Source organism: Leucopleurus acutus (assembly GCF_964270905.1).
Source record: "Leucopleurus acutus genome assembly, chromosome: 4".
NCBI lineage: Eukaryota > Metazoa > Chordata > Mammalia > Artiodactyla > Delphinidae > Leucopleurus > Leucopleurus acutus.
In genome coordinates this window covers 43,159,098-43,231,186 of record NC_139146.1, presented here as the reverse complement: position 1 = coordinate 43,231,186, position 72,089 = coordinate 43,159,098, and the positions used below count along the sequence as shown (strand labels likewise).

The 72,089-nt window shown below is 42.0% G+C and overlaps 1 protein-coding gene across 4 annotated transcripts; it reads right to left on the bottom strand.

Annotated features, from left to right (window-relative positions):
- Positions 1-18,182: 18,182 nt before the first annotated feature.
- CD38 (CD38 molecule) lies at positions 18,183-58,905 on the bottom strand. Of its 4 annotated transcripts, none has more exons than XM_082838733.1 (8): positions 58,642-58,905; positions 38,302-38,431; positions 36,533-36,668; positions 30,387-30,472; positions 27,395-27,468; positions 25,084-25,176; positions 24,643-24,729; positions 18,183-18,312 (listed from the first exon to the last, which is right to left on the bottom strand). In XM_082838733.1, exons 1-8 carry the CDS (start codon positions 58,854-58,856, stop codon positions 18,240-18,242), a joined length of 894 nt encoding a protein of 297 aa, XP_082694859.1. In that variant the 5' UTR covers positions 58,857-58,905; the 3' UTR covers positions 18,183-18,239. The 4 variants fall into 4 exon arrangements, with proteins under 4 accessions (XP_082694859.1, XP_082694862.1, XP_082694861.1 ...); XM_082838736.1 differs by lacking the exon at positions 58,642-58,905 and adding an exon at positions 43,108-43,288; XM_082838734.1 differs by lacking the exon at positions 18,183-18,312 and adding an exon at positions 20,346-21,185.
- Between the last annotated feature and the right edge of the window lie 13,184 nt (positions 58,906-72,089).

Sequence of the window (72,089 nt, the reverse complement as noted above, 5' to 3'; positions counted from 1 at the left end):
CAGCCATAAAAAGGAACGACATTGGGTCATTTGTAGTGGTGTGGATGGACCGAGAGACTGTCATACAGAGTGAAGTACGTCAGAAAGAGAAAAACAAATATCATATATTAATGCATATATGTGGAATCTAGAAAAATGGCACAGATGAACCGGTTTTCAAGGCAGAAATAGAGACACAGATGTAGAGAACAGAAGTATGGACACCAAAGAGGGTATGCGGGGGGCGGGGCTGGTGGTGGTGGGATGAATTGGGAGATTGGGATTGACATGTATACACTAATATGTATAAAATAGATAGCTAATGTGAACCTGCTGTATAACAAAAAAAACAAAATAAAATTTTAAAATGAGAAGAATAAAATTAGTAAAAAAAAAAACCTCCCAGCTCTGTTAATAAAAGTTGTACCCAAAGAGAAGAAAAATAAATAAGAAAATAATTTCATTTTCTTCTTGCAACCAAAAGCATTCTAAATGGAACACCAACCCTGAAATGCATTGAGGAACTCATTAAAATGAATTGTACACTGAAAAAAAAAAAAAAAAGAAAGAAAGAAAACAGATTTCTGTTGTTTTAAGCCACCCACTTAATGGTAAATTTTTACAGTGGCTATAAGAAACAAATACCATGTACATCATTTTCTTTGACTTAGAAAAAGAAATTAGAAGAAGGAAGATAAATGAGGAAACAGAACAAAAGACAGTTTTTTGGCCAAATCAATAGATATTCCCAATCCCTTTCTTCCATGCCACTTTTACTCTAAAGGATAGGAAAAAAATACTTGCTTTTTCAAGCTCCATTGCAACTACTCGTATGACACCGTTACTAGCCAATGAAACAGAAGGAGCATTCTGCTAGGTGATTCTGAGAAGACTTTTTGTTTTTTATTGTTTTGTTTGTTTGACAAAAGGCAAAAGCATGGTGAGGCCAGCCTTCTTTGTTTTCTCCTCCTCCAATTCAAATGTGCTATCTTGGGCTAGAACAGTCATCTTGCAACAAATAGTAAGCACGAGAGAAAGACCAAGAGGATCATAGTGCAAGGTCACTGACACTGTGGAGCCCAGAACCAATTCTAACCAACACCTATTTCTAGACTTGAGTTACATGAGACAAATAAACCCATATTTGTTTAAGCCATTACAGGATGGATATTCTGTTACTTGCAACTGGAAACATTCCTAACTGCTGGAAGAGGCTATTGCTATAGTTCAGGCCAGAGGTAATACGTAAGGATAAGAAAAGCAGAGATGGATGGAAAATCAGGAGAGAAGAGAAAAATGCTGTAGATATAGATATTGAATTAGAACTTGGTGATCAATTGAGTTTGAGGAAGAAGTCTGGTATAACTATGAGGTTTTAAGATTGGGTTCTGGATGGATTTCTTCTTCTGTAAGCCAGGTATATACAGTTCCCTATTCATGATGCAGCAAATGGCTTCAAATAGCCCATCCTAGTCTTATTAGTGATACAAATAACTGAATACAGATGATGGCAGAAAGCAACACAATTTTCTCTCCCAACATACAAAGAACTGTCTTCAATCATTAAAGCCCCCTGGCTTTTTCTACCCAGTGATGATTTTTCTGCTCAGGTCAGCCTAATGCATCAGTCCTTAAGCCTAGGCTTTAAAGTTTGAAGAGGGATTATTTGCAGATTTCTGTATTCTGAGTTTGCAGTTTTTCAGGTGAACATGCTTGTGATGCTGCGTCTTACAGAGAAGAATTTGCCTTCTCCATGTGATTTCTAATTATTAACCATACACATTTTAAAAGAGTGCTTCTCAAAGCATGGTCCAGATAAGCTGCATCAGCATCAACTGGGAACTTGTTAGCAATGCACGTTCCTAGGCCCCATCCAGACCTCCTGAAACAGAAATTCTGGGAGTGGGATCCAGCAATCGCATTTTAACAAGGGCTTCAACTGACTTAATAGGTATCCATTGTCCTAGAGGAGTTTTAACAGAACATCTCTGGCTTGACAAAATTGACTTTCCCAATTCTCATTTGATATACAGAATTGATTACTGGGATAGAGGTGGAAATTTTCTTAGCGGCCAAGGAGCTTCCTGGAAGAACAGGGATATAGACTTGAAAACCTTCCCTTTTGAGACTCAACATCAGTAGAATGCATTTGGTGGTTGGAATGATCTTGGCTGAGCTTAAACTTCCAGTGGAGAACTCAGTATGAGAAAGTGGGAAGTCGGGCTCCAAGCTGAGGTTCCATGATAGAAAGGCTGATTCTGTCAGGTCTGTGCCTAAGACTGGAACCCCACCCGACCCCACCATGCTGGCACAAAGATCATGCTTCTGGGGACTTGTTAATCATTTGAATTTAAACAAAAGTGTTCCCACCGTGGGGGCCTAAGCATGGGCCCTGTTGTCCAAGTATAACAGTAAAGAGTAGGACTCCCTTGATGAGTTACTGTAACACAGACAAGACCTTTGGGATTCTTGGATGATTGATGGAGAGAAGATTGGCTCCATAAAAGTTCCCCTTCCTGCACTCAATAGATTACACTGGGCCTTATCACCCCCAGATTTATTCTTCACTCTGCCCTGTTCTACTCTATATCCAGGGCAGCTGACCCTTGAGGACTCCCATGTCTTCTGGCTTCTTGCTGAATTCAGTTAGTCGAGGAGTTAGTGGAGACTGGAAGGTAAGGAAAAGGGAGAAGTGGGTGCTACCATCCCATCCTCTCTACTTAGGTCACCCTTTCCTTCAGCAGGTTTGTCATCTATGTGACTCCTGCACTTCTGCCCAAGAGGTCCATCATGGTCCCATCTCCAGCCAAGTGACATGGCCCCTAAGTTCTGGTGACACATTCTCCTCCCTTTGGTTTTCCAGCCTCAGGGTAGTGATAGCTTCCAGCTGTTACTCCTCTCTAGTCCCAATTTTGCTACTTGGCCTCCTTCATTACTGGTGTAATAAATCCCTCATTAAATTCCTTCTGTTGTAAGCAACTAGAACATTTTCTGTTTTCTGATTAGATCTTGATGATGTGACTAACATGGCAATTGTCACAAGAGGGTAAACTGGACTTTTCAACTGAAATATCCAGATAAAGTAGACCTAGATACCAACAGGAGTTGTGAGTCTGATGCCTCAGTCCTGAGAATTTGCAAAAGAGAAGGAGACTAAATTTTCTAAACCCCTCACAGATGTTGAGGGCTGGTCTCTATAGCACACATGGCCCGGGTTCCCATGCCCTCTGGCTTTTGGTTGGGTTCAGCCAATAGGAGTTACTGGCAAGATATGGAATGCAATAGGAAGGGAGAGAGAGGGTGCTTAAGCAAGTTCCCTGAAACATAATCTTGGTGACAGTATTGTGAGGTCATGAAGGGATTCTAGTCTTAGCCACATACCATCCAGAATCAAGTGGTTTATCATTTCTGCTCCTTTCTTTCAGGCTGATATTTTGGAAGTGGCTGCTTTCCTCACGTATGACCAGTGTTCTTGGCATGTGGCTTCTCTCTAATGACCACAGCTCTTCCCAGGTCCCAGTTACATTCATACCTTAGGGGTGATAACAGCTAGGTGCTTCACCATCCCTTATTGTTCCATGAACCCTGCCCACACCTTTGGAAATGACCCTTTTAAACTCTATTAATTGCCCTTTGAGTGTGCCATCTGTTCTCTGCTAATAAACTGGTTTATACAGGGTATACAAGGACTAGGAGTTGGAGATCAGAGGATCTGTGAAGAGGATTTCCTTTGAGAGCTGAACTGGGAATTCAGGAGGAGGGATGTCATGTGTGCCCAGGGAAGATAATGAATTAGGTTTGAAACACCCACTGGAAGTTCTGAGCACAAGGGACGGGAGCAGGGTGCTTATTGAAAGTGGGCTTCACTATAGGGTGGTCTGCTCAACTGTTTCATTGAGCAAACACATGATATCTTTGGCTGGTCAAATTTATTAGAGGAGATACTTCAGACCTCTTGAATGGCAAAGCCACATTTCAATTTTATGGTGATTGAGTGGGAAAAGAAGGATAGGAGCAATGTCTCAGCATTTAGAATGTAAATGTTACTTAACCCTTCATTTTGTTTTTTGTATTGTACCACCTCTTTTTTTACCTGACCATTGCCACCAGTCTAGAAATCCTCTCTATTTTATCCTCTTCAGAATGTAAATCTCCATTCCTCAACAAACTAAAAACAGAACTACCATATGATCCAGGAATTCCACTCCTGGGAATATATCCAGAAGAAACAAAGAGGCTAATTTGAAAAGATAAATGCACCCCAATATTCCTAGTAGCACTACTTACAATAGCCAAGATAAGGAAGCAACCCAAGTGCCCATCAACAGATGAATGGATAAAGATGTGATATATATATATATATATATATATATATATATATATATATATATATATATATATACACACACACACACACACACACACATACACACAATGGAATATTATTCAGCCATAAAAATAATGAAATTCTGCCACTTGTAGCAATGTGGATGGACCTAGAGAATATTATGCTTAATGAAATAAATCAGACAGAGAAAGACAAATACTGTATGACATCACATATGTGGAATCTAAAAAAACCCACAAATGAATGTAAGTGCAAAACAGAGACAGACTCACAGATATAGAAAACAAACAAGTGGCTACCAAAGGGGAGAAGGAAAGGAGGAGAAGCAAATTAGGGGTATGGGATTAGGTGATACAGACTACTATATATAAAATAGGTAAGCAACCGGATATATTATGCAGCACAGGGAATTATAGCTATTATCTTATAATAACTTTTAATGGAATATAATCTGCAAAAATATTGAATCACTATACTGTACATCTGAAACTAATATAATATTGTAAGTCAGATACACTTCCATTTTTTGAAAAAGAAGAAAAAAGAAACTTCCAATTATTTCCCAGGGTGGAGAGGGGTCAATACAAGGATTGAATACAGGGATTTCAACTACTTCTTCTACAGATATTTAAGGAATCCTCTGGTCTTACACACACTCTCGCTTTACTTCCAGAGGTATTAGTTTTCTTCAGTTCCTTTTGAGGGATTGGCAGTGTCATAACAAAGTGCCACAGCCCAGGTGGCTTAAACAGCAGAAATTAGTTTTCTCACAATTCTTGAGGCTAGAAGTCCAAGATCAAGGTGTCAGTAGGGTTGGTTTCTCCTGAGGTCTGTTCCCTAGCTTGTAGATGGCCATCTCCTCTCTGTGTCCTCACATGGTCTTCCTTCTGTGTGCATCTGTGTCCTACTCTCTTCTTCTTATAAAGATACCGGTCCCTATCAGATTAAGGCCCATTTTGGAGGGGCCATAATGGATTCATCATATCAATCCATTACAACCATAATGGATTAAAGCCTACCCTAATGACCTCATCTTAACTTAATTATCTTTTTTTTATATATAAATTTATTTATTTATTTATCTTTGGCTGCTTTGGGTCTTCGCCCGCTGCCCGCGGGCCTCCTCTAGTTGCAGCGAGTGGGTGCCATTCCTCTCCGTGGTGCACGGGCCTCTCATTGTGGTGGCCTCTCCCGCTGCAGAGCATGGGCTCTAGGCACGCGGGCCTCAGAAGCCCTGGCGCACGGGCCCAGTTGCTCCGCGGCATGCGGGATCCTCCCAGACCAGGGCTCGAACCTGTGTCCCCTGCATTGGCAGGAGGATTCCCAACCACTGTGCCACCAGGTAAGCCCTAATTACCTTTTCAAAGGCCCTATCTCCAAATACAGTCCCATTCTGAGGTATCGGGGGTTAGAACTTCAACGTATGAATTTGGAGGTGAGGGAAGATACAATTCAACCCATAACAAGCAGTGTAAAATTGGATTATTTTGGCCTCCCCCTGTGCTAGCTTAGATTTAGCTTATTTGATTTGCCACATCCACTCAGCCAACTGCTTCACACTTTCCAAAATGCAGTTGCCATCACCTCTTCTCCCAAAGTCTTTATCCTGAAAGGTTTATGTCTTTCTCTATACGTCTCACTTATTCTCATTTGGTGTGGTTTTGGTAGTCAGCAAAAGTGAATGCTTGTGTTCCAACCATCATCTTTCAACAGATGTCTCTAGCCCACTTTATAGCTCTTAGTATGGCAACACAAGAATTTTCCAAATTATTGGGAAATCTTCCTAAAGATAATTTTTATGGCTACATCACTGAATCTTTCAGTAGGAGGGTATCATACTCTATTTATCTATTTGATCTGTGGTTATACTTTCAAGTTTTTAATAGAAATAACATGACAGTAAACATCTGGGTCAAGAATATTAATTAACCCTTTAATGAAGTCTTTTGATATATACCTCAGTTTATCAAATCTAAGACACCATCCATTGTAAGATACAGCAAAAGAGTTGAACAAGTTTGCTTCTGGAGTAGAGAAAGGGGGGTTGGTGAAGTCAAGAGACTGGTTGTTTACAAGTCTTTTAAAACATTTTGACTCTATGTGCATCTATGAAATCTGATAAAAATAAAAACTGAAGGGAAAAATCAAGCCAGGACATACCTATAGCGTGGTTTTAATTATTTGAAACCAATAAAAAGTTTTCATAGAAAAATACTAAAGATCAATAGGGATAAGTTTATAAATTAGTTTTATATTTATTGTTATCTATTTCTGGGTTTTTCAAAATTGTTAGAGGTGAGTAGCTATTTTCTAAAGAACAGAAAAGTTTACTTTTTTTTCTTTATTCTAAAAAGAAAAATGATCGGAAGGAAATATACTAAGCTATAGTCCTTGAATAGTGAAACAATGGTTGTTATCTCTCCTTAGTGTTTCCATATTTTCTCCAATAAGCATGTTTGGGGTCTTTAAGGACCCAAGAAATAATACCCTGCATTAGAAATAGACAAACAATTAAGGCAGATGAGGAATAAATTATCACCCTTATACTTGGTAAACACTAGGTCAGATGACTTGCTTAAAAATCAGATTTTTGTGTTGGCTAGCTAATTAACCAAATTAACTGTAAATCTACTGAAAGGGACACTCCACTTTGTGCTATGAGGACCACTCAAATGTTCACTTAGAATCAGTTGCCGAGGTATGACACAACCTTTGGATTCTTTCATACTCCTAAATATCCAGGGAAACCCCAAGGAAATGTAGAGTATTCCCAGAGGTGTTATCAAAGGGTGGTTATATTTCTGTTGCCAAGTGACAATTCACAATAGTTAGCACTGGGACAATCTGAAATGGGAAATGGAAACTCTTGCTAACATGACTGATTAGTAAGTTTCATAAATGATCGTTAATGCCCTAGACTGAAAATAAAATTATGGAATAAAAGTGTAAATGTGTGAAAAGGAAGCCTGTGTAGTTTCCAGAGTACACTCCAAGGGGTAACTAGAATTTCCTCCAGGTTTCTGGAAATCATGTCTTGCTATAAATCTAGGATTGCCTGACAGGTGGGTGTGTGCATCTTACTGGTGGAAGATGAGGGCTTTGATCTTATAACTCAGCTAGGTTGGAGCCACAGGAGAGACCTCTCAACCTAGAGCAGGTCTTTGTCTTCTCGTCCTGTGTGATCATTGCTGTGGTTTTGCCAGAACATAAAGCCTTCTCTGTCACTTCTCACTCAACTGAGTTCCCTTTCAACTTAATAGTTTTCACTGAACATACTCCTATTTAATATTCACCAAGGCAATATTCATATCTGAAGAGAACAGTGGAAAACGAATACTGGGTTATTTTTAGAACCAAGTAGCCTTTGGATGGGTGCGCCCCAAAGTGTTCTCATGTCAACCACAGTCAGTGAAATGCACACAAGTTCTCACCTTTATCTGCTTAAATTATGACCATCCATTTAAAGCAGACAGACTGACTTCAGGACACTGAGACAATGCACACTTTTGCCAATGGTGCTTTATAATTCTAGAATTATTGCTAGAAACGGTCTCTCAGAATTTCACGGGGATCCAGATTTTTGGCCATTAGAGGCAGCCATTTATATTCCTTTAAAGTCATGCCTCATTTTTCTGTTTGTTTGAGCCCAACGTGATCACTTTTCTTCAGCAAACAGGGAGTGAAAAGACTTACAAAAATCACGTTCAGGGCTTCCCTGGTGGCGCAGTGGTTGAGAGTCCGCCTGCCGATGCAGGAGACACGGGTTCGTGCCCCGGTCCGGCAAGATCCCACATGCCACGGAGCGGCTGGGTCTGTGAGCCATGGCCGCTGAGCCTGCACGTCTGGAGCCTGTGCTCTGCAACAGAAGAGGCCACAGCAGTGAGAGGACCGCGTACCACAAAAAAAAAAAAAAAAAAAAAATCATGTTCACAAAGGGTCTTCAAAAGAATGAGCTAGTAGCATTTGGGCTATAGCCACAAACAGAAGACAACAATTTTAAGGGGAAAAAAAGTACTAACGTATTCACACCCTACTTGCTAGCATATATTGACAGAATGCAAGAGGTATTAATAAATAGAACATCCAAAGAAATAATAGCTAAGATGGACCCACAATATCCTTGGCATATGTGGCACAGCCCAGCGGGCACTCAGATCCCCTGCAGGCCCCAGACACTCATCACTCACCTCCCCAGCTGCTAACATGCTGGCAGCTCTTGGTGCTCAGCTGAGCCCCCTTCAGATTTGCTCACAACAACCTACCGCTGATGGCTGCTCAATGTTCCAGCCCTTGCCACCAGGACAGACCACCTGAAGGACCATCCCTGCTCCCTTTGGGATCAGCTGAGGCCTTTGCTGGGGCTGCATTGCAGCTTCGTTTCTCCTTTTCCCCAAGCCTGCTTCTTTTGCTTCCTTTCCTGGAGGGTTGATCCCGAGAGCACCCTGATAAACTTTCTACTCTCAAATCTCCTTCTCCTTCTGAGTCTATTTCCCAGGGATAACCTGACCTACAACACGGATATGCCTTAGACTGGTTCAAAGATCATCTACCAACTTGTTTTAGGTCATGAAAGTACTTCCAAGGAAACTGTTTTGAAACAGAAAACTTATTCAGGCTTGTAATTTTGAGGTATATGTTAACAGATTACAAAACAGTTCACATGCTTTGATTGCAATTTTAAATATATGTAAATATGTGCATTCATAATAATAAAGACTTGAGGATATAGGCAATGAACTAGTACTTTCTGAGGACCTACTTTTTACCAGGGATTAAGCTTGGCATTACACCAAAAATATGAAAATGGTGATTATCTCTGAGTGATGGAATTAGAAGTGATTTTTATTTTCTTCTTCCTCTTTTTAGCATATTTCCCAAATTTTCTTTTGTAATTAGATAGTTATAAAAATTATGTATCAACCTTACGTAAATAAATATTTATTTTATCAAATATTTCAGTAAACATTTGCTATAATTTTTATATTACATGTAACCCCCAAATCTTCTCTCTATTCTCTGAAAAACCTAAGACCTACAAAAATAAAGTGTGTCAATCCAACAGAAGTTGAAGAGCAAGTTCTAAATTTCAAAATTTGGGATATGCTGAGTTGTCATTAATTCTCTAGTACTGAAACAGCCCAAGTGTTTTCTGAATTATTTGCATTTTGAAGCTAGAAAAGGGGACTTTTAGGTACTTCCTGATGACCTCATTACATGACGTGACATTCCTGCTTACATGACAAAAAGAACATAAAGTTTTGCCAGCATTGAGTCTTTGGTAAAGACACCTCAAACATCAGGAAGGACAAAGCCCAGACTTGAGAGTTTGGGACCACACCCTAAATGCCCTGATATTCTTTATCAGTCCAATCTGTAATTTGTCATCCAAAAATTATATCCATTAGTTTTTCTTTGCCACATGTTTATTTAGAATACATTTTTAGCTGACTATATTTGGTCTTTGATTCAGAGAGAAAATTCAATATATTGTCACTCTAAGACTAAAAGGACAAAATGTAGGCAAAATATTTTAGATATATATTATTAATAATTATATTAATAGTGTGTTGCTATATTATATAGCCTCACCAATATAGCATATATTATATTAATAATATTCTATGTTATTATTAATATAAAATATAGTCTATTATTGATAATATAGAATATATTATTAATTCTCTCCAAATCCATTTATTTTGGGGCTTTTTGGCTCAAATAAGTATATTTTATTACACCTCTCAGGCAAAAAATTTTGACTGAATTCAAACAAGTTTACCTAAAGATTAATCGAAATGGGGACATATTTTTACGTAAGCTTTTCCAGTTGTTTATGAGTTTCTGCCAAGCTAAAATAAAGGGTGAGATGTAAAGATAAACTGACACTTTTCAAATTATGAGTCTGGCCAGTACGGTGACTGCATGCCAAGTCACGTCCAGCGTGGCACTGTCTGATCTACTTGGGTATGGCGTAACGAAGGAGACGACGGAAGTGGGAAGCCTGGAGAGCTGATCCCTTTAAACAGTGTTTCCGATTTTCTCTAGTCTTGGAACAAACGAGAGTATAGCAAGGACTTTGGGGAATTAGTGATATTCATGGATTTCAAGGAAGTCATAAGAGTGTTCATTAGAGAACTGCTTAAGCTAGGCTGCCATTACTAGGGAGGGTGAGAATCATAGCTTTGAAGAATGCTAATTCCTCATCCACTCTCAACTCATTGCAGATGCCAATAATTTAGGGATTAGGTGAAAAGTAATGAGGAAAAGGATCACTGAAAGTTTACTGGGCCCGTATCCTCACAAACCACCATATTCTACTGAGCTGGTCTCCGAAGTTTCAAGGACTGGCAAGGCACTTAAAGGGGGCATAACTGTGAGCTGAGATGAAACAACCCAGGGGGGAGAAGAAAGGGAGGATCTGCCTGCCTCCCTGCTCCCATTGGTCCAAGATAAGATAATTCATTCACACATTTATCACCAACAATTACTTACTGAGTCCTGCTGTGTGCCAGGAAGACAGAAGTTAATACTGACTATGGCAATAAAATAGTCACTGTTTACAAATCATTTACTCTGTGCTGGGGGTTCCACTGAGCATTGTCATTTCATTACTTCCTTTGATCCTCACAGGGACACCATGGTAGGTGCTATTTTTAGCACTATTTCACAGTCAAAGATACTGAGCCTGGGTCAGTAAGAGGGGTGGCTGGACTTTAAAGTCAGATGGTCTAAGTCGTGAGCCCACATTTTTAGCTACTGCTCCTTCAGGAGATAACTGTGTACAGACATGAGAGGTACAGACATGTAAATATATCATTTCTGCTTACTCCTTCATCCATGCAGCCATTCAGTAGGCATTTATTGAACCCCTACTATATGTAGGCATTATGCTAGGCTCCAAGGATATGAAATCCAGGGAAAGGTCAGGACCCCAGAGTTGGAGGGACTGACAAACAGATCCCTCTTCTCTGGCTCCCCACCATGCTCCATTCACAGCACTGCATTTGCTTTATTCCCTAACACACCCACAGCAGCTTGATGCCAAAGATATGTCTCACGCACCTCTGTACTCACAGCCCCCAAGAATTATGCCTGGTATGCAGAAAATGCCCAGGAAATATTTGTAGGATAGAATGTAGGAAAAACTTGAAAAAGACCCAAGTCACAAAAATGATTCCCTGGTTCATTAGGCCCTGACTTGCCTGACCCAAGGAAGGAGGATTGATGATGTAGTCCATGTAAAGGTAACTTGAATGATAATATTCCCTTGTGGAGTCCTCCCTGGGTATCCAAATAGGAGGTCTGGGTTCCATAGTCAGCTCCCTTGATCCTGAAATCTATCAACCTTGGATCTTACCTTTATCAAATAGTAGCATTAATATCTAGAATCATGATAGAACTGTGGGAAGAAATGAATTTTGAAGTCAGACAGCCAGGTTTGAATGCCAGCTCTGCCCCTAATTGTTTTCTGTATAAATCATTTAACTTCTCAGAGTTTCCTCATCTGTAAAATGGTTTAAGTAATTGACTTCTTTGGATCATGGTGAAAACTACATGGTATGATAGCTAACTTTATGTGTCAACCTAGCTGGGTCACCTTATCCAGATTTTTGGTCAAATATTATTCTTGATGTTTCTGAGAGGCTGTTTTTTTTTTTTTTTAAATGAGATTAACATTTAAATCAGTGGAGTTTAACTAAAGCAGATTACCCTTTATAATGTGGGTGAGCCTCATCGAAGAAGTTGAAGGCCTGAGTAGAACAAAGCCTGACCTTCCCTGAACAAGAGGGAATTCTGCCAGAAGGTGACCTTCAAACTTGAACTGTACCATTAGCTCTCCTGGGTCTCCAGTCTGCTGGCCCACCCTGCAGATTTTGGACTTGCTAACCTTCACAATTACATAAGCCAATTCCTTAAAATAAATCTCAATCTCTCTCTCTCTCTCTCTCTCTCTCTCTCTCTCTCTCTCTCTCTCTCTCTCTCCCCATGTATATTTTGATAGTCTGTTTCTCTGGAGAATCCCAACTAATACTAATGGTATGATTCTTGGACATCCCTGACATAGAACAGGTGCTCAGTGGATATTAGCTTTATTCCCCCTTCCCTGGAGACTTTCAGCCTCTTCATTCTACAGTAAGAAGATGGCGGTGCAAAAAGGTACCGGGACTTGTCCACTATCCCAATGTAACCTTGAAAAGTTCTGAGATCAACCAGGCAATCAACCAGCTTTGAGCATCACAACTTAAAGCATGGAATATCTGCTCCATGCCTGAAGGGACCATTTCATTTTCTATAAAGAATACCCTTGAAGGGACTTCAGAGTTTATCTGATCCAAAAATTTCTAGGTGTTGGCCTGAGGGCCACATACGGGTTGCTTGGTTGGTTTGTTTTTCTGATACAAGATTTTTTTAAATTATTAATTTAAGATTTGGAAAATGTCATATAAGTCTGGATTCCTGGCTTCTCTTGAGGAATTGGAAGATCAGGTGACCTCAGGCCTGAACTCCTGCCCGGCAACATTGGGCTGGAGGTGAGAGGTCACCACCACCACCATAGAGGTCACCACAAGTCATGGGGGCATTTTACTCATTTGTGTTACCTGTTGACCCCTGCACACATTTGAGTTTGTGACTCCTTGCGTCCTCCAGCTCCTTCAATTTAGAAAAGAGGAAAGTGTGACCCAGAGAGGTCTGGTGTACTTGCACAGGGTCACGGAGCTGGGATTGGCAGAGCTGGGTCTAAAACCCCGGGTTTTTCTTCCTGGGCCCCTTAGAATATGCTCTTTGCCAAATGAGCACAAATACTTTTATTGATGAATTAGGTGATTCCAAAGGCGTTCTCCTGTGAAACTTCTTTATTTCAGTAGTCAGATCAAGTTTATTGTTACAAATGAATGCAGTGCTTTAAGACAGAGCTAAATTATGACCTGTCTTACTCATCTCTGTGATTATAAGCACAATTTGGGGTCAGACCACACCTAACTCTGCCATTATCATGGGCAAATTTCTCACCTTTTTTTTTTTTTTTTTTGCGGTACACGGGCCTCTCACTGTTGTGGCCTCTCCCGTTGCAGAGCACAGGCTCCGGACGCGCAGGCTCAGCGGCCATGGCTCACAGGCCCAACCGCTCCGCGGCATGTGGGATCTTCCCGGACCGGGGCACGAACCCGTGTCCCCTGCATCGGCAGGCGGACTCTCAACCACTGCGCTACCAGGGAAGCCCTCTCACCTTTTTAATAATAGTTGTACAAACCACAAAGTGCAGTGGTGAAAATTAAATGAAATATTTCATGTAAACTTCTCAGTATAGGGTCTGGAATATAGTAAGCGTTCAACTTATGTTGTTGAATTAGGACCTCAGAGAAATTAAAATAAATATGGCAAAATCGCAAAGTAGCTACACAATTTTGCATCTGCAAATATGTATGAGTTCACAGTGATCCCATCAATTCAAATCCAACACCAGAGTGTTTTCTTTATCTTTACCACTTTATATATTCATTCTTTGTGATATTTCATCTAACCTACAAAACATGATATATGTCAGTACAAACTTATTGATTAAAGTTCACAATTTAGGGACTTCCCTGGTGGTCCAGTGGTTAAGACTCCTTGCTTCCAATGCAGGGAGCATGAGTTCCATCCCTGGTCGGGGAACTAAGATCCCACATGCTGCACAGCGTGGCCAAAAAAATTAATCAATATTTTAAAATATATATTTTTAAAGTTCAAGATTTATGTGTGGTTATTTACATCCTTAGAATATACCCCAATAATAGTGCACAGTCAGGATGTTATGTTCAAACAAAACTTGAATTAATCCCTTACGCTTGGGTGGTTGAGTTATCAATAAGATGTACCGTTGGGTCAATTTGCTGCTGTTTGTATTGATTTTAGAATCTCTTTTATTTCATCTTTTATGATTTCATTTTGGGTTTTAATATGTTATCCTTGTTTCAATCAATAAGTACTATGTTACTGGGATTAAAGTAATGAAAAAGACAGAGTGTCTGTCTTCTAAAAGCTTAGAGGTGGTAGAGGAAACACACATATAAACAGACCATTACTATAAACCGTGTCTTGGAGGTATGGATGGAGAGCTGAGGGGTCGTGGGGGTTTGACTGGTAGATAATGGGGGCTTAATAAGACTTGCTGAACAAATCAATGAATGACTGAATCAATGAACCGATTTTTCCTTTTATTTGTCCCCTCTAGACTATGAGTTCTTCAAGATGAGGACTCAACCTAATTGATCTCTGTATCCCAGGGAGGGCCAGAATTGGTCCCAATCTATGCCTTTAGAATAAAAAGCAGCCATTCTAGGGCCCTGCCTTCAGCACTAGGACTAAATTAGTTCCATGAATGCCATATATTTCACTTGTCAGAGTAGCTGTCCCAGTTCCTCCCGTGCTGTCTCAGCACTTTCCCACTCTTTTCTTTTCTTATGGCTATTACATTTTAATATATATTAAACATTATTATTTTTTAACATCTTTATTAGAGTATAATTGCTTTACAATGCTGTGTTAGTTTCTGCTGTATAACAAAGGGAATCAGCTATACGTATACATATATCCCCATATCCCCTTCCTCTTGCATCTCCCTCCCACCCTCCCTATTCCACCCCTCTAGGTGGTCACAAAGCACTGAGCTGATTTCAGTCAAGCTCATCACTTTCTTCACTTGTCTTCATGGAAAACCATGTTCCTATTTTAAAATGAGGGTGGGATGGGGTTGGGGAATACTATTCATTGAAAAAGAAAAAGAAGAAAATAATGGAGGGATTTCCCTGGTGGCGCAGTGGTTAAGAATCTGCCCTTCAATGTAGGCGACACAGGTTCGATCCCTGGTCTGGGAAGATCCCACATGCCGCAGAGCAGCTAAGCCCGTGCGCCACAGCTACTGAGCCTGTGTTCTAAAGCCCGTGAGCCACATATACTGAGCCCACGTGCTGCAACTACTGAAGCCTGCGCATCTAGAGCCCATGCTCCGCAACAAGAGCCAAGTTGTGCGTGCAGAAGCTCGTGACTTCTGTGGCCTGGGGCCAAAGTCAAAGACTCCCAGCAGCTAAGGGTGACCTGAGACCTAGTGGTTCCCAAGGTGCTTTTCTCCCTCCAGCAGTCAACTTGGATCTAATTATTCTACCCATTCCAGGAAATTCCCTGGAAGGCAGCTCTGTGGAACTGAACTGGGAGATTTCACAAAGGGAGATTTGTTCTTGCACCAAAGGCTCCAGTTAACTACCTTATTTCTTCCAAGTCTTACCCTTTTCCAATGCCCTTTCAGTACAATATTCACTGGGAGGGAGCTTGTCCTTCTAGCACATTTTTTTTCTTCCAGCGCTTTTGTCTTCTGACTTCATTCTAGCAAGGAGAGCTGCCCACCTTTACAGCCACCGGAGTAGTGGGTGGTCGGGAGAGCAGGGGCTTGGATTGGCAATGACAGCAGGGGTTGTTGAACTCTGGGTGGGCTTGAAGAATGAAAAGTATAGTTCTTAGATTGATGTCTGCGGGGCAGTGGTCATGTTGATACCTTTTGTCAGTATCCAGCTTGCGATGGGAGCCAGCTCTTAGTGAAAGGTCTGAGGAGGATCTCTGGCCCAGTCCTCTCAAGTGGGCAAGTATTAACCATCTAGGATGATTCAAAACTCACCTAGGATGAGAGAAAGTGTGGCTGACCCTGCTCATTGGCAAGAGGGCCATTCCCTACCCTCTTCTCCATTGCCCACAGTGTCACAGGGTCTCAGCTTCCAAACCAAGTAGGCTCGTCAAGCAATTTCCTCCAGAATAAAAACAGGTTCTAGCATTTTTTTGAATTTAAAAAACTAACCTTGATGGTACTCTATGTGTTATGCACTATTCTGAGAACTGTACATCTATTTTCTCACTTAAAGCTTAAACAACCCAAAGAGATGGGCACAATTATCACCCCCATTTTACAGGTAGAGAAACTGAGCTTTGTTCTAAGCACTTTACATGTGTCAGGCCCTAGAGATCAGATGGATCTGTATGACCGTCAACGTGAGGCTAGCAGACCTGGGAGGCAGGTGCCATGCTCCGTGTGCTTCCACCATGCGCCATTCACTTCAGTTATTTCTAATCCCAGAAACAACAGTGGCCACGTCTGACAGTGACAAAGCGACAACTGAGTGCCCTTAAGGGCAAGAACGACTCCTCTACCCGACCGGTCTGTGGAGTCATTTGGGGTGCTGCTCTTGACTAAGTGGCTTCCAAACTGTTCTCCTGCCCTCCCAGAGAACCTGTCAGCCTCTGAGATTCCCTAGAAAATGTATTTCCAGCAAGAGTTGTATTCAGCCATTGCAGCTGAAGTCAGTGGTTGATACGTGTGTACAACATGTGTTAGTTTTCTCTTCTCTGCAAGTCTGCATGGTGTATCAAGATTTTAAATGTTGTTTCACACTTACATCCCTTATTAAGAATCACAAATTTCACTATGTCATCACATAGACTCTTGGAAAGTCTCAAGTGAGTTTTCTTAACAGAAGAAAAGTGTGTCATCATGTGATTCTCCAAGCTGAGATTCTTCTTGGAAAGCAAACAGCACTATTCCTTCTTTGATGTCTCTGAGGACAAAGAGGAATGGGTGAGGGTTTTCAGGTCTTCAACAGACTGTGAGTTTGGACTCCTCTGGGCACCTATTCCAGCCTCCCCCACTCACGAGACATACCCAGGATGATCCTCTCTTCCAGTTGCCCAACTCACTTGACCTTGGGGTGGGGTAGGTGAGAGGATGTGTTGCCTTTAGAAGCCCATCTCCAGCTTGTTTAATTCTTGCTCCAAACCCATAGATAACTTTTGCAGGTTTTTTCCCAGCTCCACTGAGGTATGATTGACAAATAAATATATATTTGAGGTATACAATGTGATGTTTTGGTATATGTATACATTATGAAATGATTATCACAATTAATCTAATTAACATATTCATCATCTCACATAGTTGTGTGTGTGTGTGTGTGTGTGTGTGTGTGTGTGTGGTGAAAATACTTGAGATCTACTCTCTTAGAAAATTTCAAATACACAACACAGTATTGCTAACCTTCTTCACCATGTTGTACACTAGGTCTCCAGAGCTTATTCCTCTTATAACCAAAACTTCACAACACCCTTTTACCAGCATCTCCCAGTTTCCCCCACCTGCCAGGCCCTGGTAACCACCATTCTATTTGCTGTTACTATTGATATAAAGTTGACTTTCTTAGATTCCGCATATAAGTGAGGTCAAACAGTATTTGCAGACACAATTGTTGTTAAAAGAATGACTCCACAAAGTCCTTTTTAACTCATTTATTATTTTTACAGTATAACTCATTTATATCTGTTATAAATATATTCCAAACTGGAGATTCACAGATGTTAATGAACTTGCTCACTGGGTCACTTGTCTCTTAATCCCACTACCTTGTGCTGTTTGCGCTTTGACTAAAGGATGAAAAAGGCAATGTGAACCCATGTGAATGAAGTTCAAGGATAAATGCTGTCAGGGACCAATTCCAACCCTTCTGTGCTTTGTGTGTGTGATCCGAGGGCCAGCCAACCACTGCCTCTCAGGGTAGCAACTGACTCCCTGATGGATTGATAAAAAACACATATTAAAATGATGACTCATGTAGTAAAAATAAATTGCTTCATTATTTTTAAAAAACTGTGAGAAAAATGTTAGGTTAACGTTGCATTTATAAAATGCCTCTTAAAGTTATACTCTAGGTTTAACATTTTACTTCATACAATTTTAATTTGCCATACAGAACATTTACCTAGATACATAAGTACTTGCCTTTTAAAAACCCACAAAAACAGAGTCATTCTGTGCAGTACAGATTCTACCTCAGATGCTCGAGTCACAGTCTTAGGAGTTGTTCTCAGGAGGAATGGGATGCCAGGAAGTAAGTCAACATGGCTCCTGCTGCACCCTTTCCATCGGGGAGTGTGCACTTCTGGGTTGAGCTTGTTTCCAACAAGGGCTAAAATGCACAGACAGCTGTCAAGCCAAAGAAAGAATGTGTTTTGCCAAAATATTTGATATATACTTGGCCTTGTCTGCCAGGTCTATAAGAGACACAGATGTGGCATGAAACAGAACAACATAATCAGTGACATGGGGCTAAAGAAAGACCCACTGAATGTGGCATCACTGTGGATTGAGAGACACTGTTTTTTGTAACACAAAAGTGTGTGTACACATACACACAGTTATACATACATATGTATGTATGTGTATCCTTTCAAGTATCAGAACTGTATTTGAAAGTGTGCCTCAAATATTATGAGGTCATTAACCATTACAGAAGGAAAATAGAGAGCCTTTAGGAGTTGGAAAAGCCTTTGAGTGAGTATGATGGTGGGTACCAGTTGGCATAGTAAGAGGATTTCCTAGAGCAAACAAGAATAAAGTGGGGAGACAGGGCATAGCAGGTTTATGAGTAAGATATGAGGTTCATAAGCAATCAATATTTCAGTAGAGATGTCACTTATAAGAAGAGCGATATGGAGGATCTATTTAGATACGTAGGCCAGAAAGTCCTTAGGGCTAGAGGTGCATGGTCAATGGCAAAGGTGCAAAATTGGAACTACAGAGAAACGGAGGCAGGGATGAAACATCATGGTAATGAAGATACAAAGGTGTTGCAAGAAGAAAATAGCACCTCAGGCCCCAGCCACCTCCAGGGCTCCTCAGGGCTCTCTGCAGCATTGTGTGAAGCCTTGGGACCAGCCTCCTCTTTGGTCTCCACCAGCTTTGACCTTAAACACTTAAATGAGTCTTCTTGGGAGAAGATTCTCACAAATTGATTTTTACTAAATCCATTTCATCTCTGAAAGGGGACATAAAGAACAAAATTTTCCTAACACAGGAGCCACTGCATGGGGTATCCTGGTGAACAGGAAGGTATCTTAAAGGATCCAGAACTCAGCAAGCAACCCCAACAATCAGGCAGAGTCTTGAGAAGAAAACAGCCAGGTTACCCAGTGGATTAGCAGGGAGCTATTTCTGAGGACATTCTGCAGGTAGGCAGGAGGCAAGTCTGAATCTTAATCAGAACTGGTCCCTAGCATCCATTCTCATGTCCAGCCAAGACTACAACCCACAAGGATGTGCCTAAGTGGAGAACAGGCTGTAGCTGTAGGGGCTGCTGAAGGAAACAGGATTGTCAACCAGGGGCAGGCAGATAGGGGTGAGTGATTTCTTACATATGAGACACTATGCTAGACTGTCAAGTTTTGTCATCTTTTTTAGTTCTTACCACATTTTGAAGAGGGTAAGTTTATAATCTTTATTTAAGTGACAAAGAAGCTGAATTTCAGAGAGGTTAGGTACTTCATTCTAGATCACAGAATGACGCCAAAATATGAACCCAGAAGTGTCTGACTCCAAAATTTATGCTGTTTTCAACAAACCTAGTGGGTTCCCTGAAGGATTCTCAAATTAGCTTATTAATTCTTCACTCAATGCATCTATGTTTTAACCAAAAAACTAGAAAATCTCCAGATGTTTAAAAATTAAGCAACACATTTTGAAATAACAATTAAATCAGAAAATATTTTTAACTAAATGATAATGAAAAGAGACATATCCAAACATTTTAAGAGCTGCAGCTAAAGTAGCACTCAGAGAAAAATTTATAGTGCTAAAATGTACATATAAGAAAAGAAAATGTACTGAAAAATCAATGATCTAAACCTCCGTCTTAAGAAGCTGAATAAAGAAACCCAAAGAGATTAAAAGGAATATCTATATCTCTAATAACAAAGAGAAAAGCAAAACCCAAATAAGTAGAAAGAGAAAATCAACAAAGTTAAAGGTTGGTTCTTTGAAAGAGTAGTAAAAATGATAATCCCCGAGCAAGACTAATCAAGTAAAATTCGAGTGAGAAATAAATTGTCACATCAAGAACAAATATATATATTTTAACTGCCTCCTACATAAATAAGACACTGAGAATGAGGAGGAGAAGGAAGAGGAAGAGGACAAAAAAAGTATCTGCTTTGAAGCCATCTAGAAAATCACATTTCAGATTCTATTGTATTTAATTTAATCCAACATGCATTTATTGGAAGAGAACATAAGGGCTGTCCATCTGGTTTTATCAGTCTAGAAAGATAGAGCACATGAATTTTGGAGTTCAAAAAGCTGAGTTCAAATTCATTCTCTACCTTGAACTAAATGTATGATTTTGGGAAAAGTATATAAACTCTCTGAACTTCCTTTTTCTCATTTGACAAATGGGGGGTAATAATATCAACCTCATAGGGCTATCGGAAGGATTAGAGGTAAAGCACCAGACATGTGGGTAGCTTATATCTTACAGAATATTTTTCCCAACATGACCCATAACCATGGCATTTATAGTTTATCTGTAGGAAGGGTACAAAAATATGTCCTGAAACAAGGTCATTCATTTGGAAATGTAACCTTTTCTGAAAAGTCTGGGCATTTACTTTTCTTGACCTGCCAATAAGAGAGGCTTGGAGTGGTCATTCTTCAAGGGAAAGGATGTTACCAACATATTAATAACATAAAGCATCATATGAAAATTAAAATGAAATAATATAAAATTTCCACTCTAATGTTATACAGTAATTAATCTTTCTTGATTATTAGGAGATCGAAATAAAAACTATGCCAATAACATAAGTTATTTTAAGACTCTAGAGGAAAAGGCTCCCATCTCCAGTGTTGATATTATGACAGAGAATTCCCTCGAATCCTCAGCTTTCCACGAGCGTGTCTCCTGAGTCGTGAATTTTGATGTATACTGCAGGGCCTCAACCACGCAGACTGGCTCATCTGCAAGATGAATCCCCAGGCTTTTTCACACACTGAAGGAACTTGCCAGAGCTATGACGAGAAAGGAAAAAAGGAGATCAAGAGGCAGTACAATACACCTATGGTCAACTCACCAATGAAAGAAGCCCCTTTGCTAACGACAAAACTACGCATCGACCACTTAGCATCCACCCAAGTTTCTTTCCTGCAGTGACAACAAGGAGAAAGGTCAAGTCCAAGAGTGAATGACTGAAAGTACAGCCCAACTTAGCTTCATTTCACTTGTAAAGCCATAGAAATAAATAACTGATGTTTGATGATAATATGTGGAGATGAAAATGTCTGGCTCACACAAGTCACAGATATGTGCCATGAATGTCAGCTGAGAGTCAGGAAGCAGCAGAAGCAGCAACCTAAGAGGAGGGACCTCCATATTTTCTGTTGAGGATTTGCTTTCTCTTCAAAAACTTCCTGAGGAAGTGTTGGGTCTAAGCGTCAGGCAGCAAGAGGTCATAGACTCTCTGGGAGATGGCTGGCGGCCATCAGCAAAAAGACCACAATCCTTGACACAGAAAGAATTCTAGATAAGTATTAGCAGGTGAATGACTCTCGCTTTCATAAAAATCAAATAACAAAGCCACAGGGTCCAATGGGAGTGGTTAGCACATGGAGGAGAGGGGTGGAGAGCAGGGTAAGTGGTTCCTTAAGTTGCAGCTGAATCTGATTTTGCTAAATGTGAGTCAAGAGAGAGAGCGAGAGGCTTAGAAGCAGCTACCAGTACCCCTGTTTCTAGGATAGGCCATCTCAGGTTCATCTCTAGCCAACTGTCATGACCAATTGGGTATAGTGGCTCTAAGTAGAGAGTCAAGCCATCCTCACCAATACAGTGATCTGAGATTCCCCACATGAATACATTCTAGGAGGGAAAAGTATCTTCTTCCTTAAGGAAATAATGCTTCAGAAAAGGAATCTTTAGAGGACTATTTAGGATTTTTTTTTTTCTTTTTTTTCTTTTTTTTTTTGCTGTACGCAGGCCTCTCACCGTTGTGGCCTCTGCCGTTGCGGAGCACAGGCTCCGGACGCGCAGGCTCAGCGGCCATGGCTCATGGGCCCAGATGCTCTGCGGCATGTGGGATCTTCCCGGACCCGGGCACAAACCCATGTCCCCTGCATCGGCAGGCAGACTCTCAACCACTACGCCACCAGGGAAGCCCTATTTGCTATTTTTAAAGTAATCCAAAAAGTAGTATTTTAAAACATATCTTAAGAAAAACATATCTTAAGAAATTCTGGGGACATCCCTGGTGGCGCAATGGTTGGGAATCCGCCTGCCAATGCAGGGGACACGGGTTCGATCCCTGGTCCAGGAACATCCTACATGCCACAGAGCAACTAAGCCCATGCACCACAACTACTGAGCCTGCTCTCTACAGCCCATGGACCACAAATACTGAAGCTCGCACGCCTAGAGCCCATGCTCTGCAACAAGAGAAGCCACCATAGTGAGAAGCCCACGCAAGGAGGGAGCCTGCACACAGCAACGAAGACCCAATGCAGACAAAAATTTAAAAAATAAAAAATAGGGCTTCCCTTATGGCGCAGTGGTTGAGAGTCCGCCTGCCGATGCAGGGGACGCGGGTTTGTGCCCCAGTCCAGGAAGATCCCACATGCCGCGGAGCAGCTGGGCCTGTGAGTCATGGCCACTGAGCCTGTGCTTCTGGAGCCTGTGCTCCGCAACGGGAGAGGCCACAACAGTGAGAGGCCGGCGTACCGCAAAAAAGAGTTGCCATTTAAAAAAGTAAATAAATAAAAATTTTAAAAAAGAAAATCTGTGTATATTTTATAAAACTGAGTGTGTGTATGGAAAAAATGACTTTAAGGATATACAGCCATATGTCAATCGTGTTTGTCTCTGAGTAATGGGATTTATTAAAAGGTAATAGAATCAGTAGAAGGTCTAATCCATGCAAATGTAATTACAATTCTGTTTGCTTATTAAAAAAATCACACTGAAACAGCGGGACAAATTTGGTTAAATTGGAAAGTATGTTTGGGATGGAGTGATTTAGACTACAGTCTACATTTATATCCATGACATTTACTTTGGGCTCCCCTAGGGACAAGCAGCTTGCAAAGCCACAGAACTCTTAGACACAACAAGGGCTCCTGGTAATTCAAGGAGGCATGCCGAGTATATCATGACCTCATGGTTGGAGAAAAACAACAGGGATTTCAAATATGATCCCCAAGTTTAAGGTCACATGAGCTGGTGCTCTGAGTGACAGGTGCTGACTTACGAATCACGTCTTCCTAGGTGGGCCACTATACAAGTCCATGTGGGAAGGTATGCTTAATTATTCTTCCCAGGTGGAGGATGAATGAGCTTACCCAGAGCCTGTAGTTTGGGCCATTCATAAAAAAATGGGGAATGCTAAATGTAAGAAAAGAGATAAAAGAGTGTTGGGGACGACTCATCTACATTCCCCCATCTTGTCCTAGGTTTTAGCATTCCATTTTCTCAATGCAAAGTATCTTTGAGTAACTTAACCTGGTCAGATGTTTGCCATGTTTCTTTTATAGTTGTTCCTTTGTTCTGTTTGTTTTCCCATTTAACTGCTGTAGAAGGCTTCTGTTATTTTCTGGCAGTTTCCAGAGAGAAGCCAGCTGACTGATGGGGAATTCAGGTCATTTGAGAGACAAAGGCCTCACTGAATGTTCTTTGAATCTGTCCTTCTGTTTTTCTGACATGGTTGGTGGGAAAGGGAGGTGATAGGGAAGTGATGGGAAAAGTATCCTAACGTTTCAGCTTCTACATTCCTTAAGAAAAGTTTTCTCTCTGCATCTGTCTTGTTCCAAGCTATCACATATGGGAAAATTTCCAAAGATGCTTTTAGCAAAGATCCCTGTCTATATGAAGTATTGGCCACAACTTCTTAAAAATAGTGAGGGGAGAGGGGTCCCAGTTTTGATAACAGGGTTGCAGGTGACTTTAAAAATATATACCTATCTGTAATTTAAACTTTTCTCCAATAAACATGTATTACTGGTAAGTATTTTTTTTAAGATTTTATATTTTTTCATTAGAAAATGATAAAGCTTGGTAAACTGCCATTTGGCAACTTACCAAGTGTTAGGCGTCTACACTGAGACCCAACTAAAGAAACCTCACCTGCAAAATTATGCCAAGTCACAAGGATTTTATAAATCTTTGTATATGGCAAAACGTGCTTCTACTCCTCTGAAAGCTAGGAGTTCTGGGTCAGGCCTCTCATGTGGGAAACCAGGAAAGATACCCTCAAAGTCTGGGTCAGCTTTACAGGAAAATAACTGCTTGAGTCAGGTGTGGAAGGAAGAGAAAGAGGAGGGAAGGTGGACAGCAGGAGGCCACTGGCTGGAAACACCTTCTGGGCTGAGCTGGGGGAAGAGCAGAGTTCACCATAGGTCACCACCCAGATCACCATCAAGGCCCAAGGGAAGATGCCTGTGGATGGCAAGACAGCCATTTCTTCTTCAAGAAGACATCAATTACCTGTAGTTATCCTGGCAAGTAAATTTGATATTCTTTTGCCTTATAATCCGTCTCAGATCATTTATGGAGGAACCCGAGCAGGAGTCACTGGGGAAAAAAAAGAAGAAAGTGTTAAAATAGCAAGAGCTCACAAACATTTCCTGAGTCTCTTGGTTTCTTCCAGGTAGCAGGCCCTGGTCAAGGCCCTGGGGTAAAGAGGTGAAGCAGAGGTAGCTTCTAAGAGCTCACAGGTCAGCAGGGGAGCCAAAGGTATGAACTACGTAGATACCTACCATGGAAATAAAATTAAGAGACTGTTGGAATGGGGTAAATGTAGAGTAAGGCCCCATTCATTTCCTGAGCCAGTCCTTTCTCAATGCATTTCTGTGACTGTGGACTCTTTCATGGACTGATTCCTGAAATAACCCTGAGAATATATGGGTACAAGGTAGTAACATATACCTGGGAAATTTTCCAGGGTCATGGATCACCCAAGCCTGTAGCGTATGAACCTTCATTGGATTCAAGTTATGGACTTCCACACGTCCAAAAGTGCTAAGATGGGAGAGACAAAGAACATTGTTAACCCCAGACTAAATTTTTCAGGCATCCACAGCCCCTGTGAAAAGCCAACAGGCGGGGTGCCATTGGTTAGAACTTACCCTTTGGATGTGATCCATGATTTGCATTAAAATCAGGCATCTTTACTCATTCAGTGTGACCCTAAATGAGTAAGATTCTCAAAAGAAGATTCTTAATCTGTACATTGATGTTGATTCTTTAAGTACTTGCTATTCCAAGAGTGGGCCTTAGACCAACGTAATGAGCTCATTAGACCTGCAGCATCTCTGCCCACCACCACCTGCTGAATCAGAACCTGCAGCCGAACAATCGCCAGGTGATCTACTCACTCTCTGAGTTTGAGAAGCACATCGTTGAAAGACCCCGATGTCCTGCTCTAACCCCAGCCTTAAACTCTCCCCATTAGTCTCCACCACTCCTGTTACAAGTACTTAGATCCCTAATATCAGATTACAAAATTCTGGAATGTTAACTCTTGTACGCAAAAACCTACAAGGTCGGGATCAGAAGAAGATAGAAGGACGGATGTTTCTTGGTGGAATTAAACATTGAAAGAGGAGAGAAGGAAAATTAATTTGGGGGCACGTGGAGTGCCTGGGGCACATTAATACATGCTCCCTCCTCTCAATCAGACTTATCCGGGGAAAGACTGAAGAAGAGAGACTGGAAAGGTAATCAACGTGGTAAAAACTGTAAGTACGGAAGGGGGTTAGAGAAGGAAGGCATGAGTGTGACCAGAGTCAGTGGTTAAAGGAGTGGATGTGGAATCTAGAAAAATGGTACAGATAAACTTATTTGCAAAGCAGAAATAGAGTCACAGAAGTAGAGAACAAACTTATGGTTACCAAGCGGGGGAAGGTGGGGTGGGACGAACTGGGAGATTGGGACTGACATATATACACTACTATGTATAAAATAGATAACTAATGAGAACCTACTGTATAGCACAGGGAACTCTACTCAGTGCTCTGTGGTGACCTAAATGGGAAGGAAATCTAAAAAAGAGTGGGTATATTTATATGTATAACTGATTCACTTTGCTGTACAGCAGAAACTAACACAACATTGTAAAGCAACTATACTCTAAGAAAAATTAATTAAAAATATGGAATTTCCTTAGTGGCACAGTGGTTAAGAATCTGCCTACCAATGCAGGGGACATGGGTTCGAGCCCTGGTCCGGGAAGATCCTACGTGCCGTGGAGCAACTAAGCCTGTGTGCCACAACTACTGAGCCTGCACTCTAGAGCCCGCGAGCCACAGCTACTGAGCCCACATGCCACAGCTACTGAAGCCTGCGTGCCTAGAGCCCGTGCTCCACAACAAGAGAAGCCACCGCAATGAGAAGCACATGCACCACAATGAAGAGTAGCCCCCGCTCGCCGCAACTAGGGAAAGCCCGCGCAGCAACGAAGACCCAACACAGCCAAAAATAAATTAAATAATTTTTAAAAATTAATAAAAAAATAAAAAACAAAGGAGAGGACAATAACTGATACTCATCCAGCACTTTCTCTGTCAGGCACAGGGCTCAGCATTTTTCATATATTATCCCAGTTAATCGTCATATCACCAGCACCTCCTCAGGTACATACATACTACAGGGGCCCTGCTAAGGTCACATAGGTGAGATGTCATGACCTCTGGAGTCCCCGCTTTTAACCACTATAATAAACCACTGACACTGTCTGCAAAGAGGTAATGAAGGTCAAACGCCCAGCAGAGCTCCTGCTGTTCCCAATAGTAGACTTACTGCTGACTTGGGATTCATACCGTCCAGGGAGGAGAGAGGAGTCGGGCAGATCTTCGTGGATGGTGAGACTTTAGACAGTCAGAAGGAAGGAGGGGCCAGGTCATATGGGGGAGCAGCGTGAACAAAGGTGGAAAATGGGCAGGATGGAGTGTCATGGGAGAGAGAGCTGAGAAGATTATAGCAGGCATCGTAAAGCCAAGAGGAGGAGCTGGACACGTGCAAGGACCATTAGGACTTTTGGAGGATTTTAAACAATGGAGAAACCAGACAAAAGTGCTGACTTCGAAAGACAAAGCTCACCATAGAATACAAACATTTTACCTTTTTTAGCCCGGATTCAGTACTGACCTTCAACATGAAAAGCATATTCTTCTAAAGATGAAGTGGCCAATAGGAGACTGTGCTAACCCTTACAAATAGGATGCAAAGAAATAAGTACCTCTTTCTATCAAAGGCGTTACTGATGGATCCATTGAGCACCACCTGGACCACACCACAGGCATTTTCTGCAAACTTAAGAACAGAAACACCATTCCTCAGCATGTAAACTTAAATGCCACGCCCCAGCACTTCCATCCCAAACAGCTCTTAGCATCATCTGGTGAAGGAGGAACGGCCTGTATGGCTCTAGCTTGGTCAGGCCAGATCTGTGTAATTTTCATCCCAAGCCATTGGAGGGATTATGCTTCCCATGAGAGTTTTCTGGAAGCAGTTGCTCCAATCTGTGTCTGAACAATGAAGTTCAACATCATCACTGCTAAATTGGTGGTTCAGAAGGTGGAAGTCCAGGGACCCCCCTGGCAGTCCAGGGGTTAAGACTCAGTGCTTCCAATGCAGCAGGTGTGGGTTCAATCCCTGGTCAGGGAATTAAGATCCTACATAGTGTGGCCAAAAAAAAAAGAAATAAAAGGTGGAAGTCCAGATGAGTAACAGCAACATAATCACTGAAGGAGGAAGGTGAAAGCACTTTCTTGGGGCCACGCACTGTAGACACTGCACATTTCACTTAGTGGGAGCAGAGCAGACACGTAAGGAGTAAAAGAAATGAAGAAAGAAAAAAGAAAACGCCAAGAAAAAAGGAACTGTGGAGAGATGGTGACACTGAAGCCTGCAATGGCATAAAGAGAAACGGGGAATGGATGAGTGTATATTTTTGAGCAAGGGGTTTTATTCCACTGGAATCTTCCCTAGGCACTGGGGGAAAACAGAATGAACAAAACTAAGCAATATACTTGTTTCCTCCAGGAGGCCCATCCAGGTCCCTGGGACTAGCTCAGGTCTCCTTCACACATTATACAACTATACCACATTGTGAGGTTGAGCTTAACGCGGGGTTAGCCACCAGTACTGAGAGTTCTGTGAGAGCTGTGAGCCTGGCTGTCCCGCTCGCCACTGCAGCACTGGAGCCTCGCAGCTAGGGCACGGCACAGAGTGGGCGCCCAGGGAGAATCCACGCATGGAGAAGAGGCAAGGGAAAGGGGAGGCAAGAAGTCCAAATACTCTGCGATGGAGAGTATGGAAGAACGCAGAACAACAGAAGCCAAGTCCTGAAGGATGAATCGGATTCTGCCTGGTAGAGGTCGAGGCAGACGCAAACCAAAAGGCCCAGGAGCTTGCGAGAGGAGTGATGTTTGGGGGAAAACTTCGGTGGATGCTGAAGCTAGGTAGATGAGTTAGTTCACAGAGGGCCATGAACGCTTTGCCAAGGAATCCAGCCTTTACTCCGCAGGAGATAAAACACTACTGAACAATTTGAAAGGGAATTGTGAAAATCCTGTGCGGTGTCGGTCTTTCTCCTGGGGGTGATGAGCAGAGAACAGAGGCCCGATTACTATCAGTCACAAGTGCTAACCCAACAGAATGGGTGCCAAGCACTAACCCTGTCCTATGTAAGTCTCAACAGCCCCTGCAGAGTAAATCTTGGGTGAGTTTGCCCCAAGGTCACGTCACTTGGAAGCAAGGAAATGAGCTGGTGGGGGGGTTGGGGGGGGACGGAGGGGGCGGGGGGATCCGAACCACCAAGCAGCACTGCCTGTGGTATCAGAAAAAGAAAAGATCAAGTCGGATGAAAGAAGCCCATTTACATCCATCTATCTATGAGAACTTGGCCAAGATAAAGGTGCAGTCCCAGGGGAGCTCACAATGGTAGAGCACCTTCCTTCATTTTCCTGTGCTCCTGGCCCCAAGGACAGTGTGAGGAACACAAGTAGGTGCTTGTCACATACAAAATGTGACTTGGCTTTCAACATTTTCAGCAACAGCACTGCCCCCAAACAGATCACAGACTGATAACATAAATAGAAACTATTCTCAGAAAAAGCAAACAAACAGCGACAACCAAAAACTCTGCAGTGCCTCTGATTTTCACAGCACGTAGTAGGTATTCTACAAATATTTGTTAAAGGAATGCATTCAGGTAAACCATACTAGGGTTTACCTGAATCTCCTTAAGGTAGGTAAGGGTCTCAGCTCTGCTACTCACTAGCCCATTGACTTTGAATGAGTCACTTAACCTCTTAAGTTTCCTCACCTGGAACATGGACATTTGTACCTTCTCGTGCCACCTGTTGTGATGACTAAACAAAATGACACAGGTGACACAACTGGCCCAGGACTTGTCATGAATATGCACTTAACATATGTGAGTTCTCACTTCGCCCAGCTCCTCCGATGTCTGAGTTTAATTTTGGAGAATTCTAAGTAGTGTAGTTTCATTTTCTCCCGTGTTTCCCATTCATTTCTTTCCTTTCTTCCTTTCTTTCCCTTTTTTTGCCTAGTCTGCTTAAAATAAGCAACTTACAAGCAAAATAAATATGTACAAAGGCAGCTTAGAGTGAGGTCAGAAACAGATAGCCGGGAGGATGGTATTTCCCAGCCTGGATTCTGGATCTGGAGTCAGACAATTTGGATAAACACCTAGATCTGCCACTTACTGTGTACATTTAGTAGAAGGCTTATTTACCTGCACCTCCATTTTGTCACCTATAAAATGGACGTGATACTCATGGTGCCTACTTCATAGGGTCCCGGTGAGGATGAAAGATTTTAATCCATGTAAAGACCTGTGGACTGTGCCTGGCACACAGTAAACGGTCTGCAAATGTAGATCATTAAGACTGTCCCAGGAACCTAAGATTGGCCAATACCAGGATCAGAGGATTTAAAAAACCCATAGATGGGCAACCAAAGCCAAAAAATGGATAAGAGCAAGAAGTCTTCAAATAGAGCTCAGCGACCTTCCACGAATGCACATAAATTACACATGAAAATATTCTAGCATGTGCTTATGAACATTTTTCTGAGGAAAGAATACTAAACTTCTGCTTCTAAAATGATCTGTGACCCAAAGTGCGTTAAAACCAACCACTTACTGGATGACCTCTTAAGCTCTTTGGTCTCCAAGATTCTAGAATTTCACTTGTGGTACTTACCCTTTTGGACACCAAGTCCCAGAATACAGAAACAAAGTTGTTGCTGCAGTCTTTCTTCCAGTGTGGACAAGATTGATAGTTCATTTCTAAAAGACATAGTTTACAGAAAAGTAATTAAAGTGGAAAAGAAAAGGTATAATTGATCTCTGTTCTTCGTGGGCTATTGGATCCCAGTGGAGCTGCTTTCCAGTGGCATCCCCGCCAAGATGGAGGATGGAAAATGGACACATCTCAACCCAATTTAACTAAGTGCCCCCTGAATCCCTTCCAAGTCCTTACCTTACCCTCCAAATCCCAGACAGGAACACAGTGACCAGCTTTGAGTCATCATTCTGGGAAACTACAGCAAAAGTTCATCTGACAGAGACAAGCCCCCCTGTATTATTTCCACTTCCAGGAAGAATTAGAGATAATTTCCTCCCCCACCACCTTCTGTCTCCACACCCTTAGGCTCAGATGCCCTCAGAGTCTTTCTACACTCGCCCCATCCAGACAGGCTTAGCTGTCAGTGAGGAACCACAGACATAAGGCACGAACACATATTTTCTGTGATACTTCTTCCAAGGATATCTGCTTTAACGTACCAGCATTTATTTTTTTTAATTTTTTTATCGAGGTATAATTGACAAATCAAATTGTAAGATAATTAAATGGTACAGTGTAATGATTTGATATGCATACACATTGTGAAAAGATTCTCCATCAAGTTAATTAATATGTCTATCACCTCACATTCTTTTTTTTTTTTTTTTTTGATGAGAACTTTGAAGTTCTACTCTCTTAGCAAATTTCAATTACACAATACAGAGATAACAGTTATAGTCACCATGTTACACCTTAGATCCTCAGATCTTATCTGTCTTATAAATGAAAATTTGTACCCTTTTACCAACTTCTCCCTATTTCCTCCACTTTCCAGCCTCTGGAAACCACTTATCTACTCTGTCTTTATGAGTTCCACCTTTTTTTTTTGGATTCCACATATAAGTGATACCATGCAGTATCTGTCTTTTTCTGTCTGATTTATTTCACTTAGCATAAAGTTCTCCAGTTTCACAGTGTTGTCACAAATTATGGGATTTCCTTCTTTTTAAAGGTTGAATAATATTCCATTGTGTGTGTGTATTTACATATATATACGTACATATATATGTACATACATATATATATACATATATATGTGTATATATATATATGTATATATATATATATCACATTTGCTTTATCCATTGCATTTGACTACACAAACATTTATTGAGTGTTAGGCCCTGGAGATAGAGAGATGAATTAGATAAAGTCCCTGCCTTCAGAGGTCACATAATCTACTATAATCAAATAATTCAGAGAAAGAGCAACTTGGGTTGGGGGTGGTGTGCAGCACCATGTGGGAAGGTTGACGTTGAACTTGGTTTTGAAGGATGAATAGAAGTCTTCAGACAGACGCGCTAGAGAAAGGGGCTCCATGCCGAGAGAGCATGTGCAAAGGCACCGGGTTTAGATTTGTACCGCCAGAGTAGAAGGGATAAGGAGGGGATAGATGGAAGATGAGGCATATGAAAGACAAAGGCCAGACCAGGCCAAGGAATTCCGACTGTATCTTAGAGGCAAACAGAGCTATTTGGGTTTTAAGTAAGAGACAGAAACAATTCCATTGTGGTGTCCAGACGGAGGCTGACATAAAGGGGTCAGGGGTGAGCAGTTAGGATCCGACAACAGTCCAGCAAGAAAGGAGGGGGCATTAGTGATCTGGATTCAGGCAATTGTAACAGCCACAAGAAAGAAAGGATGAACTGCTAGGTAAATGACTAGGTTGGTGACAGATTGGGTATGCCAGAGGAGGATGGAGTGAGAATGAAGGCAGAGTCTGGGATTGTCTCACCTCAACTTTGCCTCATCCAGCAGGTAGGGGAAGTGTGGGGTGAGAAGCCCTGGAACCCTCTCTTGGTGTCCCAGAGGTCAGGCATGCAGCAGCCACCTATTTCTGCTGTGGGTACGCGTACAGCTGACCCTGCACAAATACCCATCTTTCTACTTCCACTTTGTTATAGGTTGAATCGTGTACCCCCAAAAGATATGTTGAAGTCCTAACCCCCAGTACCTGGGAACGTGATCTTTTTTTTGGAAAAGGGTGTTTGCAGATGTAATCAGGTCAAAATGAGATCATTAGGGTGGGTGGGTCCTAATCCAGTAAGACTGCTCTACTTATAAGAAAGGGAAGTTTGGTCACAGAGACAGACAAGCACAAGACGCACAGGGAGAAGACAGCCATGTGAAGATGGAGGCAGGGACTGGCGTGAACCAAGGAACACCAAGGGTTGCCAGCAAACACCAGAAACTAGAAGAGGCCAAGGACTCTCCCCTGGAGCCTTCAGAGAGAGCACAGCCCAGCCAACACCTTGATCTAGGACTTCTAGCCTCCAGAACCATGAGAAAATAAGTTTCTATTGTTTTAATGCCACCCAATATGTGGTACCTCATTACGGCAGCCACAGGAAACTAATATAACCACAGACGTGGGCTTGACTGCCAGTGACCAGAAAGAAATTTCTAGATCAGAAACACTTCCGGGGATGAGGAAGTAATCCTGGGACTTTTTATAATAATTAAATGCATTAAAAACAAAACAGCACAAATTAGAAAAAAAAATCCATGTACAGATGTAAATAATTACTGCAGAGTCAAAAGATAAATTTGAATTATCTCCAATAGATGCAAAACTGTTGACGATGATGAAATGAACATAATTTTGTAAGATGCTACAAGGGTGCCCCTGTTCATAGGTTTTCATGAACATAAAGCTCTTTTATCTTCACAACCATATCTGGAGAGAAGTCTCTGAGTTTCACCTACCCTCTCCCCACAAGGATGCTCCCCCTTGCCACCTGCCCATTAAATAAAATTTGAACATCACAGAGAAAAAGAAGGGAGAGAAATTTTACAATAAAGTAAGATAAATTAAGTATATAAAAAAAGCAGAATAAGAAGTTAAAAAAAGGGAGAGATTAGAAGCTTATAACAGAAACTATGACTTTCATAATAAAACAAGTAAACAAGGCAAAACCAAGGTAGAAAAAAATTAAGGAAAAATTGTTTAAGCCAGACAATAGAACAATTAAAATATAAAAATTAGGAACCAGAAAGACAGCAAATAAAATAAGGAAAAGAGGTTAAAATCAATAAAAATTGAGGTTAAAGGAGAAAGAAGTAGACAGAATAAAACAACCTATACAGGATTCAGTTGAATAGAAAGCGAAAGTAAAGAACTCTGAAAGGTAAACTGATGAGAAATAGATTTCTTTATTTCTCCGATCTTTTCTAAGAAAAAGCTGACGTGGTATATTGAAAAATAAAACTAAAAGCAAAGTTTACAGGAAATACATTTAAGCTAAAAGGGTTAAATGAATGACCTTGAAAAGCTAACTTGCAATAAGGGAAATTTAAAAAGGAAAGCAAGAAATATGGTAAAAACTATAAAAGTTAACCAAAAAGAAAAAGAGTAAATGGAGAGATATATTTATATGCCATATTTCTAGGTGCAAAGTGTCTGGATTAAAGATTAATTGAAAAGTTACAAAATAAAAACACTAGATGAAAATATAGAAAACTCTCCAATCTTGAGTAAGAAAAATTTAAGCAAAATATGGAACCCAACAGCCAAATAGGAAAGGATAGACGATTTGTTGCATTTCTGTGTGGCAAAAGACAATATAAACAGTATTAGAAAAAAAACAGAAACTGAGAAAAATAGATTTGCCACCTTTGTGCCAGAAAACAGGCAGGATGACACGTGGTTAAGAACACGAGTTCTATAGCCAGTAATCGTGGGTCTCTCCCAGCTCTGCCACTCACTAGCCGGCAACTTACTTAACAGCCCTGTGCCTCAGACTCCTCCTTTGTACAATGAGATCATCACAGGGGCTGTGAAGGATTAAATGGGTGAATATTCATACAGCACATAGAACAACGGCCCATAAGTAGTAGCCACTATTGTTAATTTATATTGAACTTCTATAAATAAGAAAATAATAGACATCCCAATAAAAAGGATTAATATATATGAACTGCCAATTTACAATAGAAATAAATATCCACCATTAAATATACAAATATACTCAGCTTCACAGCAAAAGAAATGCAAAAATGAGCCGAGGTATTATTTCTTTATCAAAATGGCAAGACATTTTAAAGTATTATTGTCCAGTGTTGGTGAGGGTCTGGGTAAACAGATTATCTCATATATTTTGAGAGTATACATTGTTACCACCTTTCGCATAACAATTTGTCACTTTCCACCACAATTTATTCCACACTGAAATTCCACCCGTAGTCATTTATCTTTCAGAAATACTTCCACAAGCATGCCTGTGTGTGTGTGCACTCATGGGCGTGTACAAAAGTGCTCCTTGGGGTGGTGGTTGTAACAGCAAAAACATCTGAAAAACCTAAGTGTGCATCAATCAGAGGTTGTTCAGATTAATTATGATATGTCCATAGAGCACATAAGATGAGGCCTTTTTAAAAGATATGGCTGTATTTATACCTACTAATTTTAAATGAATAAAGCAAGTTGCAAAACAGTATGTGTACATTTCAAGTATACAGACTGTCCCCGACTTGTGATGCTTGGGTTTAGGATTTTTCAACTTTTTGACAGTGGAAAGCGATATGCATTCAGTAGAAACCATAATTTGACTTTTGAATTTTGATCTTTTCTCAGAGTGGTGATATGGGGTCTGATCCTCTCTCGTGATGCTGGGCAGCGGCAGTGAGCCACAGCTCCCAGGCAGCCACGCCAGCCAGTGGGTAAATAACCAAGACACATACGACCACTCTACACCCAGACAACCATTCTGCTTTTCACCTTCAGTACAGTATTCAACAAATAACACAAGCTATTCAACACCTTATAAAATAGGCTTTGCGTTAGGTGACTTTGCCCAACTATAGGCTAATGGAAGTGTTCTGAGCACATTTAAGGTAGGCTAGGCTAAGCTACAATGTTCAGTAGGCTAGGTGGATTAAACGCATTCCTGACTTATGATATTTTCAATTTATGATGGGTTTATGGGGACATAAGGAAGATCTGTATGTATTTATGTGAGCGCAGGGAAATGCAGGGTATGTACCAAATTGTTGACAACAGTCCCCCTTTGGGAAGGAGCATGAAAATTGAGGAGTGGGGGAACTGGAATTTTTGCTTTTTACTTTGATGCATTTCTGTATATGCAAGTATTTTTCGATTAAGAGTACATCTTGGGCTGCCCTGGTGGCGCAGTGGTTGAGAATCCGCCTGCCGATGCAGGGGACGTGGGTTCGTGCCCCGGTCCGGGAAGATCCCACATGCCGTGGAGCGGCGGGGCCTGTGAGCCATGGCCGCTGAGCCTGCGCGTCCAGAGCCTGTGCTCCGCAACGGGAGAGGCCACAACAGTGAGAGGCCTGCGTACCGCAAAAAAAAAAAAAAAAGAGTACATCTTTTTTGTAATTGGAAATAATGCAAATCTGGGTTGAAGAAGCTACTACAATAAGTTTTTTTAAATAGTCAAAAGCAATAAAAATAAGAATAAAACTATATAAAGTAAAAATATCCACATTATAAATAAAAAGAGAAAAAAAGAAGTGAAATGAGCTCAATCGGGCTTTCTCAGTAGAAAACATCTCCCCACAGTGAGGTGTTCTGGGTCTTTCTGGGCAAGGAAGGTGACTTCTGATCAATGGCAAAGCCACACACTGGCCCTAGACCCAGAGAAGCCCAGCATGTGGTCCCTATGGCTGTTCTGTGGAACAAGGACTTTGGCCTGGTTCCCTCGGAGTCCTCATTCTGTTCTAGAATTCTTTGGTCCTGAATGATGCCCTTATAGAAAGTAAAACACCAACAATTCAGAAGCAGGCTACTCTTGCACTCAGAAAGGAGGGAATCAGGAAGCATGAACAGCCCTAAACTCTAAAGTCAATTTTTCTAGAAAACATGAGTTGGTCTACAGAATTCTGTTTTACATGAGCCTGAGTTGTCATTAAGGGTATAGATGCCATCAGGGTGGGCTCCTGTGGCTCCTTCCTCCACACTTATCTTCTGGAATTCCTAGCAGAGCTCAGGGCTCCTGCACCCTGCACGTCCCCAGGCGACCCCAAGTGGACCAGATCCTCACCATAAGAGCCTGCATCTCCGCACCAGTTAAGGTCATCCGCAATGTAACCCATCAGTGTGTCTTCCAGGGTGAACATATCTCGCTGGACCTTCGTGTACTGGTGCGCCAGCTCCTTGGTTTTGCTCCAAAAGACTGTCTAAGAGAGAATAAAGACAATCTATTATTGAGATCAATTTACTAAGTCAAAAAAACTCCACCGAATTTGCATCTTTTTAAATGAAGGAAAACATAGGAAACATCAGAATAAATCACCTATAGTAAGAGTAGGTGTTGCGGGTTTCACGGATCTCTGTGTGTGAGAATGAGAGAGAGTACATGTGTGGAGGGTGTGTGTGTGTGTGTTCTCTAGGTCATGATGTAAAATGAAGTTATTATTCTGGATTGCAGGGAAAAAAGTCTCAAAGCCACTGATCAAAATCTTATAATAAACCTAAGCTCCAAACACATCTGGGGGAGGCATTAGGTAGTCCCAAATTCCTAAAGTTCTCGGCAAAACGATTTTTTCTAAGTGCTATTTTCTGGGAGAAGTGCCCTTTGATTCTTAAACAGCTCCATAACCCCTGCTTTTTTCCCCGAAATTCCCCCATCCCCTTACAAAAAAAGGAAAAGAACAAATATAGTGAGTTTTTGCAGGGTCCCTTGTAAAGGTGCAGAAAGTCAAATTTCAGGACAATCTTCTGCTGCACGGATCTATTCATTCTTAGTAGGAGGCAGTGGAGGTTTGAAGCCGGGGCCCTGGAGTCATGCTGCCTTATGAAACCCAGCATCACTGCTCACTGGCTGTCTGACCTTGGACAACCAAAGAATTGCTAAGCCTCACATTCCCCATCTGTAAAAGGTATTGATAATAATTGTAAGGAAGTCCTGAGATGCTGAGATGAAATGAGACAGTGCAAATAAGGTGTTTGTCCCGTGTCTGTGGGCAGTCACTTATTCAGCCAGTGTCCCCTGGTGATGATTTACCAGCAGCTACTCTGTGTTGGGCTTTGGGCTTGGTGTACACCCCGGAGTTCCATAGTCGCTCCAGCTCTAACAATGGGAGGAGACTGTAATGTGTGGCTGTCTTAAGGGCTTCGTGAAGATGATTTGGGGCACATTGAATTTTCACCCTAAACACTGACTTTAGAAAAGATGCACTCCATTACAGACATTTTCCAGTATAATTAATGTATTAAAACCCAGGCCTCTATGGCTCTAAATCTTGGGCCATTTACATTTCAACTGGTCACTTTCAAGACCATCAAACTTGAGCAATCACTGGTCACCTAAACTTGCCACGCCTCAGTTTTCTCTCTAGTGAAATGGGATTGCTGATGTCTGACCTACCTATTCCACAAGTTGACTGTGAAAACCTAACAGGATAAAGGTTCAGAAAGTCATTTGGAAGCAAAAAAAGGCCCTCAGCAAATGCACAATGGCATTGTCCTCATCATCATCATCGGAGGTCAGGGAAAGTTTTGCAGTTCTATAAGGTGGATTATTTTTGTTTGGATTGGGTTGGGGTTTGTGTTAGGTTTGTTTTGCCTGATTTTTGGCCGACTCTCCTTTCCTCTTTCTCTGTCCCCAGTTCTCTCTCCAGTCCCCAGATGTTCTAAATCCCAATGACATCCTGGTCTCCCAATGGACCCCAAGCTCCCTCCCTGCCAACCATGCCTACATCCTAATATACAGATTTTCCTCTTCCCTCATCCTGGTCAAAATGTAGTCCCATGACCTCTTCCCTTTGACTTTTATCTTCAGTTTTCAAATCCATAACTTGACCCAGTTACCTTGTCACAAGGCACCATTTGATTCACCAGCTTCATCAGTGGGTGGTAGTCTTCCTCTGTCGCACTGCAGGGGTCCTTAGAGATAAATGCATTCCTGAATGCCTCCCTGATCTTTTGGCAGTCTCTATCTCTGTGAGATAAAACATGGGAAATAAAATAAAAGATGAATAATTAGATTTCAAACATATGTTTAGAGCATAATTACCCCCCAAAAAATTCTGTGTGCCAGGTGGTTCATACACACCATCACGTCTCATGTGTACAAGAGTTTTATGAGATGATCACCCTCCCTGCCCTACAAGGTCCCTGCACTCATGGGGCTTACTCTCTGGTTAGAGAGACAGACAGTATACAAACAAGCAGATAAGCTAACGAAATAAGTATGGATTCTGATAAGTATGCAGGAAATCAGTGGGGAATATTGAAGCAATGACCACTGGTCTGGAGAGGGCTCCCTGAGACTAAATGTTGAGAAGGAGTGCATTCCAGACAGAGAGTGTCACAAGTGCAAAGGCCCTGAGGCAGAAAAGAACTTGCTGATTTTGAGGAAGTGAGAAAAGAACAAAGGGAGCGGTGGTGAGAAATCAACCAAAATAATCAGTCTTTCAGACAAGGAAACGATTTCAAATTTTACCTAATTACCATGGGAAGGCAGTGGATAGGTTTAAGCATGGAAGTGACCTCATCTGATTTTTGGTTTTGAAAAAGTCACTCTGAGAAACTCTGTGCCAGCCCCAAAGATGGAGCAAAGTCTCTGAAATAGGAATTCCAACCCCATGTCCTCTCCAAACAGCCCCTGGCAGTGAAAAGGCAGGCTGGAGAAGCAGCAGAGATGGACCGGAGGGAGGGATGCTGGAGAAGATTGCAGCTGGACCTTCCCTTCTGTGTCTGTGTTAACTAGTGCACCTGAGCCCATCATTTCCTGGGGGGAAGGAAGTGGGTTTCCACGGGGAGTGCTCAGACATGGTTATCAGGACAAACTCCAGCCTTTGCACCCGGCATCCCAAGTACAGTACCAGGTCAGGCAGCTAAACCTGGGGGAGTAAAGGCGAGCCCCTCATTTTCTATTCCCCCTGAGTCTGCTCTGGCCCTGCAGGGCACGAACAAAGCAGCCATTCCAGAGGGTCTTTTGCCTTCCCAACTCAGGCTGGCCAAGTCGAGTGGATTATTCCTCCTGATAAGCCAGGGAATCAGAGGATACCTGTGAGACACAGGGCCTTACACCAAAGCCACCCTGTGTATGTTGGAGACTCATCTTCTCAGTCCAAAATAGCTGCTCCAGTTCCGGCCATCATGACTACATTGCAGCCAGCAGGCAAGGTTAGGGAACAAGAAAGGAGGAGAAGGAAGAGAAGGGAGAAGTAACCGCAGCAATGGCCATGTGCCAGCTGCCTTTTAAGGACAGGTGCTAGAAGATGTTCTTGCTATTTGCTCTTATCATATTTGCTAAAATGTAGTCATGGGCACACTTTGCTACAAGGCAAGATGAGAAAGGCAGCCTTTAATGTTGATGGCCATTCCACATCAAAAAGTACAGTTTTACCACAATGAGATATCACCTCACACCTGTCAGAATGGCTATCATTAAAAAGAACACAAACAACAAATGTTGGTGAGGGTGTGGAGAAAAGGGAACCATCCTACGCTGTTGGTGGGAATATAAGTTGGTGCAGCCACTGCAGAAAACAGTACGGAGGTTTCTCAAAAAACTAAAAATAGGACTACAGTATGATGCAGCAATTCCACTCGGGGGATATATCTGAAAAAAATCAAAAACACTAATTTGAAAAGATACATGCACCCCAGTGTTCATAGCAGCATTATTTACAAGTTCCAAGATATGGAAGGCCCTAAGTGTCCATCAACAGATGAATGGATAAAGAAGATGTGGTGTATGCATATACAATGGAATATTACTCAGCCATGAACATGAATGAAATTTTGCCATTTGGAGCCATATGAATGGACTTGGAAGGCATTATGCTAAGTGAAGTAAGTCAGACAGAGAAAGACGAAAACTGTATGATCTCACTTATAAGTGGAAGCTAAAAAATGCAACAAACGAGTGAATACAACAGAAAAGAAGCAGACCCACAGATACAGAGGATAAACTAGTGGTTACCAGTGGGGTGGAGGGACAGGCAATATAGGGGTGGGGGAGTGGGAGGTACAAACTATTGGATGTAAGGTAGACTCCAGGATGTATTGTACAACATGGGGATACAGCCAATATTTTATAATAACTGTACATGGAAAGCGACCTTTAAAATTTGTATAAAAAATTAAAATAAGAAAACCCAAAAAATTTAGAATAAAAAAATCATGAAAGCACAGTTTTAATTCTAGAGAAGGGACTGGCCTGCAGGCTCTGTCCCAGGAAGGTACCACCATTGTCCCATTTTACTGATAAAGAGGAAACTTTAAGGCTGTGAATTTAACCAATGTGCCTGAGGTAACATGATCAGTAAGTGGTAAAGCGGGATTGGACCCCAAATCTCTGGGAGCCTCCCACATGGCTACAGCCTTACCGGGCAGGCTATTAAACTGTTCCAGCCTGTTGTCTTCATCTGTAAGAGGGAGATAAGAATACTTCATGCCTGGGAAGTTTTGGAGAATTAAATGAGATAACACTTGGCTTGTCCCCCGGGGCCCCCAGTTCTTTCATGGACGCCCATCCCCTTCCCCAGCATGCATGGGACCGTTCACCTGCATCACTGCTGGCCTGTGAAAGCTCTGACGGGAAACCATCATCCACCTGGCTCTGCCCATACACTATATATGTAAGAGAAAAACGTTTTTACGTAATGTACTTCGACATCAAAGTTTACGGGGCACCATCACGGGAAGTTTAGAGCAAAGGTGTTTGGAGGCTGTTTTACTTTAGAGGACCATGTTTTACTTCAATTCATGTAATGCAGTGGCCCTCACAGGAATTTCCTGTTCTGATCCCAACTCCCTCGTAAACTCTTCTGCCTCCCTCCTCAGCCACAAAGAGTGGAAGAGGAGAGACATCTCCCTGACGTGGAAGGACAGGAGAATTTTCCACCACAAAAAAACTGGCAGTTCAGCGAAATCACCACGCGCTGGGCACCTACCATACACCAGATGCTTTCACCACCAAAAACGGGAGAACTCACAGACCTCCGAGAAGATTCTTATGCTTTTTAGGTATATAGACCCCTTCAAGACACATTACCTTAAGAATTCAAGAAACCCCAGGTCAAAAATTAAAAGTTTTTATGCTTTTTAGGTATATAGACCCCTTCAAGACACATTACCTTAAGAATTCAAGAAACCCCAGGTTAAAAATTAAAGAGTTTCTTGTTTAGAAGGAGCAGAGTTTAGACCATCAGAGTTGAAACAGACCTTGGAAGAGTTTATAACTCATCCATCTTCCCTTTCACTGTCTGAGACCAGAGCCTCCTACATGCCCCAAAAGTAAGAGGAAATGGGGAGAGGTGATGAGAAGGTTGGGGACAGGCTTTATGAAGCCACTTTTCTTCCTTAAAATCTGGGGTGGGGGGTAATAAATTTGGAGTTTGGGATTAAAATATACACACTACTAGAAATAAAATAGATAACCAACAGGGACCTACTGTATAGCACAGGGGACTATACTCAATATTTTGTGATAACCTATAATGGAAAAGAATCTAAAAAAGAATATATATCTATACATATATACATATATAAACAATCGCTTTGCTGTATACTTGATACTAACACGACATTGAAAATCAACTATATTTCAACAAAAATTTTTAAAAAATCCAAAGTAAACATTTCACCGTGGATGAGCAATGAGCATTTTAATTGGCAGATAGGTAGAAAGGTAGATGGATGGAAAGAAAGATAGAGGGAATTCCCTGGCGGGCCGATGGTTGGACTCCACACTTCCACTGCAGGGGGCACGGGATTGATCCCTGGTCAGCAAACTAAGATCCCACATTCAACGCTGCACAGACCAAAAAAGAGAAAGAAAGAAATATAGATAGATAAAAATAAAAAGAAATTAGGACGGAAGGTACAGAAATGTCCGCAGTACTCATTCATACATGTCATTGCAGACATGGGCCTCGAGTTCACAAGTGTGGCTGGAAAAATGTGAGCCCTGAATTTAGTTATTTTTATTTGCAAAGCCCACGGTCCTCATTTTTGTCCCCCCGGGTAGAGCACTCTTCCATCAAATCAAATGGCAGACAAGCAAAAGCTGTTTCGAGTAAGCAGGCTGGTTTCAAGGAAACAGAGGGCCTCAGGATCCCTGCGTCCTGCGGGGATGGAAGCAGATGTCTCTAGCTAAAGAGGCAGCGTGGGAGAAGTAAGAACCATTTCTGAGAGTTCAGTATCGCTCTTCTCTTCAATAGCTCCTCTGTTCCAAAATTAGAGGCTTTAATTGTGACACTTCTAGGGCGGCCTACCCTTCACTGTGAAGGGAATTGTTAGCCCAGCAGCTGTTCCTGAGAGTTCAGGCCATGCCTGTGGCCCCTACACATGGTCACCTGGCCCAGAGGGTTGTTGGGCGTCACCGGGTCTTGTGAGCTCTGGCCGCACATGAGGATCCCCTGGAGAGCTTTGGTAAACACACAGTGCCTGGCTCTGGACCAACCAAGGCAGGGTGAGGGAAGGGGAAGAGAGCAGAACCTGTAATTTTCCAAAAGCTTCCCATTCCCACCTCCTCCCAGACCCCTGGAAACAGCCCTCCTACTTCCTGTCTCAATGAATTTGAAGACTGTAGTTACCTCCTATAAGTGGACTCAGACAGTATTTTTCTTTTTGTGACGGACTTATTTCACTGAGCATAATTACCTCACGGTCTGTTCATGTTGTAACATGTGTCAGAATGTCCTTTTTTCAGGCTGAATAACATTTCATCGTAGGTATTCACCACAGTTTGTTTATCTCTTCACCCATCATGGGCACTTGGGTTACTTCCTCCACCCATCCTTTCATTCCACGAATATTTACCGAGGGCCTACTGCTAGCTTCACAACAGACACAGGGCTAAAAAGATAAATACACACCATTTCTATCCTCAGGGCACTCGTGTCAAGGTCTAGAGCAGACAAAGAACAAAACTCATTACAACTAAAGCACTGGTGGCTTGCCCAAGGCACTAAAATTTGCAAACACAACAAAGAGTAGAACATTTTCCCATTTTCTACTACCGAGGATAGAAACAGATTTAAAAAAGAAAAACAAAAACTTGATTAAATGTGAATCAGGGGGCTTCCCTGGTGGCGCAGTGGTTGAGAAGTCCACCTGCCGATGCAGGGGACACGGGTTCGTGCCCCGGTCCGGGAAGACCCCACATGCCGCGGAGCAGCTGCCCCCATGAGCCATGGCCGCTGAGCCTGCGCTCCGCAACGGGAGAGGCCACAGCAGTGAGAGGCCCGCGTACCGCAAAAAAAAAAAAAAAAAAAAAATGTGAATCAGGATCCTCATTTGGAGAAGGATTTTTCTTTGTTTTCTCTCCCAATTGTCGTGACACACGCAAAATCGATATATGTTTATAACTTCGGTGGGTTTCTCTTTGACCACCTGCTGGCTTTGCTTTCTTTGGTGGGTTCCAGAGTGATTGGTGATTTGTAGCCAACAAAAAAGAGATGCTTTATAGGGTGCCTGTGCTCAGCGGAATATAAAGCAGTCTTTGAACAAAGTTTTTATACAGAGCTTGGAATAGTTTGGGTGATGTTTATTTTACATTAAGTGGGAAAAGTAGGTCTAAACTTAGAGAAATAGAAAAAGAATGGCAGCAAACTGATCACTGGAGTTGTCTCTGGGAAGAGAAATAAAGGGGAATTTCCGCTTTCATCCTATACTTTTCTGTTGGCTTACAACAGAAATGGATTCTTGTATTATGCAAGTAACCTAGAAAAGAAGAAGTTAAATTTTTTTAACTGAAGATCTGGTATGATTACAGTCAATTTTTAAAAAGTGGAAAAAACCCCACAGTAATCAAACCGTGTCTTAAAAATAGTCATATCTTGTTGCTAGGAGTATAAGGGTTGCTTTGTGACGTTTTCTTCCCTATATTTTGAATGTTTCTATAATAAGCATATATTACAATGGGAGGCATGGCAAAACTTTCATTTTCTTTTCAAGTTGCTTGAGCTGTTAGACCAAGCATTTGAGACTCTTGGAAGGTCTTAGAACATGGGAACAGCTCAGGTCCAAACCCCCGTGGTCGCCACCTACCATTTCTGTGCCGTCTCCCACATCTCTGGGCCAAAAGGTGACATTTCTCATTCCTCATCTAGTTCAGTTCAACACCAGGGGAGACTGAGTGTTGGTGACCCAGACCCATTTCTCAAGACCTAATGACATGAAATATGGGGTGAGGTGAGGGCTAGGGCCATGTACCTCTTCCAGGGCATCTTTCTTTCCACGCTAAAGACTTCCTTGCATCCTTAAGCAAAATCGGATTGTCAGATCACCCTCTCACTTATCCCAGGTTGTACCCAGAATCAAACTTTGTGAATAATTTCAAGGAGACGGGTCATTGAGAAGCTCAGACAAAGCAAGGACATGTCGGGGCATCCTGTATAGCCCCCAGGGTCCATCCTGTCCTCCTTCCTGGCCCAGAATGATAGATGAAGTTACCAAATGAGGTTTTGCAAGGTTCCTCACACAGCCAGAAGGAGTGAAGTGATGAGGCATCTCCATTTTATTCTCTGGAGAACTCTACAGCTTCCATGATTTTTCAGGGACTCAAACCTCACACATACTGCATTTATTTTCTATCAGTGATCTTTAACAAATGACATCCTGCTGAGGGCATTCAAGAGATAAGTCTCTTCGGGCTTCCCTGGTGGCGCAGTGGTTGAGAGTCCGCCTGCTGATGCAGGGGACACGGGTTCCTGCCCCGGTCCGGGAAGATCCCACATGCCGCGGAGCGGCTGGGCCCGTGAGCCATGGCCGCTGAGCCTGCGCATCTGGAGCCTGTGCTCTGCAACGGGAGAGGCCACAACAGTGAGAGGCCCGCATACAGCAAAAAAAAAAAAAAAAAAAAAAATGAAAAACAAAAAAGAGATAAGTCTCTTCATTCTAACCAATATCACTAGCGTATCTGCCCAGAGGGCCAGTTGTCAAGGAGATCCCAGCAGCTCACTTGTCTTCCTTTAATTCCCTCACGGGCATCCCTCTTCCTAAATAAGTAAAGCCAGCTACTTTAGCTCCTTCCTCCCTGGGGCCCAGAGTGCACCAGGTTGTATGTGTGTGGAGACGGTGGTGATGAAAAAGAGAAAGTCAGCCCTTGACACGTGGGAGCTGGCCTGGCACTGGTAGGAAGGCCTTGGTGTTCTCCTGTGGACCACAACTCCAGGACAGTGGCATCAGGTAAGGTCACTGTGTGACCATGACAGCACGCCATGTGAACAGACAAAAGCAATGTCCAAACCGCACACACACAAATGAAGTGACCCAATATCCATTCGTTGTGGCTCATATGAGCGACTGCTGCTTCTTTACCAATTACAGCTTCAGCTTTCCTTCATTCTTCCAGCCTGATAGATAAGATTTATTAAGATTCCCTATCACAGAATTACCCCCTTCCCCTCTGCTTCCTGGCAGCAAAGCCAGCCTCCTCGAACCTTTGCCAAATCTCATAAAATAAGCCTGAATCTTACCAGTCCTTTCTACCATCCTCAGACAGAGCCCTGCCCTGTCCCTGTGGGTCCCTATGGTGAGGGCTCAGTCTTCTTGCAAAGAGCAATACAACCGCCTTGTTCAACCACCGTGTAGTGGGTGGTCTTGTGGTTTGGGGGAGGTATTGACGGTAACCCACTGTCTGAATGGGACATTACAGAATCGAAAGGCCTGTAAAAATCATCACACCTTCATCAGTGTTTATGCCTGACAAGCTCCAGGAGCAGCTTCTGAAAGACATGATTTGTTAATAAGCAACTTTCCGTGTTGAGCTGGACGCTCAGTCTGACAGCTGTTTTCTGTTTGCCTCCTTAACTGGTGACCTGGAGGCTCAATCCATGCAGGCTGGGCACAGATGTCAGGATTCAAGGTCACTGGGATGTGCTCCCCCTTCCTCCCACTCAGCTCCTTCCAGCAGATGCCTTTACTTATCCCCCGAGAGTATTCCCTCTTGTTCACTTCCCACCCCTTCTCCCTACCTCTGACCCACCTAGGTAGCTTGTCTCCCGTGCCCAGAAGTCATGCTAGAAGGAGAAAGGAGGGGGCACGCACACCACAGAGCACTCACCGTGTGCCAGGCGCTGCACTTGGCGCTCACTTTGTATGCATCCAATTTAACTCTCACACCAGCCCCATGGGGGGCAGGGGTACAATCCCCTGCTACTGAGGCTCAGAGCTTAGAAACTTGCCCAAAGCCAGTCAGCAAGTGGCACAGCTGCCTTAGGTCCAAACTCTGCTCTCCCTGCTGAACAATGCTGCGTCCCACAGGAAATGTTAAATCATGTCCCTACTTATCCCCAGAACGAAGTGGGTCCTAACAGAAAGGAGGACCCAAGACCCCAGAGGGGTTGTCATTTCCCTGTAGGTCAAATGAGAATTTGAAGACCAGAATAGGGACAGAAAGTAAGTGGAATAAGAGGGGACGGGGCAGAAAGTGTTAAAGTTTTATGCTAAAGCGAAGAAAACAATAAAACAAACCAAAAAAAGATATATTTGGTGGTTAAATCCATTTTGTATGCTGTCAGCCTAGTTCAGGCTTCATAACTCTGTAATGTCACCTCTCTCTAAACCTACATCCTTCCCGTAAATGACAATTATATTTCAAAGTCCCCATCAACGCAGCAACATCACCTTCGTAATGTGTTGCTCCCCGGGGAAAGTGCTCACATCCCAAACCCTCTTCCTTAAAAGCACTTGAATCTCAAGGGGTAATTACACTCAGTCTGTGAATTTTCCTGCTGTTATGTCCTGCAGGGCCGCTTGTCTTGGACCAAAGAAAACGTGCAGGTTAACTCAGCGATGAAGTCTCAAATTTGAGGCTGCTGGAAGCCTGCATTGAAGGTGAAGACTGCCACCTAGTGGAGGAAGGGGGTAATTGTCAGGGTTCACTGAGGCAATTAGGACTTCCCTAAGTAGGATCTTAAAATCAGACTCTTCCGGCTGAAGGAAAGCTCAGAAATCATTAATTCATCAATCTGGCAAATATTTATTGAGCATATACTATGTTCCAGGCGCGTTTATGAGTAAGTAAGATATACCAGTGAACAAAATACGCAAGAGTCTCTGTCCTGTGAGAATTCCATTCTACCAGAGCAAGACTGACAATAAACCAATTTTCAGCAAGACTGACAATAAAGATAATGAATGTTGTAGAGTATCCTAGAAATTTATAAATTCTAGGAAAAAAAGGAAAAATAGAATAGGATAAGGGTGTCAGAGGTTACGGGGGAGGAGGTGTCTGTTTTTGGCATTAAACAAGTAGGACAGTAGATGACCTTTCAGCAAAGAATTGAAGCAAGCAAAGAACTTAGTCATACAGACATCCACGCAAACAGCGTTCTGGGCAGAAGCAACAACCTTCCCAACAGCCCGAGTGCCTGGTGTGTTCAAGAAACAGTAGAGAAGCCAGTGTGGTTGGAGCATAGTGAGCAAGGTGGACAGTAGATAGAAATGAGGTCAGCAAGGTAATGCTGCCCCACTGAGTAGAGTTTCATAAGCTTCTACTCACGGTGAACTGAGGAGCCATAGAGGATACTGAGCACAGTAGGTACATGATATTACTTAAGTTTCAAAAGATTTCTCTGACTGCTGTGTTGAATATAGTCTGAAAGAGGGAACAGGCAAAGAAAGGTAGACCGGTAATCCGGGCAAGTGCCCATGGTGATTTGGACCAGGGTGGTAGCAGTGGTGATGGTGAGAAGTGATAGATTCTTGATTCATTGTAAATTTCCTAACAGATAAGATGCATGGTGTTAGCGAAATAAGGAGTCAATGATAATTCCAGGGTTTGGGGCCTGAGACACTGGAAGGATGGGGTTGCCATTAACTGAGATCAAGAAGGCTTTGGGTCGAGGTATTGATCAGGATACATAATATACTATGTAGTATATATTATAACATATGCTATATATGAAATATTACATACTACATACTCTATATTAAAATTATATTCTACATATTATATCAAAGTAGGATATATACATATATATAATTATAGGAATGCAAAAATGGGAATTATTGAGCCATAAATTTAACAAAATATATGCAAGACTTGTACTCTGAAAACAAAACATTGCTGAGAGAAATTTTTAAATGACTAAGGAAATAGAGAGATATCCCATATTCATGGGTTGGAAGGCTCAATATTAAGATGTTACCAAATCACAAGTCAAAATTTCAGCATGCTTTGTTAAAAATATCGGCAAGTTGATTCTAAAATTTATGTGAAAATACAAGCTAGCCAAAGCAATCAAAGGAAAAAAGCTGGAGGACTTATATTATTTGGCTTCAAGACTTGCTAAAGAGCTTCAGTGATCTAGACAATATAAGAGTTGTGAAAGGCTAGCTATAGATCAAGGAAATAGAACAGAGAGTTCAGAAAGAAACCCATACATACATGGTACTGTAGAGTGAATTTTGTGTCCCCCAAAATTTGTAAGTTGAAATCTATTTCCCAAGGTGATAGCATTTGGAGATGAGGCATTTGGGGTAATTAGGTTATGACAGTGGAGCTATCATGAATGGGATTAGCATCCTTATAAAAGAGACCCAGAGAGCTCCCCCCTCCCTTCCTCCATGTGAAGACCCAGAGAGAAGGAGGCCATCTTTGAACTAGGAAGTAGGTTCTCAGCAGACACTGAATCTGCTGGCATCTTGATCTTGGACTTTCAGCCTCCAGAACTGTGAGAAATAAATTTCTGTTGTTCATAAGCCACCCAGTCTGTGGTGTTCTGTTATGGCACCTGGAATTGACTCAGACATGGTCAACTGACGCTCGGGAAAGGAGTCAAAGAGATTCAGTGGGGAAGAGAAAGCTTTTTCAATAAATGATACTACAGCAAATAGGTTTTTCATATGTGAAAAAAATGAAATTGACCCTTATTTCACACCATACACAAAATTAACTAGAAATGGATCAAAGACCTAAAGCACAGTTGTATAAGAAAAAATGAACAAGTTGGACCATATAAAGATTTAAAAAACAAACTTTGCTTTTTAAAAGACTCCATTTAAGAAGATGAAAAGGCAAGTCATAAAGTGGAAATAAATATTTTCAGGATACATCTGATAAAGGACTTGTATTCAGAATACATAAACCACCTACAACTCAATGATAAGAACTAAAACCTAATTTTTTTAAGATTGGGAAAAGATTTGAATACATACTTCAATAAGCCCATGAGATAATGTTCAACATCATTAGCCATGAGGAAAATGCAAATTAAAACCACCATTAAAATACCACTGCAAACCCATCAGAACACTTCTAACAAGGAAGTGTAACAACTAGAATATTCATACCCTGATGATGGACACATAAAACTATACAATTACCTTGTGAAACAGTTTAGTAGTTTCTTAAATAGCTAAACTACATGGTTCAGCTATTTCATTTTTGGACATTTACCCAGGAAAAATGAAACCACGTGTCCACACAGTAACTTGTATACTCATATTCATAGAAGCTTTATGCATAATACTGTATCCAAAAAGTGAATACAAACCAAATGCCCATCAACAGATGAACGGATAAACAACTTGTGGTATATACACGCAATGGACTACTATTCAGCAATAAAAGGGAAGGAACTATTAACATGTACAATAACATGGGTGAATTCAAAAATATTATGCCAAAACCATGAAAGAAGCCAGAGACAAAAGAGTATGTAGTACGTGATTCTGTTTATATAAACTTCCAAAAACATGTAAACTAATGTCCACTAACAGAAGGTAGAGGTACCCTACTCAGTGTCAAGACATTAGTAATTTAAACAATGTGGAGTGGTATAGAGAAAAATAGATCATAAAACAGATTAGAGCCCAGAAGTGAACTGATAAACCTGATATGCAACAGAAATGGCATTATAAAACCCTTGATAAAGGATGGATTATTTCATAATTAGTAGTCGCACAACTGACTATCCATCTGTAGGGAAAGAAATGAAATTAGGTTCCTACTTTATACCACACACAAAAATATATTCCATATGGATAAAACGCTTAATGAAAATCAAACATTTAAAATTTTTAGATTATATGTGACACTTTTGTTACCTCTGGTAGAAAATAAGTTCTTAAATAACACACAAAAGGCACAACTATAAAAGATAAATATGGGGCTTCCCTGGTGGCGCAGTGGTTGAGAGTCCGCCTGCCGATGCAGGGGACACGGGTTCATGCCCCATTCCGGAAAGATCCCACGTGCCACGGGGCGGCTGGGCCCGTGAGCCATGGCCGCTGAGCCTGCGCATCTGGAGCCTGTGCTCCTCAGCGGGAAGGGCCACAACAGTGAGAGGCCCGCGTACCGCAAAAATAAATAAATAAATAAATATGATTACATTAAAATCTTCAGTAAGACAAAGGACCCAATAAATAAAGTCAAGAGTCAAACCACAGATTGGGAGAACATATTTGCAATCCACATAACTGACAAAAAATTAGAATCCTGAACGTATAAAGAAGAAAAACAATTCAATACAAAAACAGGCAAAAGACAAAAATAGGCATTTCTCAGAAGAAACCAGAATACCAATAAACGCATTAAAAAATGATCAATTGCATTAGTAATCAGGGAACCAAAAATTAGAGCCACAAAGAGATGAGGAAAATTGTTTGACAATTCCAAGTGCTGGTGAGGATGTACAGTAACAAGTAAATTCACACTGCCTTTGTGAAAGGATGTTGATACCACAAAGTTGGAGACCTGTTTGGCCATATGTAACGTGGCAGACACCGTTGCTTCCCAACCCAGATAGATATTCCTCACCCTTCTTCCCTACTGGTAAAGCATGTCTCCTATCATAGTGATTCCAAATATCAAATACTCACTTCGCAAGCCTCCTCTACAGTTTGGGCAGCCATGTGAGCCAATTCTGGCTAATGAGATTCAAGGGGAAGCACAGAGGCAGCTGAGGAAGGGCTTCTGGGAAAGATGCTATTCCCTGATAAAGAGACTTGCAAGGAGGGCACTCCTGCCCATCCTCCTGCTCTCTGTTCCTGAGTATCACTCTCTAAGGACATAATGCCTGGAACTGCAGATACCATCTTGTGACAAGAAGCTCAAGGATGAAAGTCACGTTAGGGAGATGGAGGAGTGAAAGATCCTGGGCCATCAGTGAGCTGCTGAATCTACCAAGGACCACCCCACTTCTGATATCTTGTCATGTGTATATATAAAAAATCTCTTGCTTTAAACCTCTTATAGTTGAGTATTCTTTTACTTGCAGCCAAAAGCATCTTCATTGTTACACCCATTGTTATGGGCTAAATTGTGTCCCCTAAAAGATGCTGAAGTCCTAACTCCCAGTCCCTCAGAATGTGACCTTATTGGAAATAAGATCTTTGCAGAAGATCAAGTTAAGATGAGAGTAAGGGTGACCCTTAATCAAATATGACCAGTGTCCTTAGAAAAGGAGGAAACTTGGATCCAGAGACAGACACACACAGAAGGAAGAACACGTGAAGACACAGAGGGAACATCATCTGCTAGGCAAGGAATGCCCGAGGCTTCTAGAAATGAGAGAGTCAGGTAGCAGAGTCTTCCTCACAGCCCTCAGAAGGAGCCAACACTTCTGACACCTTGATTTCAGACTTCTGGCCTCCAGAACTGTGAGACAATAAATTCCCACTGTTTAAGCCACCCAGTTTGTGGTACCTTGTTATGGCAGCTCTAGCAAATTAATACACCCAGTAAAGGTGAAAATGGCATACTCTATGAATTTGGAATTCTGCCTCTAAGTAAACATCTTAGAAAAAAATCATAAGCGCAAGTAGACATGTATGTTTTAGCATTGTTTATGTCAGCAAAAACTGAGAATAAGGGAATCTATTAATAAGTGTAGGTTACGGTCATTCAGCAGCGTACTATACAGCAGTTAAAATTAATGAACTAGTGCTCATATAGCAACATGAATAAATCTCTAAAATAATGTAATCAAAATCACCAAAACATATTGGTAAGTGGAAAAAGCAAAGGTTATTCTACAAGGCAAAAACACAAAATAAATACAAATTAAAATTAAAATTCAGTAACATCTTCCCTTATTAGATTGGCAAAAATCAGAAAGTTTGAAAACATCCTGTGTAGTGAACGTATGAGGAAATAAACTCTCATTTCCTCATGAAGAGAATTGCCTTATAAAGAGAAATCTGGCTATGTTTTCAAAATGTAAAATGGTGTATTTTTTGACTTAGTGATTCTGCTTCTAGGATTCTATCTTACATCTCCAAGTATTTTATTGCAGCATGGTTTGCAATATATTGCAAAAGTTTTAAAACAACCTAAATGGCCATGAGTACAAGTCTAGAATATGGTAAATCTATACAGAGGAATATTATTAGAATGAGACAGAACTACATTGATAATCAAGATAAACTGTTAAGTGAAAAAAAAGTGAGACAGAAGAGAGGATGTGTATAGAAAAAAAGAATATATGAATATACACTTATATAGTCAGAGAACATTTCTAGAAAGATACAAGTGAAACAAGTAGTATTTGCCTCTGAGAAAGAAGAAAAGAAAAGTGAGGGGGGAGGTATTTTGATTTTATCTATAGCATGTTATTTCTTTTAAAACTAGGGAATAAAAGATCTGACAGAAATATGACAAAAGTTTTATTGTCTGTTAATTCTGCACGATGTGTAAATGGCTAGTTGTAACATTGTTCTATGAATATTTCAGTGCATTTAACATTTTCATAACTTAACATGTTTAATTTTTTAAGAAAAGAATGGAGAGGAGATATGACCTGGGGAATAAGGAATATTGAAGAAGGAGAAAGTAGTCCCTTGAATGGGAAGAATGAAGAAAACTAGACCCGTCAAATACAAAAAGTACAATTTTTAGCTGTAAAGTGATATGTTCGGGCTTCCCTGGTGGCGCCGTGGTTGGGAGTCCGCCTGCCGATGCAGGGGACACGGGTTCGTGCCCCGGTCCGGGAAAATCCCACATGCCGCGGAGCGGCTGGGCCCGTGAGCCATGGCCGCTGAGCCTGCAAGTCCGGAGCCTGTGCTCCGCAGTGGGAGAGGCCACACCGGTGAGAGGCCCGCGTAGCAAAAAAAAAAAAAAAAAGGATATGTTCATAACCTTGGTTTCCAAAGCACCTTTTAAAATTTTTACCAAGAAGTATTAAAACATGAAATCAGATCCCCAAAATGCAATTAATTGTCTTTCATCTAAGTCTCACATCGTCCTTTGTAGTTTTAAATCTCTCCCAGTTTCAACTGTATGTCTTCCGTCTTTCTTTACTCTTAAAGAATCCCCAAGGAGATTTCATTACTGCTCTAGACAACTTAATTCATAAACAGATGTTTCCTCCTAGAAACCAAGATAATGCAGGAAGCAAATTTATTATGAATTTCACAATATTTACACCATGAAGTACCAAAACCAGAAATGACTTTATAACATTGGCTTGTTAGTCATAATAAGAGAAAACAAACCTTTGAACTAGCAAGACAAATCTGGACCATGGCCAAGTAACTGCGTTGGGGGAATTGTTAATATCTCTTCAAATCAAGCTTTACTAATTGCTTCAAAACATCCAAAGACTAAAGATGTAGGCAGCTTTCTGCTATGTGGATATGTCATGTTTGATACAGCAGGTAAGAAGTGGAGAACTAAATTTAGCAATTCTTGAAATGCCTCATTATGGAAGAAATTTGAATTATGTCTATAAAACTACTAAGCTAAAGCCATTCATTTAAGCAGGTATATAGTTTCCTTTTGTGAAGCTCCTTACTTTTTTTTTTTTAATTGTGGTATACCCCACTATTTAGAATTCCACTTGGGGGGTTAAGTGATTTTGTATTCTTCACTATATTTTAAAAATATTTTTCCAAGTATTCTAAAATGGGCATGTTTTACTATTATAATTAGAAAAAAATGTCATTGGAAGAAAAAAGAATGTCATTCTCACGCTCTATTTATTCTTCAAGTTTCTGACCTCAGTTTTCACTTTATTTTTTGTCTTTAATAACAAGATTCTTATCATCCCCCTGCTTCCAGAGCAGGTATTTACTGGTGATATTTTTTTGAAAAAGATGAGCCCCCATTCCCGACTCATATCAACTATGAAAACTCGTGGATATAATCAATCCTTCCCTTCCAAGCCCTTAGTCTTTGAAACACACACACACACAAACACACCACACACACACACACACACACACACACACACAGGAAAACAATTCTTGATTCATCTCTCATTCAGTTTCCTGTTTTGTTCTCACCATCTTGCATCTGTTCTTTCCACCACAGCTCATTTAAAGAAAATGTTGTCCTGGTTGTTTTCTAACCTGATCTAGGTCTAAGGCAAGAAATAGATCTTTAATGGCAAAAAAAAAAAAAAAAAAAATGCATGACCACTTCTAAATTCATTTATTGCAAAAAATCTCTTAACTGACCAGTATTTAATTGAACCACTTTCTGTTCTCTCTGTACAAGTTGCCTATCTTCTACACAATTAATAGGCTACTCTCTGTATCCCCAAGGACTTTCATTTTCACTTACTTGGTTGTTTATTTACCTATTCTTGAATATGTTTATGCTTGTTGTTTTTGCTTTAATTATATGCTTTCATTAAATTGTTCATAAATAAATTGGATAAGTGGAAAAAGAAAAAAACATGTTTTCTATGAAAACCAAGTTGAATTTTTTGGTAAAAATGACCCAGGTGAGTCACTTTAAAAATGTTGCTGACTGACAAAGGATTAATCTCCAAAATGTCTAAGCAGCTCATGCAGCTTAATAACAAAAAAACAAACAACCCAATCCAAAAATGGGCAGAAGACCTAAATAGACATTTCTCCAAAGAAGATATACAGATTGCCAACAAACACATGAAAGAATGCTCAACATCACTAATCATTAGAGAAATGCAAATCAAAACTACAATTAGATATCATCTCACACCAGTCAGAATGGCCATCATCAAAAAATCTAGAAACAATAAATGCTGGAGAGGGTGTGGAGAAAAGGGAACCCTCTTACACTGTTGGTGGGAATGTAAATTGATACAGCCATTGTGGAGAACAGTATGGAGGTTCCTTAAAAAACTACAAGTAGAACTACCATATGACCCAGCAATCCCACTACTGGGCATATACCCTGAGAAAACCATAATTCAAAAAGAGTCATGTACCAAAATGTTCATTGCAGCTCTATTTACAATAGCCCAGAGATGGAAACAACCTAAGTGTCCATCATTGGATGAATGGATAAAGAAGATGTGGCACATATATACAATGGAATATTACTCAGCCATAAAAAGAAACGAAATTGAGCTATTTGTAATGAGGTGGATAGACCTAGAGTCTGTCATACAGAGTGAAGTAAGTCAGAAAGAGAAAGACAAATACCGTATGCTAACACATATATATGGAATTTAAGGGAAAAAAATGTCATGAAAAACCTAGGGGTGAAACAGGAATAAAGACACAGACTTACTAGAGAATGGACTTGAGGCTATGGGGAGGGGGAAGGGTAAACTGTGACAAAGCGAGAGAGAGGCATGGACATATATACACTACCAAACGTAAGGTAGATAGCTAGTGGGAAGCAGCCGCATAGCACAGGGAGATCAGATCGGTGCTTTGTGACCGCCTGGAGGGGTGGGATAGGGAGGGTGGGAGGGAGGGAGACGCAAGCGGAAAGAGATATGGGAACATATGTATATATATAACTGATTCATTTTGTTGTGAAGCTGAAACTAACATACCATTGTAAAGCAATTATACTCCAATAAAGATGTAAAAAAAAAAATGTTGCTGAATTTGATATTGGTAGGACAATTGTCAAAGACCTAAGGAAACTGTAGAAATCTAGAAGCATTCTTTATATATATATATATATATATATATATATATATAAATTTACTTATTTTATTTTTGGCTGCATTGGGTCTTCATTGTCACATGCAGGCTTTCTCTAGTTGGGCTTTCTCTAGTTGCTGCAAGCAGGAACTACTCTTCGTTGTGGTGCGCGGGCTTCTCACTGCGGTGGCTTCCCTTATTGGGGAGCAAGGGCTCTAGGCACGCGGGCTTCAGTAGCTGTGGCACGCGGGCTTAATAGATGTGGCACGCGGGCTTAGTTGCTCCGCAGCATGTGGGATCTTCCAGGACCAGGGATCGAATCCGTGTCTGCTGCCCTGGCAGGCAGATTCCTAACCACTGCACCACGAGGGAAGCCCAGGAAACATTCTTTACTTAGACAACTTCTCAGTCGACTTTAAAGAAGCTGGCTCTCAAACCCCAATTTCTTCCATCTTGAATCCCTCCTTATCCATCCAACCAGCACACTATATCTGCTCTCCTTTCCAGCAAGACCCCTGGCGAGAGTTGTCTATGTACAGTCTCCAATTTCTCTCTTCCCACCTTTTTCTTGAATCCATTCCAGACAGGCTTTCACCATGACCACTCTTCTAAAACTGATCTTGTCAAAGTCATCAATCCATTGGTCAATTTTTAGTTTTCATCTTACTTAACCAGTCGGAATCACTTGAATAAGACAATTAACACTTCTTCCTTATAAAACATCTGCTTGAATTTCTCTGCACAGTTGACTTCCTCATTTATATCTCCAGCCCAGACCTCTCCCTAGTACCCTAGACTCAAAGAAACCAGCTTCCTATTCAATATCTGCACTTGATTGTCAATGGACATTGCAAAACTACTATGTACAAAGCCAGACCAGTGTTTTCCTTCCCAACTTGCTTCATCCCAGTAGTTCCCTTTCTGATAAATGGAAATTCATTTTTCTGGTAACTCAGCCCACAAATCTTGTTTCTTCTTTTTCTCTAACACCCCATACACAAGTCCATAGCAAATCACATGGAATCTACTTTCAAAATGTATCCAGAATATTTCCCCTTCTCATCACCATCCATCACTATCCAAGTCTCAATCACCTCTCACCTGAACTGCTACAAGAACTCCATGGCCCCCATGCTTCTGTCCTTGCCCCACTACCATCTATTTTCAACCCAGCAGCCAGAAGGATCCCTTTAATAAGGTGTCAGACAGTGGTACATGCTCTATACATCACTATTCATCACTAGTGGATGTATCCTATATCCTAAGGACAAAAAGAACCATAAAGACATTTAGATATTTTGTTAGTAATAATAATAATAATACATACATACATATTATTTGTATATATGAAAACGAATACATAATTATATTAATGTTATTAGGAACCAAGCTTTTTAGGGTCAGAGAAAACAGATACAAACATAAAAGTTAGGAATTCCCTGGTGCGTCTCAGGGCTCATCCCCTGGGATCACGGGTGTTTGGAGGCGGAACTGATCTCAGGCACACAGATGACAATCGCCGCTCCCCTGTCCGCCTTTGGCAGCCTGAGAAGCAACTTTTTACTTCCCAGCTTATTCTGCTTTATGTACAACTTCGAAAAATGAGTTTTCCGGGTGAAACCAACTGAGAATGGAAGTCAAGAAAGCGTTTCACTATGGGGAGAGATTAGAAGCTAGCTGGGAGAGGGCCCGAGGAACCTTCCGGAAAGTTCCGTAGACTGATGTGGGTGGTGTTTCTAGGGTCTGAACGGAATCATTAAGCAGATGCGCTTTACCTTGTGTTTTATCTTTAAAACATTTTTAAGTTGTTACCGCTTTGTTTTGCTTTGTTATTGGATGCTGTGGTCACGTTCATTTCAGGACGCACGAAAAGAATCGGGATGTTGTTTTATAGTAATGAATGAAACTAACTTCAGTGATCGGGCCCTTCAGACACCATCCTCCCACCTCAGGCTCCTCAAGCCACTTCACCAGGTGTCTGTAACTGTCCGGGGCGCTTTTGGGTCAGAGATGGCGAACGCAAACCCCATGAAATGTAGGAAACGCCAGCAACTCCCCGGCTTCTTGGCCGAGTGGGGCTGCGGTCCCAAATGGGGCCGGGCTCCGGGCGTCTCTGACAAGTGTCCACCAGTTGAGCGCAAGGGCCAAGGAGCAGCGCGCTCGCCACCGCCCGCCTGCACCTCTGGGGACCGGCGCTTGGACTCGCGAGCCCGGACTCCCTACTCAGCACTGCCCCGCGGGCTCTCAGCTGACTCGGAACAGTCGATGCTTTGTTTCAGGCAATCCTGACGGCTACTCGGAGCGCACGGTCCGGCTGTGCCCAGCTGTGCCCAGCCACCACCGCGCGCGGTGCCCCGCCATGCGCCAAAGACGCCGACTCACCTGAGCTCCGGCTGCACCGACTGCGTGTACTTGTAGCATCGCTCCAGGACGATTTCTTGAAAACGGGCAGTGCTGCCCGTCCCATTCCACTTCATGTGCTCGGACGAGTGGCGCCACATCCGGACTCCGACCACCACCGCGATGACCCCTCCCACCAGAAGACATAGAAATATGCAGAGACAGATCTTGGCTTTCTTGGGTCTGGAGTCGGCCATGGGTTCCAACGCGGGTCGCCCGGGCGAAGTTGGAGAAGAGGCTGCTGGAGGCTGGGCAGGCAGGGAGGAGAGAGCTAGCTCGGTTCTGAAACTGCACTTCCCCTTTATCTCTCACTTGCCTTTTCTCCGCTTCCTTTCCCACCCCCATCCCCTCCTTCAAAGTTCTTCGCTCGTGGTCGCTCGACCAACAAGGATTTCAAGGTCTTAAAAAGCCTTCGAGACCACATAGAGGGGTGGGATAGGGAGGGTGGGAGGGAGGGAGACGCAAGAGGGAAAAGATATGGGAACATATGTATACGTATAACTGATTCACCTTGTTATAAAGCAGAAACTAACACACCATTGTAAGGCAATTATACTCCAATGAAGATGTTAAAGAAAAGAAAACAAAGCCTTCAGCACCTACTACAGCCGTTCACTTCCCGACTCCTGAGCAGAGAGCCACCACTTTGACCTTACTTGACAGGCACTCAGAGAACAGACAGAGTACAGCCTTATACTCCTCAGTCATCAGTCGGCTCCCTTTATCAAGCCGCACTTTACACTTTACCCACACCTGCTTCCTGGACAGTGTCAAGGCGACTGTCTGCCTCCGTACCTGTGTACATGCAATGCCTTCGGCCCGCAAAGGAAGGCTCTACCTCTACTTATAAGGTTGGGGAATACCTGCTCAGCCCCCTGTAAAGGCTCTACTTAAGCCTTATGCCTTCTCTCCATCGGCATCAGATTAAGCTATGGGTTCAAACTGAGCTCTGGCTGGGTGATGTGGGGTAAGTTACTTGACCTCTCTGTGCTTCAGATGTAAAGTGGACACCATAGCAGTACTCACTTCATGGGGCTGTTATGAGGATTAAATGAGCTCATATTTACGAAGTGTTTAGCCTGGCACATGGTAAGCACTCACTAAGTGTTAGCTATTCCTACCTGCTCCCTGAGGCTGTGGAAGGGATGCAGTTTTGTAATCCATGAGGTGTTGCTTGGAAGTGTCTGTCATGCAGTAAGTACTCAAAGTAGTGGTTCAACAAATAATCCAGTAGCTTTTCCCAGATGCCCCCTGCATCACCTCTCTCAAGGTTTCCTAGCACTAGGAGCATCTGTGACATTTCAGCAGAGACCTAAGGCAAGTGGAAGATCAAGCCAAGAGACTTCCTGGGGCAAACAATTTCCAGACAGAGGGGAGAGCAGGTGCAAATACCCTAAGACAGAAAAGCCCTTGGCCTGTTCCAGGAGCAGCAAGGATGCCATTGGAGCTGGGGTGCAAGAGTAACGGAGGCAGAGCAGGAGAGAAGTTCAGAGGGTAGGAGGAGGCCAGGTCACCCATGGCCCTGTAGGACAAGATAGGACTTTTTGGACTGTGAATTTTATTTTTAACCTATTCAAGGTCACTGAGTGACTTGATCAGGCATGAAATTTTAAAGGCTCAGTCTGGCTTCTGCACTGAGAATAAATTGTGAGAAAGCAAGGATAGAAAGATGGAGACCAGTTATGATGACTTTAACCAGGAGAGTAGTAACAAAAGCAGCAAAGAAAAAAGGAAGTTGGATTCTTGATGTGGTTTGAAAGCATAAGCAATGGCATTAACCGATGAGTTGGATATGGGGTTCACCAGAGAGGGGTCTAAGATGATTTCAGGAATTTTGGCTTCAGTAACTGACCAGAGAAAGGACAGCATTGCCATGTATAGCAAAGGGAGAACTAGGGGTGAAATAGATTTGGTTTGGGGGAAAAGGCATGAAGAAAGAATTTGGTTTTGGAGGTGTTAAGTTTGAGATGCCTATTAGATCCCCAAGAACAGACATCGAGTAGCTAATTGGGTATAAATATCTGGTATTCAGGCAAGGGGTCAACCCTGGAGACATAAATATGGGAACCTTTCTCATATAGTTAGTTTTTAAAGCCAAGAGGATAAATGAGATCATGTAGAGAGTGTCTGCGGACACAGAAGGAAAGGGTTCCACCATGGGGCATGTGTGTAGAGAGATCAGAAAGATGAGGAGAGCTCCTGCAGAGAGAACTGGGCAGAGAGACCCCTGACACCAGAGGGAGGGCCACTTGGGAGTTACTGGTGCAGTTGGCAAGAGCAGTTTTAGAGGAATGTCCAGGACAAAGCCGGATGTGAGTAGGTTTATGAGAATATGTGAGAAGAGAAGGTGGCTTCAGTAAGTTGGTTGACTTTTTTTGGAAGAGCCTTTTTTGTCAAAAGGAACTGAGGACATGATATTGAGCAGAGACCTGTATAATATGTTTGTAGGATGACAGGGTAACCCAGTGGACAGGCAACAACTGATAATGCAGGAGAGGGGAAATTGCTGGAGCAGAAGAGCTCGCATGTAGGTGAGAGGAATCCCAGGCACGAGCTGGTGTGGCAGGTGCTGCAGCCCACACGGAAGGAAGGTGGAGGACATAGCTTTAGGGGAGGAGGGCTGGTGGATTTGCTGACAGCGACTACGTGTGGATGGTCGCTTTTTTTTTTTTTACATCTTTATTGGAGTATAATTGCTTTACAATGGTGTGTTAGTTTCTGCTTTATAACAAAGTGAATCAGTTATACATACACATATGATCCCATATCTCTTCCCTCTTGCGTCTCCCTCCCTACCACCCTCCCTATCCCACCCCTCTAGGTGGTCACAAAGCACCGCGCTGATCTCCCTGTGCTATACGGCTGCTTCCCCCTAGCTATCTATTTTATGTTTGGTAGTGTATATATGTCCATGCCTCTCTCTCTTTGTCACAGCTTCCCCTTCCCGCTCCCTGTATCCTCAAGTCCATTCTCTAGTAGGTCTGTGTCTTTATTCCTGTTTCACCCCTAGGTTCTTCATGACATTTTTTTCCCTTAAATTCCATATATATGTGTTAGCATACGGTATTTGTCTTTCTCTTTCTGACTTACTTCACTCTGTATGATAGACTCCAGGTCCATCCACCTCATTACAAATAGCTCAATTTCGTTTCTTTTTATGGCTGAGTAATATTCCATTGTATATATGTGCCACATCTTCTTTATCCATTCATCTGATGATGGACACTTAGGTTGTTTCCATCTCTGGGCTATTGTAAATAGAGCTGCAATGAACATTTTGGTACATGACTCTTTTTGAATTATGGTTTTCTCAGGGTATATGCCCAGTAGTGGGATTGCTGGGTCATATGGTAGTTCTATTTGTAGTTTTTAAGGAACCTCCATACTGTTCTCCATAGTGGCTGTACCAATTCACATTCCCACCAGCAGTGCAAGAGTGTTTCCTTTTCTCCACACCCTCTCCAGCATTTATTGTTTCTAGATTGTTTGATGATGGCCAGTCGCTTCTGACTGCTTCTCAGTGAATAGAGAAAGTCACCTGCTGAGAGTGGGTGGGGCCAGTGCAGCTCAGGAGACCAGGAGGGAGGATGGGGTGGGGACATCAGAGGTTCCCAGCGTGTTGTTAAGGGGTCAGGAAGCTAAAGAGAAGCCAATCAGCGAGGGTTTCCTTCTTTTAAGCCATGCTTTGTGATGATGTAGCTTTTGAAACCTAACTCTGGTTACTTTACACACTCCAACTTCCTGCTTGCTCTAGACACAGAAAGCAGGCATGGAAGCCTCCAGCCTCCAGGGGCACCTCGCCCCCCAGCCCCTATGGCACTCCAGTCCTGGGGCCCTTCTCTCTGTCTCCAACCAAGCGAAGCTCTTCCCTGATGCTGGGCCTTCACAGATGCCATTACCTCCCCACCCCTACCCAACCCCTGCTGAGCTCCTTCAATGTGACTTCCTCAGAAAGCCTTTCCTGACCCCACTGAGCCCCCAAACTGAGTTAGGTCTCCAAGTTGTACACTTTTCTAGCAGAAGAACACAGATGCCAGTGGTTCTCCTGGGACAATACAGAACCCAAAAGCTCTGGTGTGGATCACCCAGACCAGAGAATTTCTTCAAGGTGTCCTCTCCAACTAGACCAGGGTTTGCTTGAGACTAGGTCTGCAGGAATTAAGTCATAGAAAACAAAACTTATGGTTACCAAAGGGGAAAGGGAGGGGGGAGAGATGAATTAGGAGTATGGGATTAACAGATACATACTGTTACAGATTAACAGGTACATACTTACATATATATAAAATAGATAAGCAATGATGATTAACCATTGACACAGGGAACAATATTCAATACCTGGTAATAACCTATAATGGAAAATAATCTGAAAAAAACACATATATATAACTGAATCAGTTTGCTATACACCTGAAACTAACACAGAATTGTAAATCAACTGTATTTCAATTAAAAAAAAAAAAAAGGCTCGGGCTTCCTTCGTGGCGCAGTGGTTGAGAGTCCACCTGCCAATGCAGGGGACACGGGTTCGTGCCCCAGTCCGGGAGGATCCCACGTGCCGCGGAGCGGCTGGGACTGTGAGCCATGGCCGCTGAGCCTGTGCGTCCCGAGCCTGTGCTCCACAACGGGAGAGGCCACAACAGTGAGAGGCCCGCGTACTGAAAAAAAAAAAAAAAAAAATCTGCGTGCATCACTGAATTATTTTGAGCATTGAATCAGGTAACATATACAGAGAATAGCTGAGTGACCCCTTAGCAAGTGTTCAACAAAGAAGCACTAATAATGGGGGAGCTGCGTGAGGACAGGAAGGATGGCGGTGAGTCAGAGTAGATTTTCGGAAGGCTTTGGAGAGACAGTGACACTAGATGAGGCTGTGGAAGGGCAAGGAAGGTTTGCAAAAGAGAGAGAGACATGGAAACAGACCTGTAGGGCGAACTGGGGGCAGACGATGGGATGTCTGGGGCACCAGAGGAGTGACCACCCCCAGGCCACACACCTGGTTAGTGGAAGTGCTGGTCCTAGAATGTGGGTTTCAAGCTCTTTTTTTCCTAGGTCAGCTTCATTAGTCATTTTTAAATCATTCAACTAATACAATCACATTTAAAAAATTGGAAATAGAGAAAAGAAGAACATTGCCTCTACTCCCATTCCAAAACCCTAACCCAACTACCATTAGCATTTTGGTATTTCTCCTTCCAGCCTTTTTTTCTAATCTCTGACAGCTTTAAAAGTAGTTATAATATATAATATTTTATATATATATATATATATATATATATATATTTCTGCTCTTTCCTCCTCACTGTGCAAATGTGGTCTCTGCCAGGCCATATATTCTTCCCCAAAACACTAAGCCCAGGCTCAAATCCCAACTCTCCATCCCTAGGTAGCTCTTTGAGCTGAGCATTTTATCCGGTACTCTCCCAGTGTTCAGGCTGGCTGTAAGAACCTGGGAGTGTACGCATAAAGCAAAGAGCAACCAACTTCCGCGTGGTACAGCCTCTAGAAAAGGGGCTTCCTCCTCTCCCCATGCCTCTCGCCAGAAGCCCAGCTCCACAAGAGCTTATGTTTTGTCCTAGCACCAGGACAATGCCTAGTAGGCAGTTGACACTCAAGCAATGCCTGCAGAATGAACAACTCCCTCTCCATCAGATTCACCAGCTAAAACCCACCCATCAGTGGGCATTTGTTGTTCATCTGAGAAGTAAAGTGCAGTGTTGAAGGGAGGGGAGAGGAGAGGCTATGATTAATTACATAATTCTTTTTCCTCCAGTAATAATTACTAACATCAATTAGTGTCGAATACTTTGTGTACAATAGCTTACAATATTGTCATCATGTAAATATTTTATTATTCCCATATTGCAGATGAGGAATCGGAGGCTTAGAAAGGTAAGCAATTTGGGGCTTCCCTGGTGGCGCAGTGGTTGAGAGTCCGCCTGCCGATGCAGGGGATGCGGGTTCGCGCCCCGGTCCGGGAAGATCCCACATGCGGCGGAGCGGCTGGACCTGTGAGCCGTGGCCGCTGGGCCTGCGCATCCGGAGCCTGTGCTCTGCTGCAGGAGAGGCCGCAGCAGTGAGAGACCCGCGCACCGCAAAAAAAAAAAAAAAAAGAAAGGTAAGCAATTTGGCCAAAGTTAGTTAATCAACAAGGGTTTTGAACCCAGACCATCTCATTTCAAGCCTGTCCTACCAACCCTACCTCTACGTCCTTAGGCAGCAGATAGTTAATGGGTTCCCACTCTGTGCTGGCCCAGAGTTGACAGACTCAACTTGTTCTCACAGAGGATTTGTGGTCCAGCGTGAGAACTTCTGGAAACACGTTCTTGGGCGTGCATCCATGGCAGCCATGAGGCTCTGAGCATCACCCGGAAGCTCAGGGTGGACTTATTTCCCTAGGAAGGCGCTTGTCTCCCTAATGTGTTTTCAAATCAAACGAAGAATGAATAGATGCTGAATATCGAAAACAACAGAAACGCCCACTCATTGATGTCAAACACAGCACAGCCTGTCATCTGGGTTTTTGTTTTCTCCTCGTAGTCTTATGAAAAGGAAAGCTGCACGCTTTCTCCTCCCATATCTTGAAACATAACAAAGCCACGTCATTCACTCTTTCTTCTGTATATTCAATGAAACAGATTTAATAGGACTTGGCAGAATGCCTTGGATTGCTTTCAATTCACTTGAGCTGTCTGCTCTTCTTGCAGTGCCCTGGCTTGCTTGTTATGATCTATCAACAGAGCCACTTCCTCAGTTAGCGCTAACCTTAGCCTAACAGATTTGGCAACTTCTCAGCTCTCCCCACATTCCACCTCCTTCATCTAGTTCCTTGCTCTTTCCTGAACTTTCAGATGACAGCTTACACACCCCATGTCTAGAATCTTTTACAAGCTCTCTCATTCCTGTCATGAGTTTCCACATGCACCCTATACTTCCTGGTTGTTTGTTCTGTTCATTTTTTTTTGGTCAGTTTCCTCATTCCTCTTGCCCTACACTAGACTTTAATTCAAAGCAGTCTTTTTCTCAGGTACGACCCCAATGACTAGCAAGTCTCTGACACCTAGTAGACACTACAAAACTGCGTGTTGATGAATATCACACTTCAATGCAAATCTTTCTTCGTTCATTCATATATTCATCCATTCATGCATTAAATATTCACCGAGCACCTACTATGTTCCATGAACTGTTTCATTTTTTTAACCTCTTTTCCCCAGTTTTATTGAGAAATAATTGACATACATCACTGTATACGTTGAAGGCATTTCCATGAACTGTTTGAGGTACTGGGTATACAGCAGTTTAAAAAATTCAATCCTTATGGAACTTATATTCTAATGGGAGGGGGCAGACATATAATGGACAAAATATGTAAGTAAACCATAGGGCATGTGAGGTAACGGTGAGAGCTAAGAAACAAAATAATCAGGGAATGAGATAAGGACAAGGGAGGTGGGAGGGAGGATTGCAACATTGGAATGAGGACGAAGGAAAGTCTCACTGAGAAGATGACATTTGAGTAAGGATCTGAGGAAGGTGGGGTAGCCACATGATATGGGGGGAAACAGGGTCCCAGCAGAGTGAAGAAAAGAGCAAGGGCAGGTAAGAGGTGCTAGGTGCAGAGAGAGCAAGATGGGAGGAAGTGGGAGAAGAGGCTGGAGATGTGATGGCATGTGGGGGGGGGTAGGGAGGGTAGAGGGACACTCACGGTGCAGAAGAGTGACATTATCTGACTTGGTTTTATCGGGCTTACTCTGGCAGCTTGTTGAGAATAAACTAAAGTGGGTGAGAGCAGAAGCAGGGAGAACGTTTAGGAGGCTATGGTGCCGTAATCCAGACGGGAGATGATGGTGGCTTGAACCACGTTGACTTCAGCGGATGTTGGCTGAATTGTGGATATATTTTGAAGGCAGAACTGAGAGTTGTTTATGGAGTAAAGAGACGAAGAGAGGGACTTCCTTGGCAGTCCCGTGGTTAAGACTCCGCACTTCCACTGCAGGGGTCACAGGTTTGATCCCTGGTCAGGGAACTAAGATTCCACATGCTGTGCAGCACAGTGGGGAAAAAAAAAAAAAAGACAGAGAGAGAAAAAGAGAGAGGTCAAAGACACCTCCAAGGATTCTTGGCTTGAGCAGCAGGAAGGCTGGAGATGTCATTCACTGAGCTGCAGAAGACAATGAAGGAAGAATTCATTTGGAGAGTGTTAAATTTGAGATGCCCATCACATGCCCAAGTGAAAACACCAAGGAGACAAACATCATGCCAGGCTTTACAAATATTAACCCATTCAATCCCCATAACAATCCATGAGATAGGGAGCATTCTTGGCCCCATTTTACAGGGGAAGACTGAGACTCCGAAAGAATGAGTGACTTACCCAAGGTCACCAAGCCAGTGGGTAGTGGAACTGGACAACTGGGATTCAAACCCAAGCCATGGGGTGCAGAATGCATGCTCTTCTACACCATACTGCCTCTTAGCTGAGAAAACACACACACACACACACACACACACACACACACACACACACACACACACACACACATCTCTCATTCCAATCACTTAAGAAAATCCTTGCCATTAGCTCTGAGCTGATCACTGTGGCCAGGGCCTGGCATGCTCTTATTAGACTAGGTCTGAATCTCCTGCTGCCTGAACTGGGTGGGGGTAGAGCCCCACATGAGGGGAAGTTCTCCACAGGACAATCAGGATATCATCCCCAGAAGAAGGGTGAATAGATGCTGAATTTCAAAGACAACAGGAAAGCACATTCATTGGTGTCAAATTTAGCCCACTCATAGCAACTTGGGCAAAGTTTATACATTTGTCATTCCACATATGCATTTCAAACCACCCAGAACACCCCAAAAGTCATGCCAAAATTTTCTCAACGGATTTTCTTATAAGATGTTTACTTGATTCCCTGGGACACTGGTGCTTTCCATTCTTATGTTCCAACACAGAGAGGCTAAAGGTCAAATATCTCAGCTGGGAGGAGGAACACATTCTTGAATATCTAAGAGGCAACTGTGAAATGATGTTTTCTCAACCTAGCGTTTTTCAGAGCAGGCTAAAAACAAAATAAACAGAACACTCAAAAGAAAGCACCAAATAGAATTCATTGAAAGTAAGGGTACTGAAAATCATTCACTGATTTTCTAATTTTGTTTTGTTTTTTTTTAATAAACAAGTCTTTAGAGCCGTTTTAGATTCACAGCAAAACTGAGCAGAAAAGAATGAGTTCCCATATACCCCCTTCTCCCACGCGTCCACTGTGTTGCTGCGTTGCCCACCCTCAACCTCCACCACCAGCGGGGCACATTTGTTACAATCCAGAAACCTACATTGACATAATTTATAATCACCCAAAGGCCATAGTTCACATTAAGATTGATCCTTGGTGTTGCATACTGAACAGGTTTTGACAAATACATGATGACATGTAGCCACCATCATAGTATCATACACAATAATTTCACTGCTCTAAAAATCCTCTGTGCTCTCCCTATTCATCATTCCTTTCCCCCTAACCTCTGGCAACCACTGATCTTTTTCTGGTCTCCATAGTTTTCTCTTCTCCATAATGCCATATAGTTGGAATCATACAGCATATAGCCTTTTCAGATTGTTTTTGGAGGTTATTTCCACTTAATAACCTCCATTTAAGGTTCCTCCATGTCTTTTCATGGCTTGATAGCTCATTTGTTTTTAGTCCTGAATAATATTCCATTGTCCGGATGTACCACAGTTTATTTTTGCATTCCGCTACTGAAGAACATCTTGGTTGTTTTGTTTTCCGAGCCTAAATTTATTTCAACCTAATAAATTGTAAAATTCTGATTATTTTACTTAATAATTAGTAGTCTAAGCAAAGTTCAAATTTATCTTTTAGAAAGATATCCCTTCTTGAAAAGTAACAGCTCTACAAATAATTTTTTTTATAATATCAGCTTTGTGCTCATATGTAATTTTCTAAATTAAGAAGACTACAAAGACAAAAATAAAATTACTCATAACTTCATTCAGAAATAAATATCATTAATATTAACAATTTGTTGTTATGTATATGTATACATATATATATATATATATATATATATATATATATGATTTTCCTAACATTTATACCCTAGAATTTTAACACAGATACTTTATCCTCTTTAAAAATTCTTCAGGGAATTCCCTGGAGGTCCAGTGGTGAGGACTCTGCACTCTCACTGCCAAGGGCGTGGGTTCGATCCCTTGTCAGGGAACTAAGATCCCCTCAAGCTGCACAGTGCGGCCACAAAATTAAAACTAATAAAAATAAAACCAAAAATTCTTCATAAGTAGTATTTCTAATAATGCATATTCTTCCACAGTGTTGTGCTACCATAGTTTATTTGATCATTATCTCAATTTCAACTATTTCCAATCTTTCGCTATGCTATGGTAAAAAAAAGTCCTCTGGGCACATCCCTTAAGATTTTCTTACAATAACTTCTGGAATTTGAATAAAATATTATTCTTGATGTTAGAAGATAAACGACAAAAATCTGAAGAACTGGGAATTACAAGATTATTTTGTATGTAATCATTATATGTAATCATTAAAAAATTGGAAGAAATTTTCCCATATCAAGGTATGAGGAAGTCATTCTGGCTTATACACGATTTAACTTAAACTTTATGCTAACTAGAACAGCCTGTTTTGTGGCCTGTTAAAACATACATTGTGGGGCTTCCCTGGTGGCACAGTGGTTGAGAGTCCGCCTGCCAATGCAGGGGACACGGGTTCGTGCCCCGGTCCGGGAGGATCCTGCGTGTCGCGGAGCGGTTGGGCCCGTGAGCCATGGCCGCTGGGCCTGCGCGTCCGGAGCCTGTGCTCCGCAACGGGAGAGGCCACAGCAGTGAGAGGCCAGTGTACCGCAAAAAAAAAAAAAAAAAAAAAAAACATACATTGTGCATTTGCTTTAACCATTAAAGAAAAGAATGCATTTAAAAATCAAAATGGAATAACTGTGGTCCAGGCATCCAAAATGAAGCCTGGTGGCCACTGTGGTTTCAGACACAGTCCTGCAACACTGAGAACTGAATTTTCTGAACTGAATCCGACTCAAGGACACCACCAACTATTCTCAAAACTACATCTGCTGCCAGCTGCCAACTGCAAATTTATGATCTCAAGTTCTTCCCTTGTAACTATGCAACCGTTTCAGACCCCAACCAATCCTTACTTATCAAGCATCCTTACTTCTTGCCAGCTCCAATTATGATTCTTGACAAATGACATGTAATTTGGGGGGGTTTGCCTTTATAAGACTCCCCCATTTTGTAGTCTAATGGAACACAATTCAACTACTTCTTAAGCCTGAGTCTCCTGGGCTATAGTCCTCAGTTTGGCTCCAATAAAACTCTTTTCTATTCCTATTATAAATTGTTTATTGATTATTTCCATCGACATTGTTTGATATAGTCTGCTGGTTATCAGAAAAACTCACCTGTAGTCTACTTTGGTACCAAGCATGGGCCCCTTGTGAGCACCCCTGCCCTTCCTACCCCCAGCTTCACATCACTCTTCAGGTGCTTCAGTGAGGTTTTCCTGATATCTGGATCTCCCTGTATTGGGTAATGTTCCAAAACTTTTATTTGAGCTATTATCTTAAGACTTGGAGTCTTAAGGGGGTACCAGTATATTTCCTAGGTGAAAGGGACCTAAGGGGAATTTCCTAAGCAGAGGAGCTAGAGGGGAGTTCCTAGCAGGGGACCTCGTAGGAAGTTCTTAGGCAGAGGATGTAAGGGGAATTTCTAAGCAAGGAACCTAGAGGGCATTTCTAGGAAGGAAAGACCTAGAGGGAACTTTGGAGTGAACTGAGTTGGCTAATCTTTTTTAATGTGGCTTAAAATTGGAAGGATTTGTACTTTACAGTAAAATGAAACTGAAAGAAAATGGAAAATTGTGCTTCTAAAGCCTACCATCTCCCAGCCACCCACTGGAACTCCAGCTGAATTCATGTATAATTGAGATGGACCCAATACTTGTAAGTACAATAATTGTCTCACCCTGAAATGGCCAAGATGGGGCTCTTTTGACATTCCCAAACTGGTTTTTGTGTGTGCAGTTAGAGAAAGTTAGCATGATAAAACAGTTTTTCAAACTTCTCACCCTGAGAGAACAAAACTATTCCTAGGAGAAAGATTAAAGCTGTAACTCTTTTATCATGTCCTTGAAATGTAAACACATCCCACACTGCCTGAGACTATGGCTTTGACTCAATTAGTAGAACCTAAAACTAAAAGAAAAAAAAGGCGGGGGTGGGGAGGCCTTTGAAAACTCAAGCAAGTAAACTTATTCTTACTATTATTTATGAGCCAATGAGTTTTATATTGAAAAGCATGATTCATGACTAAGTTTTAAAATGAAAACTATGTGATCTCTATGTCTATCTAGATGTCTGTATGTAGGTTACAAATATATGTTTCTACCTCTGGATGGTAAAAGAGGTGTATTTGATTGAATTAAAAACAAGTGCTTACGAATTAAATATTTCTAAACGTAACATGAAGTAGCCTAATTTTTTTAAGGATCACAAGATGGGAAGAAGGCGACGGCAGCAGTAGACAGCTGTAACCCAAGAATCTGGGCCAGGCCTGTATGATCCATCCTACTAGCTCAGTTGAATTGTTTACCAAATGTTTGTCTCCCTATCAAAATTGAAAGCTATTGTTTTACTTCTAGCTAACTCTTGCCCCAATTTACAGGACGGAAAGAAAATTCTTTAGCAACGTTGTCACAAAGTATAGCTACTGAGGGCAGTCTAACCAATTGTTGGATCTGTCATCAAATTCCCAGGTCAATACAAGACTGATATAAGCCTCTCATAATACCTGTCACCAAATTTTCAGGTCTTCCTAATGTTACCATCCACCTAGACTGACCTCCCTAACTTTACAAGTTCAAATTTTTCAACAGATTAACATGTCCAGTCCTTGTCTGATACCATCCTCAATCCTTAGAGATCAAGCACAATAACCCCAGACTACTTTGTTCGTCCCCTTACTTACACTGAATAAAGTCTTGAAGAGTAAAAGGTGAGTAAATTATGCCAGCAACTCCCACATGTTAAATACCACACAAATGACTTGGAAAGCTTGCAAGAGAAATGACCCATGGTTTGATGTTGTGTTGACAAAACTTCCAATAAGAGCACTCCGGGAGGGGTCACTGCGCTTCCCCAGGTTTTGTCTTCACGTGTGATACTGAAATTGACACGCCTTCCCAAGGATGGGCACATAAATGTCTTCATAGCTGGAAAATAGAAGGTTTATTTGTATTGGGTTTATATTATGCATTGTCTGTATATAAGGAAACAGATTAACCTCCTTTTTCTCTTCATTACAGAGTCAAGAGATCCATGTTAGCAGGATACCAAGATACCTAAAACATTGCA

Bases quoted from the DNA above. Each gene is read 5' to 3' on its own strand.
- CD38 (XM_082838733.1), bottom strand. From the start codon at position 58,856: ATGGCCGACTCCAGACCCAAGAAAGCCAAGATCTGTCTCTGCATATTT. The intron at 36,669-38,301 runs GTAACTGGGTCA...ATTCTCTCTTAG, and splicing joins AAATGGTGCCTTGTGACAAG to ACAGTCTTTTGGAGCAAAAC. The intron at 18,313-24,642 runs GTAATTGATGTC...TGTGCATTTTAG, and splicing joins ACTTGCCAGGATAACTACAG to CCCTTGTTGGAAACAAGCTC.